The sequence below is a fragment of the Drosophila miranda genome, chromosome XR (assembly GCF_003369915.1).
Source record: "Drosophila miranda strain MSH22 chromosome XR, D.miranda_PacBio2.1, whole genome shotgun sequence".
Lineage (NCBI taxonomy): Eukaryota > Metazoa > Arthropoda > Insecta > Diptera > Drosophilidae > Drosophila > Drosophila miranda.
In genome coordinates, this window is record NC_046674.1 from 44,799,517 (window position 1) to 44,860,464 (window position 60,948).

Sequence of the window (60,948 nt, forward strand, 5' to 3'; positions counted from 1 at the left end):
ATTACTTGAGTCATCTCCTCAGCGTATTTTGTGTCGAGAACACCAAAAAGACTGCTTGCTACATTTCCTATGATATCCAGCGGCGATCTGCGTTTTCGAGAGTTTTTCATTAAAACGCTTCCTGTTTGTAGCTCGTTATACACATGTTGAAAGTGTTGAAGTATGGAGTTACATGCCGGAATATTTTTTAGTTCAGAGCACAAGTATCGTAACTCGGACATTCCAGCAGACATTAGTTCCATATCCCTCCAATATGGGTCCAAGTCATAGTAAACAATCATGGTCCACTCAGAAGTTGCTATTCGTGATGCTCCAAGCTTCTCATAGAATATTCCAGGCTTGTTTGCGAATTGTGTCACATTTATTGACTGTGACAATGCTAATGGAAGCATGAGCAACAGCACTAATAATGTTGATGTTAATGTAGGTAACAATTTTTTTGTTCGCTGTGTGGGTGGCTCATCAATCTCCGTGGTGTCACTGATCACGTTGTGGTAACGTTTGATTGCCACATCTTCTGGAAATAGCGGCGCTAGACGAGTGATCGGGCGCGACCACTCGTACTTGGTTGTCCTGTCCAGGATATGTCTTAATGATGCGACCCATTGGCCACTTCATTACTGGAAGGTTGTCTTCCTTCACCAAAACTAATAATCCCTCAGGTACGTTTGGGGAAGCGGTCTTCCATTTATGCCGAGCTTCTTGGAGGTATTCCGTAGACAATTGTTTCCAGAATGAATGCTTTAGGCGCGATACCAACTCCCAGCGCTTTACCAATGTTTTTCCTTGATGATCAACATTGACGTCAGGTGGCGTTGTCAATGGTTCACCAATCAAGAAGTGTCCTGGGGTGAGTGCTGTTGTATCACTGGGGTCATTTGACATTGGAGTTATGGATAACATAGAGAACAGGCTCACAAAATTCGAGTTAATTCTATACACTTATAACCATAAAATGGTTCATGATACTACAAAAAGATCCCCAGCTGATACGCCAGACTACCAAATTATAACACCCAACTAAATAAGGTTAGAAAGATCAATCATTTGAATAACGATAGAATCGACTTTGAAGTAGACACACGCTACAAGAGTGCAACCCTAGTCAAAACAAAAACAACCAATCCGTTCAAAAGAACAGGGGAAATTCGGCAGGTAGACGAAAAGCACTTTTAAGAGAAAAATAGAGGGAGGAAAAACACCTACTATAAAACGAAATTCAAAAGAAAAAAAAATCTAATAAAAGTAAATATGATAATTGCAGAGTACCCGAAGAGAGTACTGGGAATCTGGAGCTACAACATGATTAAGATTATAGTCTTACTAATGTTCACCGTCCTACAGTCTACCGGACAGAATATAGAGATAGATCCCATCAACTCAAGGAATGGATATCTCATATTCAAAACAGATACCATTAATATACCCATTAATTATGAATATCATTATTTAACAATTAATATAACAAGAACAGATGAAACATATCAGAGTTTACTAGACCAGGCAACCCAATTTAATAACGTAATCCAAGTTCAATATTTAGTCGAGAAATTACTACGTGAATTCAATGGCATAAAAATAGCCTAAAGAAACAAAAGAGGCCTTATAAATGCAGTAGGCACAATTTATCTAGATCAAGATGATAAAGTCGAACTAGAAGGGAAAATAGACAATCTGGCTAGCCACAGTGTTCAAGCTAACGAATTAAACTTAATAATTCAAGCAGTAAACTCTGGCATAGAAGTTGTCAATAAATTAAACAAGGATAATGATAGAAATAAGCAATTAGAAATACTAATATTTAACCTTCAACATTTTACTGAGTACATAGAGGATATTGAATTAGGCATGCAGATAACAATATTAGGGATTTTTAATCCAAAATTATTAAAGCAGGATTACCTGAAACACATCGATTCAGAGAAATTATTAAGTATCAAAACATCTACCTGGTTAAAATCAGACACTAACGAAATACTAATAATTTCCAACATCCCACGAGAGATCAGAAATATTCCTATACTTAAAATTGTCCCATATCCAGATGAAGACAATAACATTCTCACTGACCAAACGCAAAAGAATTATTACGTTCTAGAAAACGAGGTATATGAGAAAGAATCAAAACGAAAAATAAATGACGAATGTATATCAGGATTAGTCAAACAAATAGCCACAAAATGTCCATACACCAAAACACACCAAAACTTTCACATAAGTTTCATAGAACCCAATATAATGTTAACTTGGAAATTACCAAAAACCATATTAAACCAAGTTTGCCTAAACCAAGAAATAAAAGTAGAAGGCAACGCATTAATAAAAATACACAATTGCAGTGTACAATTAAATTAATTCTTAATATCTAACTCAATACCAGAATTTGCACAAAGCATATACATCAACAATAACATAACAAAAATTAACCATTGTCTTATTTGCAAACCAAAGAAATCGTAATAGAAAATACGCGATTAAATAATGTATTATATGTAAGCTCAATACTGCTATTTGTCATAATCATAATAGGATTAAGTTTCAAATTGTTTAATCTAAGTAAAAGCAATAAGCCTAAACCCGACTCACACATAGAAACATCTTTAGACGAAGACGGGAAATCCCCAGCGTGCACAGTTTTAGATGCACCTGAACTATATCCAAGGATAATCGCCTGAGGACAGGCTTAAATCTAACGATGGGGGAGTGACATATCTATAGTCCATGCTCCGCATACCCTTATCTATGTCTGTTACCCTGCACCCACATACTATAAACAATCCAACACCCTCAGCCTCGAATCCCACTTGATACTTCTTCCGGAAAATGTAGGCAATGATCAATAGAGTTGATATTGCTAGGGCTGCATAGGCAGCGAGTTGATGGTGCTGCACGGTGGTGAGATGGTGTGGCAGCTCGCGATGATTGATGGCTGATAGTTGCTGGCATAGATCATCAAGTTCTTGAAGATAGTCTGATGTCTGATTCTTCAGTTGCCACATTGGTGGCCAGGGTGATGTCTCCGGTGGGCTCACGTCACCAAACCGAGTGTAGGTCGATTTTACTTCGCTGATTGTGGTGCTGAAGGTGCTGATGCTTACTTCAGTATTGCGAGCAGTGCATCCAGGGGACATGGAAAGTAGACCAGTTCCTTCCAGTGTTATGGTTGACGGAACTCCGTTGCATACTGCTTGAAGTTTAGTTGTGGAATGCGTTGCGAAGATCCATTTATTTGGATGCTGAGTTTTAAGCCACACCATGTCAGCCTTTGCGTGTGTTACCTGATACAGTGTTTCTGTTTTATTGTTAAACAGTTGAAACTCACAGCGATTGTCCACATGGAAGATCGTCTGATGGTCAAAGCAGATGAACTCCTCGTTGTGTACTTTAAGACAACGTCGGAATTCCTCTTGGGTAGTGCCCATGAACTGGTCTCGGTGGATGTTCACAGTTACTATGGTGGTTTTGAGGTCAAATAGACTCCAGCTTGTTGAATCCCAAAACGGAATTGGGATGATGCTGAAGACTTCGAGCTGAGCTGTCGAGACCAGAGGTAGCGTCAACTTGAAGATGACGTGTATTGCAGTCGGGGTTCCTTCGGCTCGCATGATTCTGTTTAGTTGAATCACCTCTTTCGTTGTGACCGGCAGCATTTGCTCTTGTGGCAAATGATCCCGTATCTGGTCTAGTTGGTCTCTTATTTGTCGGACTGCATTCGTTGGAGACTTGTTGTGAGTAGGGTTAATTGTGCTATTAGTCTTAAGTGCGCTTGAGTCAGATGATCGCTGTGATATGGCCCTCTTTCTCGGTTGATAGTAGCCATATGCTGTTCCAAAATTTTTAGGCGATTATTTTAGTTGATACTTTGTCTTTTCTGACTACGTTTATTGTCGCGTCGACAATTGATGTTTGCTTTTGGAGTAGATGTAGTAGAAAGTCTGGGTGCATGTCATAACGCCCAGTGTCATAACGCCCACGGGCGTTAACACACTAAATTTTGTGTCATAGGGCCCTCGGGCCCGTGGCGTTATGACACTGGGAGTTTTGACATGTACCCGAAAGTCTTCATTGGTTTTCACTTTTTCAATTACTTGAGTCATCTCCTCAGCGTATTTTGTGTCGAGAACACCAAAAAGACTGCTTGCTACATTTCCTATGATATCCAGCGGCGATCTGCGTTTATACACATGTTGAAAGTGTTGAAGTATGGAGTTACATGCCGGAGTATTTTTTAGTTCAGGGCACAAGTATCGTAACTCGGACATTCCAGCAGACATTAGTTCCATATCCCTCCAATATGGGTCCAAGTCATAGTATACAATCATGGTCCACTCAGAAGTTGCTATTCGTGATGCTCCAAGCTTCTAATAGAATATTCCAGGCTTGTTTGCGAATTGTGTCACATTTATTGACTGTGACAATGCTAATGGAAGCATGAGCAACAGCACTAATAATGTTGATGTTAATGTAGGTAACAATTTTTTTGTTCGCTGTGTGGGTGGCTCATCAATCTCCGTGGTGTCACTGATCACGTTGTGGTAACGTTTGATTGCCACATCTTCTGGAAATAGCGGCGCTAGACGAGTGATCGGGCACGACCACTCGTACTTGGTTGTCCTGTCCAGGATATGTCTTAATGATGCGACACATTGGCCACTTCATTACTGGAAGGTTGTCTTCCTTCACCAAATAATCCCTCAGGTACGTTTGGGGAAGCGGTCTTCCATTTATGCCGAGCTTCTTGGAGGTATTCCGTAGACAATTGTTTCCAGAATGAATGCTTTAGGCGCGATACCAACTCCCAGCGCTTTACCAATGTTTTTCCTTGATGATCAACATTGACGTCAGGTGGCGTTGTCAATGGTTCACCAATCAAGAAGTGTCCTGGGGTGAGTGCTGTTGTATCACTGGGGTCATTTGACATTGGAGTTATGGATAACATAGAGAACAGGCTCACAAAATTCGAGTTAATTCTATACACTTATAACATAAAATGGTTCATGTTACTACAAGAAGATCCCCAGCTGATACGCCAGACTACCAAATTATAACACCCAACTAAATAAGGTTAGAAAGATCAATCATTTGAATAACGATAGAATCGACTTTGAAGTAGACACACGCTACAAGAGTGCAACCCTAGTTAAAACAAAAACAACCAATCCGTTCAAAAGAAATGGGGAAATTCGGCAAGTAGACGGGTTTTGTAATTTTTTTTTGAATCTGCAATATTGTGGATGCAACAGATTTTCGTCCTTTGTGTGGGCGGAAGGGGGTGGGGCGAAATTTTGAGATACACGTTTTATAGTTAGATCTAACAGAAGTGCGGATACCAAATTTGGATACTCTAGCTTTAATAGTCTCTGAGATTTTTGAATATCCCCAGATTTTCGTCCTTTGCGGGGGCGGAAGGGGGTGTGGCGAAATTTTGAAACAAACTCGTCTCGGTCCGATATATTAGGAGTGTGGATACCAAATTTGGTTGCTCTAGCTTTTATAGTCTCTGAGATCTAGGCGCTAATGTTTTACTCTAAGCAAAGCCGCCTATGCTACGTGTGTGTTAGAGAGAGACAGGGCGAGAAAAAATGAAATTGTTTTCTTGATGCTGGCTATAATAATAATACGATCCAATTCCGATTCCGCAGTCTTAAAGATATGGTCATTCTCTACAATTCTACGTTTTTGGTTTTCTCATATCTTTAAAATTGTGGATGCCACAGATTTTCGTTCTTTGTGGGGGCGGAAGTGGGCGGGGCGAAGTTTTGAAATATTTTTGTAGCAGTGACATATCACAGAAGTCTGGATCCAAAACATCGTTGCTCTAGCTCTTATAGTCTTTGAGCACTAGGCGCTGAAGGGGACGGACAGACGGACGGACGGACAGACGGACAGACGGACAGACAGACAGACAGACAGGGCCCAATCGACTCGGCTATTGATGCTGATCAAGAATATATATACTTTATGGGGTCGGAAACGATTCCTTCTGGACGTTACACACATCCACTTTTACCACAAATCTAATATACCCCAATACTCATTTTGAGTATCGGGTATAAAAAATCTAATAAAAGTAAATATTATAATTGCAGAGTACCCGAAGAGAGTACTGGGAATCTGGAGCTACAACATGATTAAGATTATAGTCTTACTAATGTTCACCGTCCTACAGTCTACCGGACAGAATATAGAGATAGATCCCATCAGCTCAAGGAATGGATATCTCATATTCAAAACAGATACCATTAATATACCCATTAATTATGAATATCATTATTTAACAATTAATATAACAAGAACAGATGAAACATATCAGAGTTTACTAGACCAGGCAACCCAATTTAATAACGTAATCCAAGTTCAATATTTAGTCGAGAAATTACTACGTGAATTCAATGGCATAAAAATAGCCTAAAGAAACAAAAGAGGCCTTATAAATGCAGTAGGCACAATTTATCTAGATCAAGATGATAAAGTCGAACTAGAAGGGAAAATAGACAATCTGGCTAGCCACAGTGTTCAAGCTAACGAATTAAACTTAATAATTCAAGCAGTAAACTCTGGCATAGAAGTTGTCAATAAATTAAACAAGGATAATGATAGAAATAAACAATTAGAAATACTAATATTTAATCTTCAACATTTTACTGAGTACATAGAGGATATTGAATTAGGCATGCAGCTAACAAGATTAGGGATTTTTAATCCAAAATTATTAAAGCAGGATTAACTGAAACACATCGATTCAGAGAAATTATTAAATATCAAAACATCTACCTGGTTAAAATCAGACACTAACGAAATACTAATAATTTCCAACATCCCACGAGAGATCAGAAATATTCCTATACTTAAAATTGTCCCATATCCAGATGAAGACAATAACATTCTCACTGACCAAACGCAAAAGAATTATTACGTTCTAGAAAACGAGGTATATGAGAAAGAATCAAAACGAAAAATAAATGACGAATGTATATCAGGAATAGTCAAACAAATAGCCACAAAATGTCCATACACCAAAACACACCAAAACTTTCACATAAGTTTCATAGAACCCAATATAATGTTAACTTGGAAATTACCAAAAACCATATTAAACCAAGTTTGCCTAAACCAAGAAATAAAAGTAGAAGGCAACGCATTAATAAAAATACATAATTGCAGTGTACAATTAAATTAATTCTTAATATCTAACTCAATACCAGAATTTGCACAAAGCATATACATCAACAATAACATAACAAAAATTAACCATTGTCTTATTTGCAAACCAAAGAAATCGTAATAGAAAATACGCGATTAAATAATGTATTACATGTAAGCTCAATACTGCTATTTGTCATAATCATAATAGGATTAAGTTTCAAATTGTTTAATCTAAGTAAAAGCAATAAGCCTAAACCCGACTCACACATAGAAACATCTTTAGACGAAGACGGGAAATCCCCAGCGTGCACAGTTTTAGATGCACCTGAACTATATCCAAGGATAATCGCTTGAGGACAGGCTTAAATCTAACGATGGGGGAGTGACATATCTATAGTCCATGCTCCGCATACCCTTATCTATGTCTGTTACCCTGCACCTACATACTATAAACAATCCAACACCCTCAGCCTCGAATCCCACTTGATACTTCTTCCGGAAAATGTAGGCAATGATCAATAGAGTTGATATTGCTAGGGCTGCATAGGCAGCGAGTTGATGGTGCTGCACGGTGGTGAGATGGTGTGGCAGCTCGTGATGATTGATGGCTGATAGTTGCTGGCATAGATCATCAAGTTCTTGAAGATAGTCTGATGTCCGATTCTTCAGTTGCCACATTGGTGGCCAGGGTGATGTCTCCGGTGGGCTCACGTCACCAAACCGAGTGTAGGTCGATTTTACTTCGCTGATTGTGGTGCTGAAGGTGCTGATGCTTACTTCAGTATTGCGAGCAGTGCATCCAGGGGACATGGAAAGTAGACCAGTTCCTTCCAGTGTTATGGTTGACGGAACTCCGTTGCATACTGCTTGAAGTTTAGTTGTGGAATGCGTTGCGAAGATCCATTTATTTGGATGCTGAGTTTTAAGCCACACCATGTCAGCCTTTGCGTGTGTTACCTGATACAGTGTTTCTGTTTTATTGTTAAACAGTTGAAACTCACAGCGATTGTCCACATTGAAGATCGTCTGATGGTCAAAGCAGTTGAACTCCTCGTTGTGTACTTTAAGACAACGTCGGAATTCCTCTTGGGTAGTGCCCATGAACTGGTCTCGGTGGATGTTCACAGTTACTATGGTGGTTTTGAGGTCAAATAGACTCCAGCTTGTTGAATCCCAAAACGGAATTGGGATGATGCTGAAGACTTCGAGCTGAGCTGTTGAGACCAGAGGTAGCGTCAACTTGAAGATGACGTGTATTGCAGTCGGGGTTCCTTCGGCTCGCATGATTCTGTATAGTTGAATCACCTCTTTCGTTGTGACCGGCAGCATTTGCTCTTGTGGCAAATGATCCCGTATCTGGTCTAGTTGGTCTCTTATTTGTCGGACTGCATTCGTTGGAGACTTGTTGTGAGTAGGGTTAATTGTGCTATTAGTCTTAAGTGCGCTTGAGTCAGATGATCGCTGTGATATGGCCCTCTTTCTCGGTTGATAGTAGCCATATGCTGTTCCAAAATTTTTAGGCGATTATCAGTTGATACTTTGTCTTTTCTGACTACGTTTATTGTCGCGTCGACAATTGATGTTTGCTTTTGGAGTAGATGTAGTAGAAAGTCTGGGTGCATGTCATAACGCCCAGTGTCATAACGCCCACGGGCGTTAACACACTAAATTTTGTGTCATAGGGCCCTCGGGCCCGTGGCGTTATGACACTGGGAGTTATGACATGTACCCGAAAGTCTTCATTGGTTTTCACTTTTTCAATTACTTGAGTCATCTCCTCAGCGTATTTTGTGTCGAGAACACCAAAAAGACTGCTTGCTACATTTCCTATGATATCCCGCGCCGATCTGTGTTTTCGAGAGTTTTTCATTAAAACGCTTCCTGTTTATAGCTCGTTATACACATGTTGAAAGTGTTGAAGTATGGAGTTACATGCCGGAGTATTTTTTAGTTCAGAGCACAAGTATCGTAACTCGGACATTCCAGCAGACATTAGTTCCATATCCCTCCAATATGGGTCCAAGTCATAGTATACAATCATGGTCCACTCAGAAGTTGCTATTCGTGATGCTCCAAGCTTCTCATAGAATATTCCAGGCTTGTTTGCGAATTGTGTCACATTTATTGACTGTGACAATGCTAATGGAAGCATGAGCAACAGCACTAATAATGTTGATGTTAATGTAGGTAACAATTTTTTTGTTCGCTGTGTGGGTGGCTCATCAATCTCCGTGGTGTCACTGATCACGTTGTGGTAACGTTTGATTGCCACATCTTCTGGAATTAGCGGCGCTAGACGAGTGATCGGGCACGACCACTCGTACTTGGTTGTCCTGTCCAGGATATGTCTTAATGATGCGACCCATTGGCCACTTCATTACTGGAAGGTTGTCTTCCTTCACCAAATAATCCCTCAGGTACGTTTGGGGAAGCGGTCTTCCATTTATGCCGAGCTTCTTGGAGGTATTCCGTAGACAATTGTTTCCAGAATGAATGCTTTAGGCGCGATACCAACTCCCAGCGCTTTACCAATGTTTTTCCTTGATGATCAACATTGACGTCAGGTGGCGTTGTCAATGGTTCACCAATCAAGAAGTGTCCTGGGGTGAGTGCTGTTGTATCACTGGGGTCATTTGACATTGGAGTTATGGATAACATAGAGAACAGGCTCACAAAATTCGAGTTAATTCTATACACTTATAACCATAAATCGGTTCATAATACTACAAAAAGATCCCCAGCTGATACGCCAGACTACAAAATTATAACACCCAACTGAATAAGGTTAGAAAGATCAATCATTTGAATAACGATAGAATCGACTTTGGAGTAGACACACGCTACAAGAGTGCACCCCTAGTTAAAAAAAAAAAAACCAATCCGTTCAAAAGAACAGGGGAAATTCGGCAGGTAGACGAAAAGCACTTTGAAGAGAAATATAGAGGGAGGAAAATCACCTACTAAAAAAACGAAATTCAAAAGAAAAAAAAATCTAATAAAAGTAAATATGATAATTGCAGAGTACCCGAAGAGAGTACTGGGAATCTGGAGCTACAACATGATTAAGATTATAGTCTTACTAATGTTCACCGTCCTACAGTCTACCGGACAGAATATAGGGATAGATCCCATCAACTCAAGGAATGGATATCTCATATTCAAAACAGATACCATTAATATACCCATTAATTATGAATATCATTATTTAACAATTAATATAACAAGAACAGATGAAACATATCAGAGTTTACTAGACCAGGCAACCCAATTTAATAACGTAATCCAAGTTCAATATTTAGTCGAGAAATTACTACGTGAATTCAATGGCATAAAAATAGCCTAAAGAAACAAAAGAGGCCTTATAAATGCAGTAGGCACAATTTATCTAGATCAAGATGATAAAGTCGAACTAGAAGGGAAAATAGACAATCTGGCTAGCCACAGTGTTCAAGCTAACGAATTAAACTTAATAATTCAAGCAGTAAACTCTGGCATAGAAGTTGTCAATAAATTAAACAAGGATAATGATAGAAATAAACATTTAGAAATACTAATATTTAACCTTCAACATTTTACTGAGTACATAGAGGATATTGAATTAGGCATGCAGATAACAAGATTAGGGATTTTTAATCCAAAATTATTAAAGCAGGATTACCTGAAACACATCGATTCAGAGAAATTATTAAATATCAAAACATCTACCTGGTTAAAATCAGACACTAACGAAATACTAATAATTTCCAACATCCCACGAGAGATCAGAAATATTCCTATACTTAAAATTGTCCCATATCCAGATGAAGACAATAACATTCTCACTGACCAAACGCAAAAGAATTATTACGTTCTAGAAAACGAGGTATATGAGAAAGAATCAAAACGAAAAATAAATGACGAATGTATATCAGGAATAGTCAAACAAATAGCCACAAAATGTCCATACACCAAAACACACCAAAACTTTCACATAAGTTTCATAGAACCCAATATAATGTTAACTTGGAAATGACCAAAAACCATATTAAACCAAGTTTGCCTAAACCAAGAAATAAAAGTAGAAGGCAACGCATTAATAAAAATACATAATTGCAGTGTACAATTAAATGAATTCTTAATATCTAACTCAATACCAGAATTTGCACAAAGCATATACATCAACAATAACGTAACAAAAATTAACCATTGTCTTATTTGCAAACCAAAGAAATCGTAATAGAAAATACGCGATTAAATAATGTATTAAATGTAAGCTCAATACTGCTATTTGTCATAATCATAATAGGATTAAGTTTCAAATTGTTTAATCTAAGTAAAAGCAATAAGCCTAAACCCGACTCACACATAGAAACATCTTTAGACGAAGACGGGAAATCCCCAGCGTGCACAGTTTTAGATGCACCTGAACTATATCCAAGGATAATCGCCTGAGGACAGGCTTAAATCTAACGATGGGGGAGTGACATATCTATAGTCCATGCTCCGCATACCCTTATCTATGTCTGTTACCCTGCACCCACATACTATAAACAATCCAACACCCTCAGCCTCGAATCCCACTTGATACTTCTTCCGGAAAATGTAGGCAATGATCAATAGAGTTGATATTGCTAGGGCTGCATAGGCAGCGAGTTGATGGTGCTGCACGGTGGTGAGATGGTGTGGCAGCTCGTGATGATTGATGGCTGATAGTTGCTGGCATAGATCATCAAGTTCTTGAAGATAGTCTGATGTCCGATTCTTCAGTTGCCACATTGGTGGCCAGGGTGATGTCTCCGGTGGGCTCACGTCACCAAACCGAGTGTAGGTCGATTTTACTTCGCTGATTGTGGTGCTGAAGGTGCTGATGCTTACTTCAGTATTGCGAGCAGTGCATCCAGGGGACATGGAAAGTAGACCAGTTCCTTCCAGTGTTATGGTTGACGGAACTCCGTTGCATACTGCTTGAAGTTTAGTTGTGGAATGCGTTGCGAAGATCCATTTATTTGGATGCTGAGTTTTAAGCCACACCATGTCAGCCTTTGCGTGTGTTACCTGATACAGTGTTTCTGTTTTATTGTTAAACAGTTGAAACTCACAGCGATTGTACACATTGAAGATCGTCTGATGGTCAAAGCAGATGAACTCCTCGTTGTGTACTTTAAGACAACGTCGGAATTCCTCTTGGGTAGTGCCCATGAACTGGTCTCGGTGGATGTTCACAGTTACTATGGTGGTTTTGAGGTCAAATAGACTCCAGCTTGTTGAATCCCAAAACGGAATTGGGATGATGCTGAAGACTTCGAGCTGAGCTGTTGAGACCAGAGGTAGCGTCAACTTGAAGATGACGTGTATTGCAGTCGGGGTTCCTTCGGCTCGCATGATTCTGTATAGTTGAATCACCTCTTTCGTTGTGACCGGCAGCATTTGCTCTTGTGGCAAATGATCCCGTATCTGGTCTAGTTGGTCTCTTATTTGTCGGACTGCATTCGTTGGAGACTTGTTGTGAGTAGGGTTAATTGTGCTATTAGTCTTAAGTGCGCTTGAGTCAGATGATCGCTGTGATATGGCCCTCTTTCTCGGTTGATAGTAGCCATATGCTGTTCCAAAATTTTTAGGCGATTATCAGTTGATACTTTGTCTTTTCTGACTACGTTTATTGTCGCGTCGACAATTGATGTTTGCTTTTGGCGTAGATGTAGTAGAAAGTCTGGGTGCATGTCATAACGCCCAGTGTCATAACGCCCACGGGCGTTAACACACTAAATTTTGTGTCATAGGGCCCTCGGGCCCGTGGCGTTATGACACTGGGAGTTATGACATGTACCCGAAAGTCTTCATTGGTTTTCACTTTTTCAATTACTTGAGTCATCTCCTCAGCGTATTTTGTGTCGAGAACACCAAAAAGACTGCTTGCTACATTTCCTATGATATCCAGCGGCGATCTGCGTTTTCGAGAGTTTTTCATTAAAACGCTTCCTGTTTATAGCTCGTTATACACATGTTGAAAGTGTTGAAGTATGGAGTTACATGCCGGAGTATTTTTTAGTTCAGAGCACAAGTATCGTAACTCGGACATTCCAGCAGACATTAGTTCCATATCCCTCCAATATGGGTCCAAGTCATAGTATACAATCATGGTCCACTCAGAAGTTGCTATTCGTGATGCTCCAAGCTTCTCATAGAATATTCCAGGCTTGTTTGCGAATTGTGTCACATTTATTGACTGTGACAATGCTAATGGAAGCATGAGCAACAGCACTAATAATGTTGATGTTAATGTAGGTAACAATTTTTTTGTTCGCTGTGTGGGTGGCTCATCAATCTCCGTGGTGTCACTGATCACGTTGTGGTAACGTTTGATTGCCACATCTTCTGGAATTAGTGGCGCTAGACGAGTGATCGGGCACGACCACTCGTACTTGGTTGTCCTGTCCAGGATATGTCTTAATGATGCGACCCATTGGCCACTTCATTACTGGAAGGTTGTCTTCCTTCACCAAATAATCCCTCAGGTACGTTTGGGGAAGCGGTCTTCCACTTATGCCGAGCTTCTTGGAGGTATTCCGTAGACAATTGTTTCCAGAATGAATGCTTTAGGCGCGATACCAACTCCCAGCGCTTTACCAATGTTTTTCCTTGATGATCAACATTGACGTCAGGTGGCGTTGTCAATGGTTCACCAATCAAGAAGTGTCCTGGGGTGAGTGCTGTTGTATCACTGGGGTCATTTGACATTGGAGTTATGGATAACATAGAGAACAGGCTCACAAAATTCGAGTTAATTCTATACACTTATAACCATAAATCGGTTCATAATACTACAAAAAGATCCCCAGCTGATACGCCAGACTACAAAATTATAACACCCAACTGAATAAGGTTAGAAAGATCAATCATTTGAATAACGATAGAATCGACTTTGGAGTAGACACAAGCTACAAGAGTGCACCCCTAGTTAAAAAAAAAAAACCAATCCGTTCAAAAGAACAGGGGAAATTCGGCAGGTAGACGAAAAGCACTTTGAAGAGAAATATAGAGGGAGGAAAATCACCTACTAAAAAAACGAAATTCAAAAGAAAAAAAAATCTAATAAAAGTAAATATGATAATTGCAGAGTACCCGAAGAGAGTACTGGGAATCTGGAGCTACAACATGATTAAGATTATAGTCTTACTAATGTTCACCGTCCTACAGTCTACCGGACAGAATATAGGGATAGATCCCATCAACTCAAGGAATGGATATCTCATATTCAAAACAGATACCATTAATATACCCATTAATTATGAATATCATTATTTAACAATTAATATAACAAGAACAGATGAAACATATCAGAGTTTACTAGACCAGGCAACCCAATTTAATAACGTAATCCAAGTTCAATATTTAGTCGAGAAATTACTACGTGAATTCAATGGCATAAAAATAGCCTAAAGAAACAAAAGAGGCCTTATAAATGCAGTAGGCACAATTTATCTAGATCAAGATGATAAAGTCGAACTAGAAGGGAAAATAGACAATCTGGCTAGCCACAGTGTTCAAGCTAACGAATTAAACTTAATAATTCAAGCAGTAAACTCTGGCATAGAAGTTGTCAATAAATTAAACAAGGATAATGATAGAAATAAGCAATTAGAAATACTAATATTTAACCTTCAACATTTTACTGAGTACATAGAGGATATTGAATTAGGCATGCAGATAACAATATTAGGGATTTTTAATCCAAAATTATTAAAGCAGGATTACCTGAAACACATCGATTCAGAGAAATTATTAAGTATCAAAACATCTACCTGGTTAAAATCAGACACTAACGAAATACTAATAATTTCCAACATCCCACGAGAGATCAGAAATATTCCTATACTTAAAATTGTCCCATATCCAGATGAAGACAATAACATTCTCACTGACCAAACGCAAAAGAATTATTACGTTCTAGAAAACGAGGTATATGAGAAAGAATCAAAACGAAAAATAAATGACGAATGTATATCAGGAATAGTCAAACAAATAGCCACAAAATGTCCATACACCAAAACACACCAAAACTTTCACATAAGTTTCATAGAACCCAATATAATGTTAACTTGGAAATTACCAAAAACCATATTAAACCAAGTTTGCCTAAACCAAGAAATAAAAGTAGAAGGCAACGCATTAATAAAAATACATAATTGCAGTGTACAATTAAATGAATTCTTAATATCTAACTCAATACCAGAATTTGCACAAAGCATATACATCAACAATAACGTAACAAAAATTAACCATTGTCTTATTTGCAAACCAAAGAAATCGTAATAGAAAATACGCGATTAAATAATGTATTATATGTAAGCTCAATACTGCTATTTGTCATAATCATAATAGGATTAAGTTTCAAATTGTTTAATCTAAGTAAAAGCAATAAGCCTAAACCCGACTCACACATAGAAACATCTTTAGACGAAGACGGGAAATCCCCAGCGTGCACAGTTTTAGATGCACCTGAACTATATCCAAGGATAATCGCCTGAGGACAGGCTTAAATCTAACGATGGGGGAGTGACATATCTATAGTCCATGCTCCGCATACCCTTATCTATGTCTGTTACCCTGCACCCACATACTATAAACAATCCAACACCCTCAGCCTCGAATCCCACTTGATACTTCTTCCGGAAAATGTAGGCAATGATCAATAGAGTTGATATTGCTAGGGCTGCATAGGCAGCGAGTTGATGGTGCTGCACGGTGGTGAGATGGTGTGGCAGCTCGTGATGATTGATGGCTGATAGTTGCTGGCATAGATCATCAAGTTCTTGAAGATAGTCTGATGTCTGATTCTTCAGTTGCCACATTGGTGGCCAGGGTGATGTCTCCGGTGGGCTCACGTCACCAAACCGAGTGTAGGTCGATTTTACTTCGCTGATTGTGGTGCTGAAGGTGCTGATGCTTACTTCAGTATTGCGAGCAGTGCATCCAGGGGACATGGAAAGTAGACCAGTTCCTTCCAGTGTTATGGTTGACGGAACTCCGTTGCATACTGCTTGATGTTTAGTTGTGGAATGCGTTGCGAAGATCCATTTATTTGGATGCTGAGTTTTAAGCCACACCATGTCAGCCTTTGCGTGTGTTACCTGATACAGTGTTTCTGTTTTATTGTTAAACAGTTGAAACTCACAGCGATTGTCCACATTGAAGATCGTCTGATGGTCAAAGCAGATGAACTCCTCGTTGTGTACTTTAAGACAACGTCGGAGTTCCTCTTGGGTAGTGCCCATGAACTGGTCTCGGTGGATGTTCACAGTTACTATGGTGGTTTTGAGGTCAAATAGACTCCAGCTTGTTGAATCCCAAAACGGAATTGGGATGATGCTGAAGACTTCGAGCTGAGCTGTTGAGACCAGAGGTAGCGTCAACTTGAAGATGACGAGTATTGCAGTCGGGGTTCCTTCGGCTCGCATGATTCTGTATAGTTGAATCACCTCTTTCGTTGTGACCGGCAGCATTTGCTCTTGTGGCAAATGATCCCGTATCTGGTCTAGTTGGTCTCTTATTTGTCGGACTGCATTCGTTGGAGACTTGTTGTGAGTAGGGTTAATTGTGCTATTAGTCTTAAGTGCGCTTGAGTCAGATGATCGCTGTGATATGGCCCTCTTTCTCGGTTGATAGTAGCCATATGCTGTTCCAAAATTTTTAGGCGATTATCAGTTGATACTTTGTCTTTTCTGACTACGTTAATTGTCGCGTCGACAATTGATGTTTGCTTTTGGAGTAGATGTAGTAGAAAGTCTGGGTGCATGTCATAACGCCCAGTGTCATAACGCCCACGGGCGTTAACACACTAAATTTTGTGTCATAGGGCCCTCGGGCCCGTGGCGTTATGACACTGGGAGTTATGACATGTACCCGAAAGTCTTCATTGGTTTTCACTTTTTCAATTACTTGAGTCATCTCCTCAGCGTATTTTGTGTCGAGAACACCAAAAAGACTGCTTGCTACATTTCCTATGATATGAATAACGATAGAATCGACTTTGGAGTAGACACAAGCTACAAGAGTGCACCCCTAGTTAAAAAAAAAAAACCAATCCGTTCAAAAGAACAGGGGAAATTCGGCAGGTAGACGAAAAGCACTTTGAAGAGAAATATAGAGGGAGGAAAATCACCTACTAAAAAAACGAAATTCAAAAGAAAAAAAAATCTAATAAAAGTAAATATGATAATTGCAGAGTACCCGAAGAGAGTACTGGGAATCTGGAGCTACAACATGATTAAGATTATAGTCTTACTAATGTTCACCGTCCTACAGTCTACCGGACAGAATATAGGGATAGATCCCATCAACTCAAGGAATGGATATCTCATATTCAAAACAGATACCATTAATATACCCATTAATTATGAATATCATTATTTAACAATTAATATAACAAGAACAGATGAAACATATCAGAGTTTACTAGACCAGGCAACCCAATTTAATAACGTAATCCAAGTTCAATATTTAGTCGAGAAATTACTACGTGAATTCAATGGCATAAAAATAGCCTAAAGAAACAAAAGAGGCCTTATAAATGCAGTAGGCACAATTTATCTAGATCAAGATGATAAAGTCGAACTAGAAGGGAAAATAGACAATCTGGCTAGCCACAGTGTTCAAGCTAACGAATTAAACTTAATAATTCAAGCAGTAAACTCTGGCATAGAAGTTGTCAATAAATTAAACAAGGATAATGATAGAAATAAGCAATTAGAAATACTAATATTTAACCTTCAACATTTTACTGAGTACATAGAGGATATTGAATTAGGCATGCAGATAACAATATTAGGGATTTTTAATCCAAAATTATTAAAGCAGGATTACCTGAAACACATCGATTCAGAGAAATTATTAAGTATCAAAACATCTACCTGGTTAAAATCAGACACTAACGAAATACTAATAATTTCCAACATCCCACGAGAGATCAGAAATATTCCTATACTTAAAATTGTCCCATATCCAGATGAAGACAATAACATTCTCACTGACCAAACGCAAAAGAATTATTACGTTCTAGAAAACGAGGTATATGAGAAAGAATCAAAACGAAAAATAAATGACGAATGTATATCAGGAATAGTCAAACAAATAGCCACAAAATGTCCATACACCAAAACACACCAAAACTTTCACATAAGTTTCATAGAACCCAATATAATGTTAACTTGGAAATTACCAAAAACCATATTAAACCAAGTTTGCCTAAACCAAGAAATAAAAGTAGAAGGCAACGCATTAATAAAAATACATAATTGCAGTGTACAATTAAATGAATTCTTAATATCTAACTCAATACCAGAATTTGCACAAAGCATATACATCAACAATAACGTAACAAAAATTAACCATTGTCTTATTTGCAAGCCAAAGAAATCGTAATAGAAAATACGCGATTAAATAATGTATTATATGTAAGCTCAATACTGCTATTTGTCATAATCATAATAGGATTAAGTTTCAAATTGTTTAATCTAAGTAAAAGCAATAAGCCTAAACCCGACTCACACATAGAAACATCTTTAGACGAAGACGGGAAATCCCCAGCGTGCACAGTTTTAGATGCACCTGAACTATATCCAAGGATAATCGCCTGAGGACAGGCTTAAATCTAACGATGGGGGAGTGACATATCTATAGTCCATGCTCCGCATACCCTTATCTATGTCTGTTACCCTGCACCCACATACTATAAACAATCCAACACCCTCAGCCTCGAATCCCACTTGATACTTCTTCCGGAAAATGTAGGCAATGATCAATAGAGTTGATATTGCTAGGGCTGCATAGGCAGCGAGTTGATGGTGCTGCACGGTGGTGAGATGGTGTGGCAGCTCGTGATGATTGATGGCTGATAGTTGCTGGCATAGATCATCAAGTTCTTGAAGATAGTCTGATGTCTGATTCTTCAGTTGCCACATTGGTGGCCAGGGTGATGTCTCCGGTGGGCTCACGTCACCAAACCGAGTGTAGGTCGATTTTACTTCGCTGATTGTGGTGCTGAAGGTGCTGATGCTTACTTCAGTATTGCGAGCAGTGCATCCAGGGGACATGGAAAGTAGACCAGTTCCTTCCAGTGTTATGGTTGACGGAACTCCGTTGCATACTGCTTGATGTTTAGTTGTGGAATGCGTTGCGAAGATCCATTTATTTGGATGCTGAGTTTTAAGCCACACCATGTCAGCCTTTGCGTGTGTTACCTGATACAGTGTTTCTGTTTTATTGTTAAACAGTTGAAACTCACAGCGATTGTCCACATTGAAGATCGTCTGATGGTCAAAGCAGATGAACTCCTCGTTGTGTACTTTAAGACAACGTCGGAGTTCCTCTTGGGTAGTGCCCATGAACTGGTCTCGGTGGATGTTCACAGTTACTATGGTGGTTTTGAGGTCAAATAGACTCCAGCTTGTTGAATCCCAAAACGGAATTGGGATGATGCTGAAGACTTCGAGCTGAGCTGTTGAGACCAGAGGTAGCGTCAACTTGAAGATGACGAGTATTGCAGTCGGGGTTCCTTCGGCTCGCATGATTCTGTATAGTTGAATCACCTCTTTCGTTGTGACCGGCAGCATTTGCTCTTGTGGCAAATGATCCCGTATCTGGTCTAGTTGGTCTCTTATTTGTCGGACTGCATTCGTTGGAGACTTGTTGTGAGTAGGGTTAATTGTGCTATTAGTCTTAAGTGCGCTTGAGTCAGATGATCGCTGTGATATGGCCCTCTTTCTCGGTTGATAGTAGCCATATGCTGTTCCAAAATTTTTAGGCGATTATCAGTTGATACTTTGTCTTTTCTGACTACGTTAATTGTCGCGTCGACAATTGATGTTTGCTTTTGGAGTAGATGTAGTAGAAAGTCTGGGTGCATGTCATAACGCCCAGTGTCATAACGCCCACGGGCGTTAACACACTAAATTTTGTGTCATAGGGCCCTCGGGCCCGTGGCGTTATGACACTGGGAGTTATGACATGTACCCGAAAGTCTTCATTGGTTTTCACTTTTTCAATTACTTGAGTCATCTCCTCAGCGTATTTTGTGTCGAGAACACCAAAAAGACTGCTTGCTACATTTCCTATGATATCCAGCGGCGATCTGCGTTTTCGAGAGTTTTTCATTAAAACGCTTCCTGTTTGTAGCTCGTTATACACATGTTGAAAGTGTTGAAGTATGGAGTTACATGCCGGAATATTTTTTAGTTCAGGGCCTAAGTATCGTAACTCGGACATTCCAGCAGACATTAGTTCCATATCCCTCCAATATGGGTCCAAGTCATAGTATACAATCATGGTCCACTCAGAAGTTGCTATTCGTGATGCTCCAAGCTTCTCATAGAATATTCCAGGCTTGTTTGCGAATTGTGTCACATTTATTGACTGTGACAATGCTAATGGAAGCATGAGCAACAGCACTAATAATGTTGATGTTAATGTAGGTAACAATTTTTTTGTTCGCTGTGTGGGTGGCTCATCAATCTCCGTGGTGTCACTGATCACGTTGTGGTAACGTTTGATTGCCACATCTTCTGGAATTAGCGGCGCTAGACGAGTGATCGGGCACGACCACTCGTACTTGGTTGTCCTGTCCAGGATATGTCTTAATGATGCGACCCATTGGCCACTTCATTACTGGAAGGTTGTCTTCCTTCACCAAATAATCCCTCAGGTACGTTTGGGGAAGCGGTCTTCCATTTATGCCGAGCTTCTTGGAGGTATTCCGTAGACAATTGTTTCCAGAATGAATGCTTTAGGCGCGATACCAACTCCCAGCGCTTTACCAATGTTTTTCCTTGATGATCAACATTGACGTCAGGTGGCGTTGTCAATGGTTCACCAATCAAGAAGTGTCCTGGGGTGAGTGCTGTTGTATCACTGGGGTCATTTGACATTGGAGTTATGGATAACATAGAGAACAGGCTCACAAAATTCGAAGTAATTCTATACACTTATAACCATAAATCGGTTCATAATACTACAAAAAGATCCCCAGCTGATACGCCAGACTACCAAATTATAACACCCAACTGAATAAGGTTAGAAAGATCAATCATTTGAATAACGATAGAATCGACTTTGGAGTAGACACACGCTACAAGAGTGCACCGCTAGAAAAAAAAAAAACCAATCCGTTCAAAAGAACAGGGGAAATTCGGCAGGTAGACGAAAAGCACTTTGAAGAGAAATATAGAGGGAGGAAAATCACCTACTAAAAAAACGAAATTCAAAAGAAAAAAAAATCTAATAAAAGTAAATATGATAATTGCAGAGTACCCGAAGAGAGTACTGGGAATCTGGAGCTACAACATGATTAAGATTATAGTCTTACTAATGTTCACCGTCCTACAGTCTACCGGACAGAATATAGATATAGATCCCATCAACTCAAGGAATGGATATCTCATATTCAAAACAGATACCATTAATATACCCATTAATTATGAATATCATTATTTAACAATTAATATAACAAGAACAGATGAAACATATCAGAGTTTACTAGACCAGGCAACCCAATTTAATAACGTAATCCAAGTTCAATATTTAGTCGAGAAATTACTACGTGAATTCAATGGCATAAAAATAGCCTAAAGAAACAAAAGAGGCCTTATAAATGCAGTAGGCACAATTTATCTAGATCAAGATGATAAAGTCGAACTAGAAGGGAAAATAGACAATCTGGCTAGCCACAGTGTTCAAGCTAACGAATTAAACTTAATAATTCAAGCAGTAAACTCTGGCATAGAAGTTGTCAATAAATTAAACAAGGATAATGATAGAAATAAGCAATTAGAAATACTAATATTTAACCTTCAACATTTTACTGAGTACATAGAGGATATTGAATTAGGCATGCAGCTAACAAGATTAGGGATTTTTAATCCAAAATTATTAAAGCAGGATTACCTGAAACACATTGATTCAGAGAAATTATTAAATATCAAAACATCTACCTGGTTAAAATCAGACACTAACGAAATACTAATAATTTCCAACAACCCACGAGAGATCAGAAATATTCCTATACTTAAAATTGTCCCATATCCAGATGAAGACAATAACATTCTCACTGACCAAACGCAAAAGAATTATTACGTTCTAGAAAACGAGGTATATGAGAAAGAATCAAAACGAAAAATAAATGACGAATGTATAAGTTAATTTTATCTTTATTCGAAGGACAAAATAAAAGATTATTTTGATTCTGTTCACTTTAGCGAAGTGCTTTTATTGAATATCAGAATGTGACTGCTTAAATCTAGAATTATAATTCTTAAAGAAACCTATCGATGAACGCGGCAGAGGAACTTCGGCAGAGGCCGAATTGTTGGGGTCTTCAGAATTATTGTAGGCGGCGGCGTCGGTGGCGACAGCGGAGTTGCAGTTATTGACCGGCAATAGGAAGTCAATGTTGCTGGTCGATGTTGGGGGTGAAGAACAGCGGAGTCATCAAAAATGCATTGTCGACATTATCGCAGTCGCGACGTCGAAGACGGGGTGGGGGCGATGGTTTCTCGTGAAGTGCTGACTTGAAGTGGAGCGCATAAGCACTTCCAGAAATACAATGTTTCGGTTCTTGTTTTAGGCAGGAAATGGTTTTTACTTTTTGTGTAAATTGTGACAGAATTCTTGCGCATTGTTATTACAATTGGGTAATAAACTATTGGGCAAGAATTTTTATACTTTTTTCTGTTTTAATTGGAAATAAGAGTATTGAACTCTTAGGGTGTTAACTTATATCAGGAAAAGTCAAACAAATAGCCACAAAATGTCCATACACCAAAACACACCAAAACTTTCAAATAAGTTTCATAGAACCCAATATAATGTTAACTTGGAAATTACCAAAAACCATATTAAACCAAGTTTGCCTAAACCAAGAAATAAAATTAGAAGGCAACGCATTAATAAAAATACATAATGGCAGTGTACAATTAAATGAATTCTTAATATCTAACTCAATACCAGAATTTGCACAAAGCATATACATCAACAATAACGTAACAAAAATTAACCATTGTCTTATTTGCAAACCAAAGAAATCGTAATAGAAAATACGCGATTAAATAATGTATTATATGTAAGCTCAATACTGCTATTTGTCATAATCATAATAGGATTAAGTTTCAAATTGTTTAATCTAAGTAAAAGCAATAAGCCTAAACCCGACTCACACATAGAAACATCTTTAGACGAAGACGGGAAATCCCCAGCGTGCACAGTTTTAGATGCACCTGAACTATATCCAAGGATAATCGCCTGAGGACAGGCTTAAATCTAACGATGGGGGAGTGACATATCTATAGTCCATGCTCCGCATACCCTTATCTATGTCTGTTACCCTGCACCCACATACTATAAACAATCCAACACCCTCAGCCTCGAATCCCACTTGATACTTCTTCCGGAAAATGTAGGCAATGATCAATAGAGTTGATATTGCTAGGGCTGCATAGGCAGCGAGTTGATGGTGCTGCACGGTGGTGAGATGGTGTGGCAGCTCGTGATGATTGATGGCTGATAGTTGCTGGCATAGATCATCAAGTTCTTGAAGATAGTCTGATGTCTGATTCTTCAGTTGCCACATTGGTGGCCAGGGTGATGTCTCCGGTGGGCTCACGTCACCAAACCGAGTGTAGGTCGATTTTACTTCGCTGATTGTGGTGCTGAAGGTGCTGATGCTTACTTCAGTATTGCGAGCAGTGCATCCAGGGGACATGGAAAGTAGACCAGTTTCTTCCAGTGTTATGGTTGACGGAACTCCGTTGCATACTGCTTGATGTTTAGTTGTGGAATGCGTTGCGAAGATCCATTTATTTGGATGCTGAGTTTTAAGCCACACCATGTCAGCCTTTGCGTGTGTTACCTGATACAGTGTTTCTGTTTTATTGTTAAGCAGTTGAAACTCACAGCGACTGTCCACATTGAAGATCGTCTGATGGTCAAAGCTGATGAACTCCTCGTTGTGTACTTTAAGACAACGTCGGAATTCCTCTTGGGTAGTGCCCATGAACTGGTCTCGGTGGATGTTCACAGTTACTATGGTGGCTTTGAGGTCAAATAGACTCCAGCTTGTTGAATCCCAAAACGGAATTGGGATGATGCTGAAGACTTCGAGCTGAGCTGTTGAGACCAGAGGTAGCGTCAACTTGAAGATGACGTGTATTGCAGTCGGGGTTCCTTCGGCTCGCATGATTCTGTTTAGTTGAATCACCTCTTTCGTTGTGACCGGCAGCATTTGCTCTTGTGGCAAATGATCCCGTATCTGGTCTAGTTGGTCTCTTATTTGTCGGACTGCATTCGTTGGAGACTTGTTGTGAGTAGGGTTAATTGTGCTATTAGTCTTAAGTGCGCTTGAGTCAGATGATCGCTGTGATATGGCCCTCTTTCTCGGTTGATAGTAGCCATATGCTGTTCCAAAATTTTTAGGCGATTATCAGTTGATACTTTGTCTTTTCTGACTACGTTTATTGTCGCGTCGACAATTGATGTTTGCTTTTGGAGTAGATGTAGTAGAAAGTCTGGGTGCATGTCATAACGCCCAGTGTCATAACGCCCACGGGCGTTAACACACTAAATTTTGTGTCATAGGGCCCTCGGGCCCGTGGCGTTATGACACTGGGAGTTATGACATGTACCCGAAAGTCATCATTGGTTTTCACTTTTTCAATTACTTGAGTCATCTCCTCAGCGTATTTTGTGTCGAGAACACCAAAAAGACTGCTTGCTACATTTCCTATGATATCCAGCGGCGGTCTGCGTTTTCGAGAGTTTTTCATTAAAACGCTTCCTGTTTGTAGCTCGTTATACACATGTTGAAAGTGTTGAAGTATGGAGTTACATGCCGGAATATTTTTTAGTTCAGGGCACAAGTATCGTAACTCGGACATTCCAGCAGACATTAGTTCCATATCCCTCCAATATGGGGTAACATATATGCTACAATGCGTTGCAGTTTGTGAAACGAGTTGCATGTCTGCATGTATATAATTCGTCCCCAAGTGCGCTAGGTGTGATTGGCAAGTTTACATGTTTAGCCTTTCTCTCAAGATTGCTGGGTTCTATGATGGGTGCCTTCGTGAATTTGTCTCGAGATCCGTGCAGGTATAATGGTCCATATAGCCACAGATTGTGATCTGCCAGTCTGCTTGCTGCGATCCCTCTCGACAAGACATCGGCTGCGTTGTTGGCCGATGACACATGACGCCATTGTGACTGGTTTGTTAACGCCTGGATTTTGGCTATTCGATTTGCCACACAGGTATGGTATGTTGAGGATGATGCGTTTATCCAGAATAGCACAACGGTGGAATCACTCCAAAAGCATCCTGGAACCGTGTTAATGTCCATGTGCAGATCCTGTCGGACTCGGTTTGTGAGTTCGGAACCAAGGACTGCAGCATACAATTCTAACCGTGGTAGTGATTGTTTGGCTGTCGGCGTCACACGTGATTTGGAACAGAGCAGTCTTAATGCTTAGTCTGTCTTTATATTGTGTTGCCAAGTGATCTAGACATTTCGTTGCTAGGAACGGAGCAGCTGTTGTCCCATATGTGACTGTCTTCAGGCGATAGTACCTGATATCTTGGGAAGGGCTGTTTCTCCAGACTATCATCTGATGGAATTGATCCTCCGGGCTCATCCACACTTGTCGGTACATCTTTTCTATGTCCGCTGTGAACACGTACTTATGAACTTGAAATCGTAGCAGAATGGACATAAGTTCTCTCTGAGCTGTGATTCCAGCGGTCCAGCATGAGGCATCGAATAGTACCCTAAGCCTTGTTGTGGTGCACTCAGGTTTGAGTACACAGTGATGTGGAATGAAGTAGTGTTTTTTAGGAACCTTTGACGCTGGTAAAATCTTCATATGTCCTAGTCCTTCGTACTCTTCCATGAAGTTTACATAACTCCTCCAAGTTTCTGTTGAGATGCGGCGCTCCAACGCTAGAAATCTTTTTGTTGCAGTTTCCAAAGACTCCCCCAGGGCTGAAGGGTGTTCGGAAAATGAAAGTTTTAAAATAAACCGGCCATCCGAAGCTGTCTGAAGGTTTTCTATAAAATGAGCTTCGCACTGTGCTTCTACTGGAGTGCGTGGTTTTTCTTCCGGCTCTAGATTGTCCAGAGTCCAGAATCTTTCCATGAGCTCGTTGACTCCCGTTGCACAAATGGGTGAAGAACTGTGGGCAGACTTGACTTTTCCTGCCACAATCCATCCCAGTTTTGTATTTTGTAGCCACGGGCGTATCCTTAGCTGCTGTTGATCTGGGAGCAGCAACGAATAGTAATGCTCGGCTCCGATTAGCTTGTCGATTTTGCCTGGCTTATGGAAGTTTGGATCTGCCAGTGAGAGCTTACTTGGTACGTTTAAGCTCTCTGAATCGAGTGCCTGGGCTGGTTGATGAGCTATTTATTATCTGTGGTAATACGAAAGCTTCAATTATTTGCGTAAAACCATTGTGAAGGGATTTCATGAGCACATTTACTCGTGCTCTGCTGGTCTTTGATTGACCTCCAATTCCTTCGATCCGTAATGTTGTCTTTTAGTTTGAGTGACAACATTGATGCCATTCATTCAGAGATCAAGTTTATCTGTGATCCTGAATCTAGCAGTGCTCTGAAGTTAGCAACCTGCCCGTTGTTGGCTTCTACTGGCACCTTTGCTGTGGCCAGTAGATTCTAACTATTGTTACTTGCTGCACCAACCGTCGGTGCTCTTGATTCGGTAGCAGCGCCCGATGCTGTTTCCAGATGTAGCATCGTGTTGTGCTTCTTGTCGCACTTGAAGCAGTGTCGACCTGGGCATGCGTTTGTCTTGTGATTTGTTCTAAAATTAATTAACGCACATTTTTTGTTTTTGTGCCAATTTAGTCGTTCCGATGGAGACTTGGAGCGAAATTCTTCGCATCCGTAGAGCCAATGGCTTGCTTTCTTGCAGAATGTGAATAAAGGTGCTCGTGCTCACCCTGTGTTTGCTGATGCACATGTCGTGCCTTTTGGCTCTCTCCTTGATGCTGGTGGCTTCTTACTGGTTCCTAGAACTCGAATTCTTTGCTCTAAGAAATGAAGCATCGTGTCCAGCGCCTGAATGTCCTTTGAGCTTCCCAATGATTGCTCATACAAGGCCTTTTTTGTAACATCCAGTTTTTTTCTGATAATGGCAATCAATATTGGATCCCATGTAGATATATTGATGCCCAATCCCTTTAGTGATGCAAGGGATTCTATGGTTGTTATTTACAACTCTTTTAATGACTTTGGATCGTCATTAATTGTTTGATGATTGAGGAAGCGGTTCAGTACCGTATTCGAAACATCTCTGGATTTGTTGTATGCTTCAACTAGTATTTCCCAAGCGGCTTCATCATTTCCTTCCTTTAGATCGATATGTCGGATCTATCTTTCTGCCTCGCCGGTAACGGTGGTTTTAAGATACCACATTTTTTTCACCGTAGGCATGTTGGTTTCTTGAACCATGAATGAGAACAGATCGAAGAACTGTGCCCATTTTAATAGATCCCCATCAAACTTCGGAATGCTGATGCGTGGAAGATGTACGTTGTCCGTGTTTGTACCTCTGTACCTTACTTTCCAGTGTTAGGTAGGCTTCCATGTCATATCCTCCTTCCACTGGGTCCTCGTATTCCTCATGAATGGTGAAATGGACTTCTTGTGCTTGAGTCCATAGTGATTTTATCAAATCACTTGATGTGCGTTCTTCCGCCTCTGTAAGTTGTTTCAGATTGCGTTCTACGGACTCTACTATGGCCTTTTGTCGGCGACATAGTGCAAGCAATTTGCTGTAAGCCTTCGGGGACTTCTGGATCAGATCGCTTTCTTTAGGACCTACTGGAGGTTCCTCATGATTTTCTTTAGGGACAATTTGACGTTCCCCACGAACGCTAGTTGTCTGCGATAGCTTGTCAATGCATTCGGTAAAAATCGTAACGTATTTCTTACATGTTGTACGTAAGTCTTCCCGAAAATTTACATATTCATCCGTTTTGTCTGTATCGCGAAGTTTGGAGTCGTTTTTGTTGAAACGATTCCATGCATTTTCGATTGCCGATATATTGGCTTGAAAGTAAGAGGCCATTTGCTTCCTTTCTTGGGGACCTCTTTTAAAGTTCCGAATGCACCTCGATATCTCCTCGCCAATATCTTGCTGCACATCCATTGCCATTGTAGCGGCAGCCTCTTCCTCCTTTTGTGTATCCATTCTATCTGTTTGTACTTATTACTTTTTGACCCGTTGGGAGTATTTTATTTGCTTTGCAGCTGGATACGCTCCGAATCGCAACCGTTGTTGGTCAGAAAGTAATAGTATGATAAACAGTGATGTATTAGATGGAGGGATTTGTGCTGTTTCCAATCTATGGAACGCACGAACAACAAAAATGATTGCCTCGATGGTAATCGAATTCTGTAGCTGTTTTTCTGTTGGCTGATAACCTGAATATGTCAGATCTGCCACAGTGATACTTATTGGTAGGAGATGCTACCGTAAGTGTATGGCCTGGTGCCAAATTTTATTGAAAATGTCCTGTTGACTTCTTCAATCCGATGTCCAGATCGAATGCTTTCACTGTATCTTGTCTGACAGTTTGAAAGGATGACCAAGGTCGGGAGTCACCAAATGTTAATGTGTATGTGTGTGTAGGAAGCTAGGTTGTATACGGTACATAAACCGTCTACAGTTTGGTCGTCGCAACTAGAACTTGAACCAGTTGGACTGCGGAGTGGGTATCCTACGGTGCGCAAATGAGGATCTGAAGACACGGCGACAGCCTCTGATGATTGCGATGGGAAAATGAGTGACAGGCATTTGTGGTACTGTTTCTGATATGGGAGGGAGCGCACAGGCTCCTCGTGAGAGTGTATTTTTAGATAGGGTGCACTTACCCTATGCGGGGTGTTATATTCCAGTGCATTTACTTAGGTACTTGGCAGCAATAAAGTAAATAGTTTATTGCTTGATCCCTTTTGATGGGTTCGAGCTTACAAGTGCTATTGTTTGTTCTCAGTTGCTAATGTATTTCTCGTGTCGTCATATTTATTTACATGAAATGACATGAACAATTGTATTTATGAGTATTTGTGTATGAGAGTTAGAGCTGGGTCGACCACTCACTACACTATCGATACATCGAATTTTTGTGTGAGATTTACACTATCGATGTTTTGATTTCGATTTGATTCGATAGTATGCGATAGTGCTCAAACATTTTTTGATCACATCACTATTTGATTTGCATTTGTCACAAACAGACGCGTGTAAAATGGTGTTGGTGGCATTTTATTTTCCAAATATGGACAAATTTGTGCGAATTGCATGTGTCAAGGGTAAGTGCCATGATTGAATTATTGCTATGTGCAAATTTTCATTTTAGTTTTGTTCATACACAGATCCCGACAATAGCAGTGAAGGAGAATCGCCTTCTTTAAAAAGGCAGCGAGTTGGCAAAGCGAAGGTCGGGCTTTATTTTGAGAGGTCCAAAGATGGCAAGACCGCCAGGTGCATATACTGTTCCAATGATTATACAACACGTTGAATTTATTCGACCACGTTAAAAGTGCATCCCGGCATTTCATTTGACGAATCGCCAAAAGAGACGCCATTTTTGGAGGGCTATTACGCTCCCTCTTTTGAACGAAAAAAAATGATTGACAGGGCTTTGCCCATACTTGTTTCGCAAGACATGCATCCATTTATGATTCTGGAGGGTCGCGGGTTTTGCGAGTTTGTAAATATCCTTGATCCTCGGTACAACCTGCCTTCATGAAAAACACTAAGAAACGTGCTTATGAGTGGCATGTACAATGAATTGAAGACGAAACTGTGTGCACTTTTGGATGGTATTGAAAGCTGCGCCATAACAACGAACTGTTTAACTTCGAGAGCTAACCAAGCAAATATAACGGTTACATGCCACTTTATAACGAAGGATTTTGTTTTGCGCACAGCAGTATTGGCCACCAAACCATTACTTGATAGTTTAAATCAGTCAGACGAGAGGAATATTTTTACTAAAATATTAGCAGTTACAACTGATAGTGCCAATTCTATGAAGAAAGCTTGTGAACTGTTGAAAAAATAACGTCTACCGTGCTTTGCACACACAATAAATTTAATATATACTACCGGAAAGTGCAAACTGATTGTCACGTATTTTAAGTCTAGTCCAATTGCACTTAGAAAATTTCAAGCAGAGCAAAAAACCACAAAAAAGTACAGCTTGAAACAAGAAGCGCATTTTATATAATAGAGCGAATAATTTTAACTATCTATAGTGCTATAGTGAAAGTTGATTTTTTTATGTTAATTTAATAATGATTTAAAAAATCCCGATACAATCGATAGTATCGAATTTTTTGTTGAAAAACCTCGAGAATATCGAATGTCTCAACTATCGATGTTTTCCCAGCTCTAAGGAGAGTGCACTGCATATTCTGTAATACTAACTTGGTATTAACTTTGTGACTGAACAGAAGGCATGGCAGCTGCTCAAAATGGTGCCATCGATCTTTTGGAAGCAGCAAGAGCAACCTGCAAGAACAGCAACGAGCAGCAAAAAAAACGGGAAGGAAGTGGCACCGATGCTGCCGTGGTTTTTGGAGGAGCAAGCCGCCAGAGTGCAGACGGGCCACCGCCAGCAACGGGCGGAGCCCTTGCGTGATGAGAGGTGGACTCAAAGAAGCGAGTCGCCGGAGCTGGAACTGGAAATTATGGCATCACCTTTTGTTACCCCAGAGCCGTCCACCCGAGACACGTGGTCGTCACCGGGAACACCGCAGAGCACGCAGACAATAAAGGTGCTCTGTGTCTGGAGCGGATGGACCAGCGGCGAGGTCGGCCGGCAGAAACCGGCTGGAGGCGCGACGGCAGCGGCGCCAGGAGTCGTGCCAGCGACGCGAGAAGGAACTCTGTTGTCGCGAAGAAGAGCGCCAACGGATGGAGGAGCAGAGGACAAGAGAGGTGGTTCGGTGGCTGGACACCACAATGCAAGAAGCCAGAGCAGAGCCCGAGGCCCGCCAAGCAATGGCGGAGGCAAGCGAGGCGCAGGCCCAGGCGCATGAGAGAAGCCAAGAGGATGCACCGCCGACGCCGTCGCCGCCGCCGTTCATACGGGTGAAGGCATCGACGGAGCTGACCAACAAGGGGCCGGCACAGGTCAGCCGGAGTCCCAAGAGCCGACGGCCCAGGAGGAGCGAGAGCCGAAGCCACAGCCACAATGGCAGGGACTGGAGAGCGCGGAGTGCGGGCCATTCGTTTCGCAGAGCGTGCATACGGCGGTCAGAGAGCGGATGGTATGGCATCACCAGGGCTGAAGAAGGGTATAAGGCCAGCGCGGCGTGGCAAATTTGCCGGTCAGCGACCGGGGACGTGGAATGGCAGAGAACGCAAGGAGCAAGCCGTGCGGCTAGCGCAGTGAGAGAGAGAGGGACAGGCGGGATAGGGCCGGCAGCGGACCAACGCAGGACCATATATGGTCACAAGATCACGCCACCGCGGCGATCCCGTTACGAATGAAGTGGAAAGACGCGGAGTCGCCGATGGAAAATAACTGACGACGCGTGGGAGAGGCACCATAAGGCCAGGACGGCGGCGCCCTGGGCACCGTCAGGGAAGTCGATAAAAAGGGAGCCACGGCAGCGGCAAGAGGAATAAGATCGGAGTCAGATATCGAGTGCGGAGCCTATAAGCGAGTGAGATTAAAGTCAATCAGTGAAAACCACAAGTCCGTGGAAAAGTGCAGTTGGAACCCAAGTCCCCCGAAGGACAATTAGCACGGCGAAGCTCACCGCTCAGGAGGTGAGTAACCGAGGAGAGAAACCATTTGTGTGCGGACGAGGCGGGCGCTGATTCAGAGCCCCACCCGTTGCCTGAAGGAGTCTCACCGGGAAGTAGCCTCTGAGCTGGATTAGCCTCGCGTGAGTGTCGCTACGGAAGGCATCCAGGTAACTTACTTGATCGAGGACGGCTGTCGGGAGGCGAACCATAGCCGTGTGCGGAGTTGAGAGGGCGGACGAGGCGGAGCCGAGTCAGAACCCCGAGCGGTAGCACTGGCGGAGGCAAGCCTAGGAGTAGCCCCGAGGGGAGGTAAAGATAGGTTTACGACTACCCAGTGTGATAGCCCGTAAGATAGATACCGTTAAGATACCACTAAATAAGTAATCAAACCCACCCAGTGCCTCTCTACTTGTCGTTGAGGCAACTTATAAATTTGTTGCGGCGAACCCACCGATCACTGAGCCAGCCCAGCTGAATCATACGGAACAAAACGATTCGTTACAATTTATGCAGTCGCTATGGAACAAAAGCATAAAGTTGAATTAACACGAAAGCCTGCCCCAGGATCTACATACGACATTGAATGAGCTGACTTCGCAGTTGTCGATGGTCGAGAACTTTAAGTTTCTACGTTAAGTGCTTTGGCAGCAAGCAGCAAGATTAGAAATGCACGCGTTTTGCGATGCGAGCCAGGCAGCATATGGCGCCTATATATACATGCGTTCAGAACCTCTTGGAATTGCGCAAAGTCATCTCTTATGCTCTAAATCCAGAGTCGCACCCTTGAAAAGGATGACTATTCCCAAGCTTGAGCTATCGGCTGCCCTCGTATTAGCCGAACTAGTTTCCACCATAGTTAAGGGATTATCAGCTCCATGCCAAGTACATTGCTGGTCGGATTCTTCCATAGCCCTTGCCTGGATTCGAGAATCACCATTGAATTTTAATATATTTGTTTATAATCGAGTTCAGCGGATTCAGGAGCTCACCGCTGGAATGATTTGGCAGCACGTGCCCAAAAAGTTGAATCCGGCCGACATCATATCACGTGGTTCCACGCCCGCTGAACTAATGGATAGCAGCCTTTGGATTTCTGGACCACCATTCTTGCGTCGTGCAAGCTCAGAGTGGCCTGCAGGCTTGGAAATTCCGACTGATGTACAAGAACATCGTCATGCAGCATTGGTTGCTTCAAATGAAAGCGATGTATCGTACGATTGAAAATTTCCAAACTCATTCGGATCCATGCAGCGCGTTTTTGCATATATACATAAATCGATTCTACATTCTCAAGGACAAAGGCGTAGCGCGGTCGAAGGGTCAACTTACCGTGACATAAAAAATGGTACGGATTTGCTCATACGGGCAATTAATCACCAGCAATTCTCGGAAGAGATAAGGGCCCTCAGCAGCAAACAGGATCTACCGCCAAAAGGCACGATGGCCTCACTGAATCCATTTCTGGATAGCTTTGGATTGCTTCGGGTTGGAGGCCGCCTCCAAAATGCCGAATTTGACTACGACGCGAAGCACCCGTTCTTGCTTCCTAAGGGACATCTTGTCACTGTCTCAATTATCATATTTTTTCACGAAAAGTTTCTCCACGCAGGAGCTCAAGGATTGCCCGGATTGCTTCTGCAAAAATTCTGGCCTATTGGTGGACGTAAATATATTACGGGCATCATTCGCAAATGCGTTGGATGCTTGCGTTTGAAGCCAGTGCTGAGGGAACATATCATGGGAAACTTGCCTGCGGATCGCGTAAGGACTAATCCAGCATTCCAAACATCGGTGTTGATTTTTGCGGACCGTCGTATTACAAGTCGGAAGTCAGAAGTAGGCCTCCTATCAAATGTTACCTCGCTGTCTTCGTATGCTTTAGCACCAAGCAACTCATTTGGAAGTCGTTCGGGATTTGTCTACAGAATCCTTTCTGGCAGCATTAAGGCGTTTTATAAACCTGCGTCTCAAACCTCGAATCATCTCTTCAGACAACGCAACAAATTTTGTAGGAGCAAAAAATTAGCTTTCGGAACTTCGGCAAATGTTCCTCCTCACTGTTAAAGCAGCAAAATATCATTTTCATCGCATCGTCGGTACCTAAAGTTTTACTCTTGATGAAATTCAGACCTTGGCTTTGTTAAATTGCCGACCGCTTTATGCAATTACAGAAAGTCTCGATGATCTGGATGTGCTCACGACAAACCACTTTCTCAATGGAGCCCCAAATGCTGCTTTCGACGAGTCAGACGTGACGCATCTCCGGGTGAACCTACTTAATCGATGGCAGCGGCTGTGTCAAATGAAGCGGGCGTTCTGGAGAAAATGGAGTACGGTGTACCTCTCGATTCTTCAGGAGTGGCGGTCATCGTCTCCAAACATCAAACATCGGAGCAGAACCCAGCCGATTAGCTTCTTGCCAAATAGCACTGAGTATCGGGTATAATAATATTAATAATCTATGCCATGAGAATTAAAATAGCACGAAGACTGCAAACGATAGAACTTCCCTACCCAAATCCCTACCAATTGACTGTAAATGATTATCCGTAATTGTAATTATAGCTATAAAGAAAATTTTCACAAAAAGGTTCACAAAAATCCAAATACAAAACGAGGGGGAACTTTGCTGCGGACACCGCAACTCTACATTTGTACCCGATACTTAGTCAGTATGGCTCTCATCCGGCAGACGCCGCTAATATTAAGCGACACGACAAAGAGTGCGTGCGAGAGAGACAGAAAATCAGTTTGAGCGTGAGGTCGGGCGCTGCGTAGCCACTGCAAATTGATTTGTTCTTTTTGGCTATAAAAATGATCCGATCTGATCCAGATTCAGCAACCGGATAGATATGGTTATTTTCTATGATTGTGCGTTATTGTGATTTAGTTTTCTCGAATCTGCAATATTGTGGATGCAACAGATTTTCGTCCTTTGTGGGGGCGGAAGGGGGTGGGGCGAAATTTTGAAATATACGTTTTATAGTGAGATCTAACAGAAGTGTGGATACCAAATTTGGTTACTCTAGCCTTAATAGTCTCTGAGATTTGTGGATGACCCAGATTTTCGTCCTTTGCGGGGGCGAAAGGGGGTGTGGCGAAATTTTGACACAAAACGGTCAAGGTGCGATATCACAGGAGTGTGGATACCAAATTTGGTTGCTCTGGCTCTTATAGGTTCTGAGATCCTTGAACTCATATTTTGCAATTGGCAAAACCGACCATGAAACCTGTGTGTTAGAGAGAGACAGAGCGAGAAAGAATGAAATTGTTTTCTTGATTCTGGCTATAATAATTATACGATCTGGTTCAGATTTTATAGTCATCCTCTACGATTCTGCGTTTTCAGTTTTCTCGTATCTTTGAATTTGTGGATGCCACAGATTTGCGCCCTTTGTGGGGGCGGAAGTGGGCGGGGCAATGTTTTGAAATATACTTGTAGCAGTGACATATTACAGAAGTCCGGATATAAAACGTCGTTGCTCTAGTTCTTATAGTCTTTGAGCATTAGGCGCTGATAGGGACGGACAGACAGACAGGGCTCAATCGGCTCGGCTATTGATGCTGATCAAGAATATATATACTTTATGGGGTCGGAAACGATTCCTTCTGGACGTTACACACATCCACTTTCACCACAAATCTAATATACCCCAATACTCATTCTGAGTATCGGGTATAAAAAACCATGCCACTTTCGGCCCCTTGCAGAATGTTCAAACATAAACATATAGTACACATTCACTCATGTATCCAAAAAACCGATCTCTAAATAAATCACACAAAGTAGATAAGTTATGACTGCTCGGGTGTAAACAAGATCTGTAACCCATTAAAAGATACTACAACAAAACACAAGTGGAGGAAACACTTAACCATGCAGTCCTAAAATTACACTAAAGTAAGCATGCACTCAAATAAATACCCGCAGTAAAATGTATCCTTTGCGTTAGACTAACGATAATTACAGAATACAAAATTTTACCTCATGCCTTATTGTCAAATCACATACAAGGCTCTGATTTTAAGAATAAAATTTAATATGAATTTACAACTCAACTCGCATATGTCTAGAATTTTCTTTTAAGGTCTTAACACTCGGTCTGTGGCTGGGGGTATTTAATGCACTCAAACCCTTCGTAAAAGTCTACCTGAAGTCCCTACTCGGGAGCTACTTGTAACGAACTTATTTCAGACTGAGGTAAGCTGGGTCTGTACAAGTCACATCCGTGGTTCGAGTGAGGGGCACAGAGCGTAGTCATATCCGTGTAGGAAGTCAGGTTAAAACGCTGAAACTATCTCCTGTACGCAATCAATCCTCCGCTTTTTAAGGGCTTTGTGCTGTGCTTTTCTGTTACAGTTTTTGCGGGTGTCGGTGTATACGCGCCAGTTGCCATTCTTGGCAACGTCTCGATACTTGCGGGGTTCTCGCGTAAATGCCCACCGACCTTTTAACGAACTTGTCAGTCCGTTTTTTTAGTAGCCACTTCTTTTGTCACAAGAGAATCCATTGTCGCCAGCAGCGTTGGCAGAAATCAGCGTCAGCACCTTGCAACCAGGAGCCGACGGTCAATCGCCGCGCAATTGCACTGGTCTAGTTAAATGCGCTGGCGCACGCGGGGTATGCTCAGGTACTTTTGGATGGGGCTCCGGCCCAGCCACGAATTTCGGACGGGTATTTAACCGTCGTTGTTGACTTCCCCAGTTTGGAGCGACGTGTGTCAACTATGTTGGTGTCAAAATGTCTGCGTGCCGTGTCTAAATGAAAAAATATAGCGAAATTACTGTCATTTGGATAATGATGCTGAAGGAGACGTAGTGGAACAATGCTAATACTCAGTCAGGATAGAAAAACATCATCGATCTTTATTTTAATAGTTCTTCATAGATTTTTATATTTAAAATAATTAATATTAATTATTCATATTAATATTAATGCATGTGTATATTTTTATAAAAACATTTGCCTACCAAAGTCAAAGTTTAGAAACTGGCTTTAGTCCTAGTATATAGAAACATTGACGCAATACTGCTGCAGTTGCCTCGCACATTAAAACTCGACTACGATTTACTTCAATTATCTCTCCATCTTTGTTTTTCTTAATGCAATAGCAACTGTCATAAAATTCTGTAAATACAGTGCATACCTCATAGCAAAACTCACAAAGAAAATGAAGAAAAAGGTCTTTCGAGCACTTTATCAGTATGTCGTGCATCTTTAAAAGGGTTTTTGCTAGCTTCCACTCCTTTTCGTGATTCAAAACAATCTCGACGGTATCTAAAACCTTTAGCAAGTAACAGAAGTCATCACCTAAGTTACGTGCAATAGAGCAAATACGTGTGTATGTGTACAATAAATAAACTGCAGTATTACCGCGGTCGTCTAGCATCTTGTCAAATGAAAACACGTAGTCACTGATACGGTTGTGGCATAAATCTGAATATTTTATGCAGCCATAAGCCACTGCCTCTTGTGCTTCAAATAGTTCCTGAGCTGTGAGAATTTCGTCGCGGCCTCGACTGCGTAGTTGCTCTAATGAACGTTTCATTCCCTCATTAAGCAGATCTGATAGTTTAACGGTATCACCGGAACGGGTCTTAAATTTCTTTCCATCCTCACCAAGAACCACGCCAAACTGTACATGGTGAACACGGTGGGCGGTCGGATTTAGAATACAACAACGCTCCGCCGCTTTAAAAATGGTATTAAAATGTGTACTTTGTCCGGAGTCTACAACATAAATTATCCAAGTGCAATGTTCCTCTTCTATGCGGTGGCGTATAGCAGCCATATCAGAAGTGTCATAGGTGAAACCACCATCCGACTTTACGATTGTTAGAGGTATGCCACTCCTGTCTTCGTTTGGCCACATGATTTGACGGCCCTCATCATGTTCAAGCATATTTTTGTTTCGTAAAAAATCAACCACAGATAACATACGTGATTGATAAAAGGATTCACCACGTTCTCTAAGTGTTACATCTAAGCGGTCATATATAGCCTGAAATTCCTGTCGCGAAACATCACAAATAAGCTGCCATGCTTTTCTGGAGTTTGGTTCACCGCTTTGCAGTGAAACTACTCGATTGTAAGCGCGCTTCTTGAACTCTTCCTCCGTGTCAAAGCTGTAACAAAAAGAGAAAAGCTAAAATCAAGTTCTAAAAAGGATAATAAATAATAAATGTTTTGTTAAGCTGTAGATTTTTTTTTAGAAGCTGGGAAAAGCATTGAAAAAAGTAAATTGATCAAGATCAGAATTTTTTATAGCTCCGTATTAAATTATGAAAATACATATACGGAGTTGCCAAAGATTTTTATTCCAAAAGAATTCCAACTCAGTTTGACTTACAGAGGCACACCAGGCTGTCTCTGTTGGTTCTAAAAACTCTTGTTGTAGTAGTGTTTTGAGTGATTATTGAATTCCTGATTGATATTCAACAGCATAATAAAGATTTAATTTTTTTTTTTTTATTTTAAGAAAACTCTAGTCAAATTGTCATTCGCAGTCGGCTTAAAAATCCGTCTTGATCTACAAATTTGCCACCTAGTTTTACTAACAATTTTTTCGAAGTTCTAATGATGGTTTGCTTTTAATGGTGTTAAATTAAAGATACAAAGCAATAGCTTAAGTTTTTATGTACATAAGTAAGATGATATGCCATTTCGGCTATTGTAAATGGTTATAATTGTATAATAGACCAGCGCGCTCAATGAGTTCAATGAGCGCGGAATGAGTTAGCGCGTGGAAGGCGTTGCGTAGCTACTGCAGTTTCATTATTTCTTCTGGCTATAATGATAATAGTCCAATTATAATATAATAAAAAAGTAATATAATGATAATGATCCACATTCGGCACTCTGGTTTAGATATGGTGTCTCTAGATTCTCTATGATTCTGCGTTTTTAGTTTTCTCGTGCCTTCAAAATTGGTTGCCACAGTTTCTCGTTCTTTATGGGGGCGAAAGGGGGCGGCTGAAATTCAGAAATACACTTGTAACACAGGAGTCCTATATTCTCAAAAATCTAAGCGCTCACAGGAACGAACGTACAGATAAAAATGGCTATATTGACTCGGCTATTGATGCTGCTTGATGCCTTGCGTGCACCTAAATTATAAAAACATTTTCTTTGTGTGAAACCTTGATAGCTAACCAAAACCATACAGATTGGCAAAGATCAGCGGTTAATCAATTTTTCGAAATAAATTAGTTTAATAGCGAACTAGTTTTTGGAACTTTGTGATGCTTATTGAAACCCTTTTGCTCAAATGCTTCAATGATATTGATCGATTTTCCTCATATTATTAAATCATTGATCATCCTCATTCAAAGAAATTGAATTGAATACTTGCTGATGAGCTTTTGACTCCCTAAAACTGTCAGATTTTGGTAGCCTTATTGGTCACTTCAGATTTCGTCATTGAAGCAAGAAGCATACTTTCATTACACAATTTTTTTTTAGATCGGTTCTGAAAAAATGAATTTAATTTTAGAAGCATCCCAAAACGAGACTGGATTGCACGCGAATGTCGAGAAAACAAATTGGATTTAATATCAACGAGTATTGGAGTGTAGTCAATTTTTGGAGAAGGTGGATGTGTGTAACGCCCAGAAGGAAGCGTTTACTACCTCAAAGTATAAATTGTAATAAATAGCCGAGGGGACAAAAGATTGTCTGTCTGTCCGTTCGTCCTTCTTGTTTGACGCCTAGTTCTCAGAGACTATAAAAGCTACAGCAACCCAATTTTGAATCCAGACTGCAGTGATATCACACTTAATCAAGTTTGTTTTAAGATTTTTCCACGAGTTTCTCTAATTTCAGTAGCTACGATAGCGTAGCAACGCGCTTTCTCTCTCTCTCACACACTCTTCCTGCTGCAGTTTGCTTCCCCTATCGGAAGGAAGCGAAATGAAACGATTGGTGTTGGTAAGAATAGAAAAAAATAGACAGATGTAAATAAAAAATAATAAAAAAAAAGGAAAAATGGCAACAGATATTATCATATACAGTAGAGTCCGGTTATAACGACACTCAAGGGACCGACGATTTTACGTTGTTATACCCGGAAGACGCTCTAACCGAAAGGAGAAAAAAATAAGTTGTTTTTTTTTATTTTATGGTTGCCATGTTCGTAATAGGTTTTTAAATAGAACAAATTAATTTTGTAATATAAAAAAAATGTAACAAATTTAATTCAATAACATGTTTTTTTTCATAAAAACTCGTATACATATATGTACATAATTCATAATATAACAAGATTAATTTCTATGTGTTGTTTTTCTTTTTATTCTTATTTTAAATAATCAGTAATCTATGATTGTTTAGCAGTAGTTTTTGACATATTAAAACAATCGCGCTCAGCATTATTTAAACGTGATATGCTGTGCGTTAAGCTCTCGTCATTAAAATTTGAATGGAATCAATTCAAAATTTCTGCAGCCTTAAATCGCAAAATCATTGTCAATAAGAACATATTCATCCAGTTCTGCCTTTGAAATCGGTGCCGATAATTGATAAATACATACATTTCTAACAGCGTCGCTAAATGTTTAATTTTTTTTGTCATTTTTTCGCTGTATTTTTGTTCGGCACGTCGCAATAGCAGGTTGAATTGTGAAAAATATCGTCGGTATAAGTGGTTTGTCGCTAAAAGCGGAGACGTACTAAGGCCCTTTCATATAAATTTGTATGGCGACCAACCAAGTCATCGAATATTCGTCGCTATGACCGGACGGACGCTATAAGCAGAGTCATTGTAACCGAACTCTACTGTATATTCAGCCAGGCTCTGGTTTTCACTTTCACAAAACTTTTCCGATTGACTTTTTAATTCACATAAATTACACATTCCGGAAGATTTCTTCGTTTTCAAAACGCAAACATTTTCCTCGACGAAATGAAAAGTAAACGGCTTTTTATACAGCAAAAAAAAATCTAAATGGCGAAGAAAAAATATAGATGACTTATTGATACATTAAAATAAATTTGCCCATATATATACATATGTATATGGTATATCCATTAAAAAAAAGAGCAGCTCGACATAAAAAATAAATCCTTCCGCAAGATGTCATTGAGCTTTTAGAAACACCGCATTATCATTTTCCAAAAAATATTCAGCGTTTAACTAATGATTTCAGTTTTGATTATGACTCGGATGAGTCGGAAATAGACGATATAAATCCATATTCGCTTGAATTAGCTGTACAAAACAACTAAATGCAAAATTTAACATAAATTGTTGGAAATAGTTAAATAGTATAATAAATTAATATAGAAACTGGCATTGAGTAAGAATGTGATCAAAATAAGAATTTTTTATCAAAAAATTTGTTTTATATTTTTATATTTACCACTATTACATCAAAATTCCCTTAAAATTGTAGTATGTACTTTATTTATAGCTCCCATGACTTTTATTTGTGATCACGTATACGCCTTGTTGCCATATATGGGCTATTGGGGTAGGCGTTGTCAAATGAACTTAAAATTTTGTTTAAATATTTAGAGTGCTATATTTATCAAATATACCAAGTTTCAGCTCGATATCTGCTTTATTCGACTTTATGCGACTAATTTGGGAATTCCGCCCAGTGTGCAGTGGCAATAAATACATTTTTGCGCATAACAGCACAAATGTGCGCGTAACAGCAAAGACGGTTCGCGTAACATGCACATAACAGATCAGCGGGGTAATAACAGCTGTTTCCCGCCTTATTTAATTCAAAATGTAAGTGCAGCCAATTAATTTTTTGGCCAAGATGTTTTTGGATCAAGATGTCTTGATCTTCTTAAATCGCGCACTATCTGCCGTCGTTTTGCTTCTAAACAAGCAATTAAAAAAAAATCATTTTTATCACGTTGTATATGTTCGAAGCAACAATTAGAATTCGAAAGCAGACCAACAACAAAACAACTCGTATAAACGAAACTTTCAGTGTCTCGAGTTTTGAGCCACGAGTCTTATGACCATCGTCAAGACTATATATTTTTCCATTCTGGCTCAATTCAACTCAAAGCATCGAACGAAAATTTTAATGGAATTTGTTCTTGTTCCTGATATCTTGGTTTTGTATAGTCTAGCTCTTATAGTCTTTGAGCACTAGGCGCTGAAGGGGACGGACAGACGGACGGACGGACAGACAGACAGGGCTCAATCGGCTCGGCTATTGATGCTGATCAAGAATATATATACTTTATGGGGTCGGAAACGATTCCTTCTGGACGTTACACACATCCACTTTTACCACAAATCTAATATACCCCAATACTCATTTTGAGTATCGGGTATAAAAATGAATCGCCGAATGTGTTTCCAACCGCAAATCTAAAGAGCATCTGAACCGATTTGGTTGAAAATTGGTGGGAATGTAGATTAGATTCAGATGACTGCTGTAAGATACTTTTTATCCCGTTCGGCTGCGTTCCCGTGTGGTGACATGACATAAACGTCAGCATAGTAGGCAGTGTGTCACAGGCACTTTTATACTTTTTTATGCATTTTTAAAAAACCGTAAATAAAGAAGTATAACCTGTGGCACAAATACAAGGGTAATATGTAAGAAGATATTTTAGATCAAAATCGTGTAGGTTCCAGAAATCCCGATCTTGAAATGAATGAAGAGATACATAATCAAGCTTAACTATTGACATGTGTTAGCCTATATGCGGTAGTAGTATACCTTAGTAAAATGGCTATATGTGCAAAAATTAAATTTTTCTTAAAAATTAATAGATGCTTGTTTGGTTTGACTATGCAGTTCTTATCTCTTATTGTTGTGCTCAGTTATGACAAATTTCCGTCTTCTTTGAACTCCATTTGTGGTACCATTAGCTTAGATAAGAGATCAAGCTCGCGCTCTACGTAGAAAATAGATATATGTGCAATCATGTTTTGAGAGTCGCAGTGTTAGCATCTTTTCAGTAAAAGTGACAAGCTGATTGATTCTGTACGTAAGCACTCATTATTGCTTCAAAGCAATAAAAATTAAAAAAAAAAATAGCATTTTAGCTAAAAATGCCACATGGTAAATCATTTTCTGAGGAAGAACAGGGAAGGATCAAGAGAATGAAATTAGCCGGCATAAAAACTGGTCGAATAGCTTCGCTATTGTATCGACATCGAAATACTATTTCAAAAATGTTCATAGATCCAGACGGTTACCGCATAAATCGTCGACTTGGCCCAGTATCCACCATAATAGAATTGACAAAACGGCACTTGGGGCAGTTTGCAACTGAAGACTTAATGAGCTGCAACAAAATCTAGGCAGAACTCGGGTTAACAATCCCCAGGCAACGTGTGAGCCAAATTTTGAACGAAAATTTTAACTTGAAATATCAAACGAAAGTGGGCAAACTCCTCTAAACTAAACGTCATAATGATGCGCGCATGTCATTTTTGAAAAACACAAGTTCTGAGACCCCGAATTAGAAAATTTAATTTTTAGTGATGAAAAAAAAAGAGTTTACACGGTTCAGATGTCCATCATAAATATTGAAGAGAGACCCGCGTCATCCACGGGCAACTTGCTACAAGCCAAACCATGGTGATGGATCGCTAATGATATGGGCTGCCTTTAGTGCTAAAGGGAGGTCTCCAATATGTTTAATATCCGGCCGGATGAATGCTCAAGCATAGATAGAATTGATAGATAGTGAACCTTTTTCATTTGCTGAGCATTTCCATGGTGATCAATAGACATTTCAGCGGGATAATGCGCCAATTCATGTTTCCCGGGCTTGAATGGACTATTTTGAGACCCACAATAAACCGTTGATTAAGTGGGCTTCAATGAGTCCGGACTTAAATCTAATTGAGGATCTGTGGGGAATCCTTGCAGCAAAAGTCTATGCCTGTACAAGGCAGAACGCTACATTGAAGCAATTAAAACAAGCGATAGTTGCAGAATGGAACAGGATAGAAATAACAACACTACAAAACTTTGCAAATTCAATGCCCAGTATGCTGCAAAAGCTTCAGGAGCATAAGTTTAACTCCATTAATTATTAAAAGAGTACATATTCCCATAAACTTGTTCCTTGGAAATTTTTTTCATACAAAATATTTGTTGCTGTTATACCCATTTTCTATGTGAAAAATGTAAAAAAAATTTTTTTGTTATTACAAAAATTGATATTGAATTTTTGTATGCCTTTTTGTTTTGTAACAGCTACCCAAAAAAAATTAAAAAATAAATCAAGAAAACACGTGTTGAAAAAAAAAGTCATTCAAAGCAGTGCACATATAGCTATTTTACTAAGGTATATTAGTCAGGTTAGGAATGCCAGCGCCAAATCGTGGATTGAATGACGCATTTAATGGAGAATTGGAAGGGGCACGTCCACATGATCACTAGGAATTTAATTTAGCTGTTTAAACAAATTTACCCCTGTTGAATGCCGAACAAAAACTGGCAAGACATTCCTCATGTCAATAGTTTTATCCGCTCTTCGTACGAGATCCAATATTGCTTCTTCTGGAATAGCAGCCACATTGTTAGAAGGATACCGTACAGCTCATTCAGCATTAAAATTACCGTTAAATCTATATGTATATGTAACACTGCAAAAAACACCGCAGTGGTCAAAGTTTTGTCAGCATCAAAAATCTTCATCTGGGACGAATTCACAATGGCACATAAGCGTGCATTAGAAGCACTTAACCGAACATTGGCGATTTCCGTCAAACACTGCTAATAATTCCAAGGTCATCGCCTACCAACGAAATAAACGCGAATCTATGACGCTATGTGAAGAAACTTCAGCTGACAACGAACATGAGAGTTGCATTGGAAAGTGATACATCTGCTGAAGATTTCTCAGAGCAATTGCTGACTATCGGTAATGGTCGAATATCTGTCGACTAAATATATGATTTCCAAGTACAAAAATAATAAATGGCTGAGTGAGATGACCTTAACTAAGTAATTCAGAGCGAGATCATTGGAACAATGCATTCATTCAAATCTATTGACTGTGTTACAAATGAAGATGAAGCAACCAACTATCCAACTGAATTTTTAAACTCCTTGGATGTCCCAGGCTTATCACCGCACAATTTGAGCCTAAAGGTTGGCTTCGTAGTAATCATGTTTCGAAACATAAACCAACCAAAACTGTGCAACGGCACGCGTTTGGTGGTAAGAAAATTGATGATCAATTTAATTTACGCCACGATACTCAAAAGAGAATTCGAAGGTGAGGAAGTTCTAATTCCCAGTATTCTGATGATCCCAACAGATGTGTTGGAAGACCATTTGCGTTGTTTGTTTTTGCGCCTGATAAAAAAAAAAAAAATAATTGTGTATCACTATGAGTATGATTAAGGAAAAAACCAACCAAAAAAAAATCTTTCAAACAATCGTTAAAATACTAAAATAAACATGATAAAATCAAAACTCTGCTTATTTTTTGCCTCTAAGGCGGAAAACATTGCACCGGGTCATCTAAAAATTGTTCGCTATAAATTAACCACGTTTAATTAAGACCAATTTTCTGTTGCGTGGCAGAACAACGTCTGCCAGGTCAGCTAGTAGAGGATAAAAATTCGCCAAATTTTTATGTTTTAGCTAACATAATAATCAGGCAGGCTTTAGTTTTCACCTTCACAAAAATGTTCCGAAAAATTTGTGAAAACAGAAATACATAGATGACTAAATGTTTAATGTTTAGAGTTCAACTATAGAGAGTTAAACTGTGTAAAAATAGGAATGTACAAATCATAAAAATTATCTGCTACTGGAAAGTTCGGTAACACAATACAAGGCAAAAAAAAGTTAATTTAAATTATTCATTATTGTTATTATTATTATTATAATTATTATCATTATTATTATTCATTACTATTATTTTATTTATTTTTCATTTTTATTTTTATTTATTAAATTAAAAAATTATCTGTTAATAATGGTACTTAATTACAAAAGGCGGAAAAAAGAGAAGTTAAAAGTTAGCTAAATTTAAGTGATTATAAATATTTCATGCAATTAGTTTAAGAGACAGTTCAGGGGATAGGGTATGGCAGAGGGAGTTATAATTATGGCATAAAACCCTAAAAGGTTCATGTTCGGCATAATTAGACCTACATATGGGTAAACGGATAGGCCTAAAAGTACGGCCAAGTCAGTCTGAACCAAGAGAGTTTGGGAGTCAACAATCCCGAGAAGGAGCTTGTGCACGAACATTACGCCATTGCATATTCTGCGATGGTGCAACGACGGCAGGTCAATAAGATTTAGCCTAGACCGGTAGGGTGGCAAGATTCTACCCGAATCCCAGTTAAAGTTACGAAGCGAAAAAATTAAAAATTGCTTTTGCACGGATTCAATAACAACCTGCTGCTCTTTATACTGCGGGCTCCACACACAAGAACAATACTCCAATATAGGACGTACTAACGAGATATACAGTTGTTTCGTAACGTAAGGGTCGTCAAACTCCTTGGACCAACGCTTGATGAACGCTAAAACACCCTTAGCTTTATTTACAGTTGCAGCTATATGGCTGCTAAAACACATCTTATGATCAAAAAGGACTCCGGGGTCATTTGAACTCGAAATTCGCTCGAGTACATGATTTCCTAGAACATATGAGACAAAATGTGGAGCGCGAGGGTAAAATATCATAAGTTTGCATTTAGAAAGTTTCAGAAAAAGAAGATTAGTTGAACACCACAAATGTAGTTCACTTAGATCCAGTTGAAGGCGTGTGTAAAAATACCAATCAGAGTAAGGCAGACAGATTTTAACATCATCAGCATACATTAGTGTAGTAGAGTATGTTATAACTTGAGGAAGGTCATTCACAAATAAAATAAACAGAAGCGGGCCCTCATGACTTCCCTGTGGCACACCTGAAGTAACATTAACAGTATTTGACAACACGGTAAAAAACAAAACACGTTGAGTACGGTTAGAGAGATAGGACAAAAACCAATCTAGAATAAGCAGAGCATGGTTCACAGAATCGAATGCCTTGCTGAAGTCCGTAAAAACTACATCCGTCTGCAAACCAATTTGAAATCCACGGTGGATTAGGTTAAAAACTCAAGAAGGTTACTCGCTGTTGAACGATGTCTGAAAAAACCGTGTTGCGACTTAGATATCAAGCGGCAACAAAGATGTTGCAGTTGTCGGGTGACCAGGAACTCAAGAAGCTTTGGGATGGCGGAAAGCTTTGCGATACCACGATAGTTTTTAATATTTGATCTTGAATCTTTTTTGTGAAGCGGAATGATGTAGGACTCATTCCAAATTACTGGGAGACAAGACTGTTCTAAAGAGAGGTTGAAGATAAATGTCAAGGGTTTGCAAAGGGACTGGGCACAGTGTTTTAAGATGCAACTTGCTACCTTATCTGGACCCGCAGAAAACGATATGTCCATAGATGACAAACCTTACAGAACAACGCTTTCCTCGAAAATGGGCAAAAAATGCTGTTAGCTTGAGGTAGCTGGTACGGATACGGAGTCGATACGTTTTTGGAAAAAGGTAGCGAATAAATTTGCAATACCAACAGCAGAAGCTTCTGTTTTGTTCTGGTAATGAAGGGACGGAGGAAAAGCGTTTGACTTACGCTTAGAGTTAACGCACGAATATAATCTTTTAGGATAATTACGAAAGTTTCTAATACATTGTGAAAGTTAATGATTATAACACTGACCATTAACGGCAAGGAACAGAGAGCGAGCGGAGGAGGAGCCGACGTGGAGCCCGACTTCTGTACTTTTTATAGAGCCTGGATTTATTATTTTTTAAGTATGACAAATACTTGGAGAACCAAGGAGGCTTGGACGATACAAGTACAGTGATATCTGGAACAAATGTATTAAGGGCGGAGTAAATAGAGCTATAAAACCAGTTAACAGTTGCATCTAAGTTCGGTAATGAATAAAGAAACGACCAATCAACCCGCGAGAGATGTAGATCTAAATCGATAAAGTTTGTTTTGCGAAAACACTTTATGTGGCAAGGAGCTATGGTTCTGTCAGCACAACCAGATCGGGTACACTTAAGGGATATCCACAAAGTTTGATGGTAAGGATCTTCAGGGAATGATATTGGGCTTGCTCTAGATACCGTAGCAAGCGAAGCATCGTTAACAAACATGAGGTCAAGAAGTCTGTCCCTAATTTTTTTAACGGCATTCATTTGGACAAGGGAAATATCCGTTAGCCCATTGATAAAGTCAATGTGGCAACTTGGAAACAACAGGTTAGCTTCATCGCAAGGCAAACAAGAAAGAAATGGGAGGTTAAAGTCCCCCATGACAATAATTCGATCATTGCACCCTAATGCAGATACGACAGTATTAATTGCTGAGAGGTGGTATAAGTAAAGCTCAGCATCAGACCTGGGAGGAATGTAGGAGCAGGTTAAATATAAAAATGACGAGCCAACACGAACTTTGACTGCAACAACATAAATAGTGTAACTATCAATTAAAATTTCAAGATCAATGATAGAAGAGTTAAGCCAGGTTTCGGTAAAAGCGATGGCATCGAAATCAAAAGACGCACTATTTGTATGAATTTGACGCAATTTGCCCAACAAACTGCGAACGTTCTGATAGTGCATAGAAAAATGGTAAATCAGTTTTTTGGAGCAGCAGGTTCGGTAATTCTGGGACTCGAGTTCGAATCTTTGTGAAGGAACTCATGCATAATTGTATGCTCAGGCCATATTGACGATTCTAGAGAATTGGATAGTAAAGAATCAAGGAGAAGATCGGACTCGTGCAGGCAATTTGTTATTGTTTTTTGCCCAGTCTGCTTTTCGTTATCGCTTCTTCGGTGTGCACTGTTCTCGCGCATCAGCGTTTGCATCGCCCACACTCTCTCGTGAGCATAAGCGGGCTGCTCGCATTGTTGCCCTCACTCTCTCTGGATTGCCTATACTCTCCCTCTCTGTGGACTTTTCTTTTGTGTCTCTGCTTTGGTGAGTTTACTGCTCGTTTTCTGCACTTCGTTGGATCATCTGCTTTGAATTATTGCCGCTGCAGCTGATTGTCTGGCTCGCTTTGCTGTCTGCTCTCCTACTTTACCTGCGATCTCACTCCGTTCTTTTTTTATTCGTGCACAGTGATTCTACTACTGTCCATAATGGCAATTGTTTGCAGTGCAAAGAAATGTGAATTCGGTGGTGTAATCATTGGTGATTCATTCCTCAGCTGCTGGCTGTGCGACAATTTTGCCCACATAAAATGTGCTGGTGGCGGAACGATGGCCGGCTAAACGATCTTATATCGAAACGTATGGGCCTGTCTTGGTCATGTCTGGCTTGTCGGGAGATTGAGGCCGAAATGCGCACATTTATGAGACAGACTCGAACTGGGTTTCTGGATGTCTGGAAACAATTTGTGGCTCTCAACGAGAAATTTCTTGCCCTTGAATCACAGTTTCTTGGGCTCAAACTCTTGAGCGAATCGCCTAGACGGAAAATTCCGCATAATGATACCAATCGCTTGCAACCTAATCCGATTGGTACGCCTGCCTCCCACCTTCAGCCATCGGAAGCATTTCCGTGTAGTCATGCCACGCCGTTGTCTGTAAATCCGCCAACGGTGGCTCCGATGTTCTTTACACCGAGCAATGTGCTTCCTTCGAGCACCCAACTTCCCAACAGCATCAATCCCATCCCTGCAGTTTCTGTGGCCGTCACTTCTGACGCGGTGAGTGCTCCTAGTGCGGGTGTGCTGGTTGCTGACGACGTCTTGCCAATTCCTGCTCCAATTCCTGCTCCAATTCCTACTCCAATTCCTGCTGCAGCCATTGCTGCCAATTCCTCTGCCCTTGGACCGAGATCTCTTTTAGGAGTGGCTCCACCATCTCGATCTCGCTCGGGACGTCAACTTAGAGCAGTGGTCCCTCGGAAAGCAATATTTGTTTCTCGTCTTATTTTTGAGGCTACAACGGAGGATGTTAAACAACATCTTTCCTCTAAACTTAACACTTCGCCTGTTGATATAGTTGTGACTAAATTTACATTTAAAAATAAGCGCAACATATCATCTTTTAAAATTCTTCTCCCTGATTCTTTACTATCCAGTTCTCTAGAACCGTCAATATGGCCTGAGCATACAATTGTACATGAGTTCCTTCTCAAAGATTCGAACTCGAATCCAAGAATCACCGAACATGCTCCAAAAAACTGATGTACTATTTTTCCATGCACTATCAGAACGTTCGCAGTTTGCTGGGAAAATTGCGTCAAATTCATACTAATAGCGCGTCCTTTGATTTCGATGCCATCGCGTTTACCGAAACCTGGCTTAACTCCTCTGTCAATGATCATGAAATTTTCATTGATAGTTACACTATTTATAGAATGGACCGCCCATCTTTTGCAGGTGGGGTTCTGATTGCAGTTAAATCTGTTTTCTCATCTGAGTTATTCCCATTCAATAACATTCATGGAATTGAATTTGTTGCAGTCAAAGTTCGTGTTGGCTCCGCATTTTTCTATTTAACCTGCTCTTACATTCCTCCCAGGTCTGATGCTGAGCTTTACTTACACCACCTCTCAGCAATTAATACTGTTGTTTCAGCATTAGGGTGCAATGATCGAATTATTGTCATGGGTGACTTTAACCTCCCATTTCTTTCTTGGCTGCCTTGTGATGACGCTAACCTGTTGTTTCCCAATTGCCATAATGACTTTATCAATGGGCTTACGGATATTTCCCTTGTCCAAATTAATGCCGTTAAAAACATTAGGGACAGACTTCTTGACCTCGTTTTTGTTAACGATGGTTCTCTTGCTACGGTATCTAGAGCAAGCCCAATATCTCTCCCTGAAGATCCTTACCATCCAACTTTGTTGATATCACTGGAGTGTTCACAATCTGGAGGTGCTGATAGTTCCATGGCTCCTTGTCACATAAAGTGTTTTCGCAAAACAAACTTTATTGATTTAGATCTACATCTCTCGCGTGTTGATTGGTCGTTTCTTTATTCATTACCGAACATAGATGCAACTGTTAACTCGTTTTATAGTTCTATTTACTCCGCCCTTAATACGTTTGTTCCAGATATCACTGTACCTGTATCGTCCAAGCCTCCCTGGTTCTCCAAGTATTTGTCATACTTAAAAAATAATAAATCCCGGCTCTATAAAAAGTACCAGAAGTCGGGCTCCACGTTGGCCTTAGCTCTATACTCCTCCGCTCGCTCTCTGTTCCTTGCCGTCAATAGTCAGTGTTATAATCATTACCTTTCACAATGTAGTAGTAACTTTCGTAGTGATCCTAAAAAATTCGATTCGTTCGTTAACTCTAAGCGCAAGTCTAACGTTTTTCCTCCGTCCCTTCATTACCAGAACCAAACAGAAGCTTCTGCTGTTGGTATTGCAAATTTATTCGCTAACTTTTTCCAAACAACGTACTCGTCTCATATTTACAACGCATCCACTCCGTATCCGTACCAGCTACCTCAAGCTAACAGCATTTTTCTGCCCTTTTTCGAGGAAAGCGTTGTTCTGGAAGGTTTGTCATCTATGGACATATCGTTTTCTGCGGGTCCAGATAAGGTAGCAAGTTGCATCTTAAAACACTGTGCCCAGTCCCTTTGCAAACCCTTGACCTTTCTCTTCAACCTCTCCTTGGAACAGTCTTGTCTCCCAGTAATTTGGAATGAGTCCTACATCATTCCGCTTCACAAAAAAGGTTCAAGATCAAACATTGAAAACTATCGTGGTATCGCAAAGCTTTCCGCCATCCCGAAGCTTCTTGAGTTCCTGGTCACCCGGTAACTGCAACATCTTTGTTGCAGCTTGATATCTCCGTCGCAACACGGGTTTTTCAGACATCGTTCAACATCGACTAACCTTCTTGAGTTTTCTAACCTAATCCACCGTGGTTTTCAAATTGGTTTGCAGACGGATGTAGTTTTTACGGACTTCAGCAAGGCATTCGATTCTGTGAACCATGCTCTGCTTATTCACAAGCTCTCTTTATTAGGGTTCCCAACGAATCTTCTAGATTGGATTTTGTCCTATCTCTCTAACCGTACTCAACGTGTTTTGTTTTCTAACGTGTTGTCAAATACTGTTAATGTTACTTCAGGTGTGCCACAGGGAAGTCATCTGGGCCCGCTTCTGTTTATTTTATTTGTGAATGACCTTCCTCAAGTTATAACATACTCTACTACACTAATGTATGCTGATGATGTTAAAATCTGTCTTTCTTACTCTGATTGGTATTTGCACACACGCCTTCAACTTGATCTAAGTGAACTACTATTGTGGTGTTCAACTAATCTTCTTTTTCTGAACCTTTCCAAATGCAAACTTATGAACTTATTTTATCGTCGCGCTCCACATTTTGTCTCATATGTTCTAAGAAATCATGTCCTCGAGCGAATGACCTCGGAGTCCTTTTTGATTATAAGATGTGTTTTAACAGCCATATAGCTGCAACTGTAAATAAAGCAAAGGGTGTTTTAGCGTTCATCAAGCGTTGGTCCAAGGAGTTTGACGACCCGTACGTTACGAAACAAGTGTACATCTCGTTAGTACGTCCTATATTGGAGTATTGTTCTTGTGTGTGGAGCCCGCAGTATAAAGAGCAGCAGGTTGTTATTGAATCCGTGCAAAAGCAATTTTTAATTTTTGCCCTTCGTAACTGTAACTGGGACTCGGGTAGCATCTTGCCACCCTACCGGTCTAGGCTAAATCTTATTGACCTGCCGTCGTTGCACCATCGCAGAATATGCAATGGCGTAATGTTCGTGCACAAGCTCCTTCTCGGGATTGTTGACTCCCAAACTCTCTTGGGTCAGATTGACTTGGCCGTTCCATCTAGACCTACCCGTACTTTTAGGCCTATCCGTTTACCCATATGTAGGTCTAATTATGCTGATCATGAACCTTTTAGTGTTTTATGCCATAATTATACCTCCCTCTGTCAAACCCTATCCCCTGAACTATCTCTGAAACTAATTGCATGCAATATTTATAATCATTTAAATTTAGCTAACTTTTAACTTATCTTTTTCCGCCTTTAGTAACTAAGTACCATTATTAACAGATAATTTGTTAATTTCATAAATAAAATAAATAAATAAATGTTGTATGATTTTTAAGCAAAGGGCGAAGAATGCAGGAGCAAGAAAAAAACAAAACCGGCTTAAGCAAGAGCTAGAAGCAAATGATGTATTAACAGAAATTTGACACCATTACTTCCTTTATAAATAGTTTTTTTTAACCCAATCTCAAGTTTGTCTCTGAAATAATTTGTCATTTGCTAACAACTGACGCAGCGCAATTCGGTTATCGGAACAGCTCATATTGTGCTCGTAACATTCGCGAAACAGAACATCTGGGTAAAGAAAACTGTTTCCCCTGACATTTAATTCAAAATGTAAGTGCAAAGAATTGACCATTAGTAATTTAATTTTCAACATGTATTTTCACAGTTGTTGCATCTAAGAGGTCTTGACCTCTTTAAATCGTGCTTTTTCTGCCGTCGTTTTGTTTTAGAAAAATAAATTGCAAACAAATTCATTTTTACCACGCTGTATATTTACGAAGCAACCAGGTCAGCTGCTTTCGGTTATCAGAGTCAATGAGAAAATTAAACATTTCGATGAAAAACGAGGGGGAACGTTGTGAGTTGCTGCGGAGACCGCAACTCTACATTTATACCCGATACTTAGTCGGTATGGCTCTCCTCCGGCAGACGCCGCTAATATTAAACGACACGACAAAGAGTGCGTTCGAGAGAGACAAAAATCAGTATGAGCGTGACGTCGGGCGCTGCGTAGCCACTGCGAATTGATTTGTTCCTTTTGGCTATAAAAATGATCTGATCTGATCCAGATTCAGCAATCTGATAGATATGGTAATTATCTATGATTCTGCGTTTTTAGTTTTCTCGTATCCTCAATATTGTGTATGCAACAGATTTTCGTCCTTTGTGGGGGCGGAAGGGGGTGGGGCGAAGTTTTGAGATATACGTTTTATAGTGAGATCTAACAGGAGTGCGGATACCAAATTTGGTTACTCTAGCGTTAATAGTCTCTGAGATTTGTGGATGCCCAAGATTTTCGTCCTTTGCCGGGGCGGAAGGGGCTGTGGCGAAATTTCGACAAATTTGCTCTGGCTCTTATAGGTTCTGAGATCCTTGAACTCATATTTCGCAATTTGCAAAACCGACCATGAAACCCGTATGTTAGAGAGAGACAGAGCGAGAAAGAATGAAATTGTTTTCTTGATTCTGGCTATAATAATTATACGATCTGGTTCAGATTTTGCACTCTAGAAGATATAGTCATCCTCTACGATTCTGTCGTATCGTCGAAATTGTGGATGCCACAGATTTTCGCCCTTTGTGGGGGCGGAAGTGGGCGGGGCGAAGTTTTGAAATATTCTTGTAGTATATGTAATATATTTACATACATGTATGTACTTATATTTAATTATCCGCTTAGGCATACATACATATTATATATAATTTGAAAGGTATTAATGCGTAGGTCATATATATAGGACTATATATGATCTGGCTCTTTTGTTTCAAAAGATATTTGAATTCAATTTTTATAATAAAAATTAAATCATAACTTTTGATTTAAATTTTTATAATTAAAATTGAAAATAATTTTTGTGTTAATTTTTATATCAAAATTTATTTATAAAAATTATTTTTTAATTATTATTATTAATTAAATTTTAATTTTTATCATTTAAATTAATTTTAATATTTAAAAAAAATTTAAAACAAAAAATTCATTAAAGAAATCTTATTTCTTAATTTTTTTTATCAAAATTAGAATCGTTACGATCTCTGCTGAAAATGCAAAAGTAAGTAAAACCGGAGCCTGTCTATAAGTATAATTTGTGTATTATAACTACACGCTATTGTTTGGAAAAATGTATATTCCTTTTAAGGGTGTAGCAATAAAAGTTTTCAATTTATCTCTTACCGTTTCTTTGACTCCTTATAAAAGGATTGTAAATCTCCAATTGGTGGGCTTTTGTTGAGGAAGTCGGGAAAGCGATCTTCTAAATGTGCAATTAACATACCGAATTGTGTTCCCCAATCACCAAGATGATTTATACGAATTACGTCGTGTTGCAAAAATTCCAGTAAGCGGCAAACTGATTCGCCAATAATGGTAGAGCGTAAGTGACCAACATGCATCTGCTTGGCTATATTAGGTGAAGAAAAATCCACCAAAACTCGCCTTTTAAGAACCCTGGGAGGTTTAATACCATTACGTAATATGTTCTTTAAAGATTGAGCTGCATAATCTCTTTTGGAAGAAAAATAAAAAAAATTAATGAAATATCACATGCATGATACGTACATATATCACGTACTTGCTAAGATACACGTTCACAAACCCAGCACCGCCAACTTCCAGCTTATTTATGATCGGTGATAGTGGACAACATTTTTGCAACTCGTTAGCGATGTCACGTGGTGTTCTGTTAACACCCATTTCTTTCATTTTTTTGGCCAAACCCATTGCATTGTTACACTGATAGTCACCATACTTTGCAGAGGCACTATTCACTGGTGCAATTATGACTGGTATGTTTCCATATTCCGGAAACGCCAATGAAATAGCTCTTGCAAAAACGTTTTCCAAATGCTCCGTGATCGAAAAACTTTCTGTAACCTCCATTGCTGACTTGGCTTCATAAGCTATGGACTTTAAAAACAAGTTACTTTGATGCCTAAATAGTAATTATTAATTTAAGTTACTTACCTGCCTAATTATGGATAAACGATGTTTGAGCTTGGTATTTTTAAGTTGGAGTTTGATCAGATCATCATCAGTTTCAGCATAGTGATCTTTTCCTGTTACAGACTTTATTTGGGTGGAAAGCTCTTCTGTCTTGCGCTCCTTAAAATGCATTTCATTGAATGCCGTTAAATAAAGACATTATTGCTTATTTACCAAATCACTTAGTTTTTTTAGTTCCGAAATGAGTTCTGACATTTCTAAATAATTATATTTTCATGTAAGCCCCAACCCTGCTGCCACATGCACACCAACAGTGTTTGAGCAATATTTATATATCGATATATGTATATAACTATATCGATCGATTTTTGGAACGAATAGGCACTGCACACTGAGCACATCACGGAGAAACAGTGGAATTAATTCATAAGTGAACCCTGATTCAGGGCATGTTATAAGAAAGTTATGGTCTGAATTGAAAAATTTCAACAATTTATTTTTTGTAATTTGGCTGTTTTATTTGACTGGACTCAAGCATTTAAACTTATTTTCTATGGTTTCAAGTGTTTTTTTTTTGTTTTTTATCTTCTCTAATTTTTATCTTGAATGATTCGAATATTAAAACAAACTATTTCATATTGCCATTTGTTTCGTCATTGATCATAGTAAAGCAAATATCATAAAAGTTTGCACTCTGCAAATTCGCTCTGCCTTACTACCGTAGGTCAGCTAGACTAATTATTTTGAAATACACATGTAACAGTGAGAACTAACAGGAGTGTGGATACCAAATTTTGTTGCTCTAGCCTTAATAGGCTTTGAGATCTGTGGATGCCACACATTTTCGTCTTTTGCTATAATAATTATACGATCTAGTTCAGATTCTGCAGTCTAAAAGATATAGTACTTTTCTACGATTCTGCGTTTTTTGCTTTCTCGTATCTTTAAAATTATGGATGCCACAGAATTTCGTTCTTTCGGGGGACGAAAAGGGCGGGGCGAAGTTTTGAAACACACTTGTAGCAAGTCTGGAAACAAAATGTCGTTGCTCTAGCTGTTTTAGTCTTTGAGCACTAGGCGCTAATAGGGACGGACAGACGGACGGACGGACAGACAGACAGACAGGGCTCAATCGACTTGGCTATTGATGCTGATCAAGAATATATATACTTTATGGGGTCGGAAACGATTTCTTCTGGACGTTACACACATCCACTTTCACCACAAATCCACATCAGCTGTTATTGACGGATGGTGGATGGTGCCAGTGTGAATTGGATTTTTTGACAGATGTGAAACTCCGATTCACACTGTCACCATCCGTCAAAACAAGGTGATGCCAATAAAAAGTACATTACATTTGCATGGCTGATTAATTTGTTTTCTTATAATGGATGATGTAGCTGAAAACAACGAGGCGCTTTTCAAAGAGAGTTTCCGAATGGATAGGAATGCTGTGGAGAATGGACACGAACTGACGGGCTGCAATTCCTTTGGAAAAGCGCATTGCCATTGCGTTAAATACTTCGGGCTCGTCCTCTGAGTACCGAACAGTTGGCAGGCTTTTCGGTGTGGCTCCAAACAGTGGGCTCCTGCACGAGTTTGGCAGAGCACTAATCGACGAGTTTTCTAAGGGGTACACGTCACCCATCTTCCGACAAAATTGATGAGTGCGTAAAGGGTTTCCTCAGTGCCTAGGTGCAATTGGTAAGAAATCAATAAGAACTTCTTTAATATTTTTACATATAAATTGATTTTTAAACTTACTTTTTATTCTAGATTGATGCCACATCTAAATAAAACCACCACCAGCTGAGGCAGTAGACCACCAGAACTAGAAGGACTGTTATTCCACAGGCTTGTTTGCCCTAGTGGATTATACGTATGAAAATATCTTGTACGAAATTATGTTTTTATCTAGTGGTTTAATGTCTTAAATTATTTACATTCTGTTTAGATACATATTTACATATGTAAATATCGGCTCTGCAGCAAGGTGCAATGACTCGATGATATACCAGAAGTCAAGTCTTGCAAAATGGATCGAAGCATTGGAATTACGCCAAGAGAAAGCCAAGAAAGTATGCGGAGTATGCACGCGCTTGTTCCGGCTTTGTGTCAGTCGGGAAATGGGATGGGTTAAAGGAAGAAGCCACTGCTCTATCCGCTCGCCTTAATATATAAACCCATTGAGATCCGCTTGCGATGAACAATTCGTATAGAAAATAAAAAAAGAACAAAGGAAAAGACAGAAAACAAAGAGAACTATCAGCAGACTTTTGTCATGTGGCGCAAGATTTAAACGCGACCACCATTGCCCTCCCTTCCATGATCGCTAAATTCCAAAATAAATGTGAATAGCGATCCCAAAAAAAGTCTATCTGGTCTACCTATGCATGTACATATTTATCCACAACACGACGCATGACCCCCACCAAGTAATTGCTCTAGCAGGAATTCATATTAATGCCCATAGCTTATTTTATTTAATCTTGCAATTGTATCCATCGAAATGGCGATTCTGATCTAATTTTCAAGGTAAACTCATAATATAACTCAGTAGAGTAGTAGGGTAGAGTATGTGGGTGGCTTATCCTAAATATTGGCTATATGACGAATAATGATTAATACTAGATGAGGAATGATGTTCAATGAATGATTTTGATAAAGTAATGGGGGTGAATAATAAAGTTAATAGATACGAATATAAGCAACAAAAAAAAGAATATAACGGCAAGGAAATTATTGACTAAAAATAAAAACGAGGGGGAACGTTGTGAGTTGCTGCGGAGACCGCAACTCTACATTTATACCCGATACTAAGTCAGTATGGCTCTCCTCCGGCAGACGCCGCTAATATTAAACGACACGACAAAGAGTGCGTGCGAGAGAGACAGAAAATCAGTCTGAGCGTGACGTCGGGCGCTGCGTAGCCACTGCAAATTGATTTGTTCCTATTGGCTATAAAAATGATCTGATCTGATCCAGATTCAGCAATCTGATAGATATGGTCATTATCTATGATTCTGCGTTTTTAGTTTTCTCGAATGTGCAATATTGTGGATGCAACAGATTTTCGTCCTTTGTGTGGGCGGAAGGGGGTGGGGCGAAATTTGAAGATACACGTTTTATAGTAAGATCTAACAGGAGTGCGGATACCAAATTTGGTTACTCTAGCTTTAATAGTCTCTGAGATTTTTGAATATCCCTAGATTTTCGTCCTTTGCGGGGGCGGAAGGGGGTGTGGCGAAATTTTGAAACAAACTCGTCTCGGTCCGATATATTAGGAGTGTGGATACCAAATTTGGTTGCTCTAGCTTTTGTAGTCTCTGAGATATAGGCGCTAATGTTTTACTCTAAGCAAAGCCGCCTATGCTACGTGTGTGTTAGAGAGAGACAGGGCGAGAAAAAATGAAATTGTTTTCTTGATGCTGGCTATAATAACAATTCAGATTCCGCAGTCTTAAAGATATAGTTATTCTCTACAATTCTACGTTTTTGGTTTTCTTATATCTTTAAAATTGTGGATGCCACAGATTTTCGTCCTTTGTGGGGGCGGAAGTGGGCGGGGCGAAGTTTTGAAATATTTTTGTAGCAGTGACATATCACAGAAGTCTGGATCCAAAACATCGTTGCTCTAGCTCTTATAGTCTTTGAGCACTAGGCGCTGAAGGGGACGGACAGACGGACAGACGGACGGACGGACAGACAGACAGGGCTCAATCGACTCGGCTATTGATGCTGATCAAGAATATATATACTTTATGGGGTCGGAAACGATTCCTTCTGGACGTTACACACATCCACTTTTACCACAAATCTAATATACCCCAATACTCATTTTGAGTATCGGGTATAAAAATAAAATGTCAAATGCAAACAAAAATATAAAAAGAAACATTTTTTTTTTTGTTTTTTAGTGTAAGTTTGTTTTACTTATTCCATGTAGGCAACTGCATGGAATGTACCAATGTTTGAAAGCAACAACACCAACGACTAAGGCTATGCCAAGCTCTGGCGCTTATGCTTATGCGCATGACGTTTCGGCTAGCGGGAAGATGGGCACAAAAGGGAACAGCAAACATAGATTATTATGACTCACAGATTGGAATGCATGTAGGATTGCATACAGTTCTCCCTCGCTGAAAGGCGTCTTTCGCTGCGGCTTTGAAGGGCTGTGGGATTAAATGATTAGTGTTCCCTGTTGGCTCTGGCCCGGTAATAGCAGGGTGTGATATTAGGTTATGTTTTCTTCTTCTTTTCTTCTTGTTCACATCAAAATACTTGTTCTTTTCTTGAGTTGAAAATATATTTAATAAACTCTTTATATTATACTCTTCTGCGATGCGAATTATGCTTTAGCGTAGCTAATTTTAAACTCATTGAATATATATAAATGTATGGAAATTATAGTAAGTTAAATTTATCAAAAAAAAAATGCAGAAATGTCCTTAATCTAATCAAAACTAGAATGGCTACATCATGAGTGCTTCTCCCTCGCCGAAGTGATCCATTTGTCCCTCTTAGTAGGGCTCTACTGTAGAGACGAGGCTGTGCCGCCTGTGCAGAGGTTATGTTCGTTATGCAATTTCAGCAATGTACCGGAGCCCAATGTCCCAATGCTCCCACAAAAAAAACTGCCCCACCTCAAGATTATTTTATGATGAGGCGTTAAGGTCAAGAGCTTCCGCTCTGGCTCAATGAGGGGGTCGGATCTTTGAGACGGGTGGCCGATCACGAGATAAAAAGGGGAATAAGCACGAAACGAACGGTATATCACTGCTATAAACCTGATAATTTCTTTGACATACCGTCTGTCCGAATTTCCGTGGGTTTTCTTTCTCGTTTCCCTTTAATTTTCCTTTGGTCGGGAGCTTCTTAGGCCCAACGCCCTGGGCGTGGCGGTGGTGCACCAATCGGGCTAGGTGAATATTTATCACTGGAAAACGCTGCCCGGCGTTAAACTTTGTTCTTTTCCTTGTTTTTTCTTTTATTTTGGAGCGAGAACGAACGGCAGGGTGTTTCTTCGAATTTTTCTTTAATTTTGTTTAATGTTTCGGACACGCGGTCGTTTTAGACTTTAGACTGCCAGGCACAAACCGATCCGGTTTTCAATTGACGAGAAAAAGAATTTTTCCTGGCGCTCGAGCCATTTAAAAAGGGATCGAAAGATCTAAACCTAACTTCGAAACGCCACTCTCGGCCATGAAAGCTTTCCCTCACAGCTGTTCTGGCGGAGAAGCTTTTATGTCGTACTTAACTTAACTTGACGAACTTATGCAGTGATTCGGCAGCATAAGTGGACCA

The 60,948-nt window shown here is 39.9% G+C and overlaps 2 protein-coding genes and 1 long non-coding RNA gene across 6 annotated transcripts; 2 read left to right on the top strand and 1 right to left on the bottom strand.

Annotated features, from left to right (window-relative positions):
- Nucleotides 1-29,356: 29,356 nt before the first annotated feature.
- LOC117186344 lies at nt 29,357-32,697 on the top strand. Its single transcript, XM_033387022.1, has 2 exons — nt 29,357-29,499; nt 29,563-32,697. The coding sequence occupies exon 2, from the start codon at nt 30,667-30,669 to the stop codon at nt 31,231-31,233; it is 567 nt and encodes a 188-aa protein (XP_033242913.1). The 5' UTR covers nt 29,357-29,499; nt 29,563-30,666; the 3' UTR covers nt 31,234-32,697.
- A 4,100-nt stretch (nt 32,698-36,797) lies between these two features.
- Nucleotides 36,798-55,966, bottom strand: LOC117186296 (probable arginine--tRNA ligase, cytoplasmic). 3 transcript variants are annotated; one of them, XM_033386860.1, is made up of 5 exons: nt 55,855-55,966; nt 55,663-55,800; nt 55,271-55,605; nt 54,874-55,203; nt 36,798-38,074 (listed from the first exon to the last, which is right to left on the bottom strand). In XM_033386860.1, exons 1-5 carry the CDS (start codon nt 55,894-55,896, stop codon nt 36,925-36,927), a joined length of 1,995 nt encoding a protein of 664 aa, XP_033242751.1. In that variant the 5' UTR covers nt 55,897-55,966; the 3' UTR covers nt 36,798-36,924. The 3 variants fall into 3 exon arrangements, with proteins under 3 accessions (XP_033242751.1, XP_033242752.1, XP_033242753.1); XM_033386861.1 differs by lacking the exon at nt 36,798-38,074 and adding an exon at nt 38,538-38,921; XM_033386862.1 differs by lacking the exon at nt 36,798-38,074 and adding an exon at nt 54,729-54,805.
- Nucleotides 55,967-56,885: 919 nt separating this feature from the next.
- On the top strand, nt 56,886-58,343 carry LOC117186734. 2 transcript variants are annotated; one of them, XR_004471664.1, is made up of 4 exons: nt 56,886-56,974; nt 57,045-57,348; nt 57,421-57,538; nt 57,599-58,343. It is a non-coding gene; the product is annotated as an uncharacterized LOC117186734 (long non-coding RNA). The 2 variants fall into 2 exon arrangements; XR_004471663.1 differs by having other exon boundaries at nt 57,421-57,523.
- The last annotated feature ends 2,605 nt before the right edge of the window (nt 58,344-60,948 follow it).

Coding starts and splice junctions, on each gene's coding strand:
- LOC117186344 (XM_033387022.1), top strand. CDS start 30,667: ATGGTGCCATCGATCTTTTGGAAGCAGCAAGAGCAACCTGCAAGAACA.
- LOC117186296 (XM_033386860.1), bottom strand. CDS start 55,896: ATGTCAGAACTCATTTCGGAACTAAAAAAACTAAGTGATTTG. Junction 55,204..55,270: donor GTGAACGTGTATCTTAGCAA/GTACGTGATATA, acceptor TTCTTCCAAAAG/AGATTATGCAGCTCAATCTT. Junction 38,075..54,873: donor TATAAGGAGTCAAAGAAACG/GTAAGAGATAAA, acceptor TTTTTGTTACAG/CTTTGACACGGAGGAAGAGT.